The sequence below is a fragment of the Schistocerca americana genome, chromosome 2, assembly GCF_021461395.2.
Source record: "Schistocerca americana isolate TAMUIC-IGC-003095 chromosome 2, iqSchAmer2.1, whole genome shotgun sequence".
NCBI lineage: Eukaryota > Metazoa > Arthropoda > Insecta > Orthoptera > Acrididae > Schistocerca > Schistocerca americana.
The window spans coordinates 674,834,659-674,906,747 of record NC_060120.1 but is presented as its reverse complement, the minus strand read 5'-3'; the positions used below and the strand labels follow the sequence as shown (position 1 = coordinate 674,906,747).

Here is a 72,089-nt window from a genome sequence, read left to right as displayed (position 1 = left end):
CACGCTTTAACGATAAAAAAGGGGATCCATCATTAGCAGACCTCATGTTTGTTTGTTCAAGATCTTGAATCTCCGGACGTTCTTCACTAAGTCCACTGAAATTCAGACACAATTTTGTACTAAAAAATACGCGATGTTACGTACCACTGGAGGGCTATAATGTATCGAAATGTAATGTATATATAATAGTACATTTATATACCATACGGCGCTCCTGTAGGCGTATGAAAATACACGCATATACGAATGCAATGTCGAGTCAAAAGCTTAAAGACTTTTTACCAATTTATCCACTTAAAAATTATACATACAGTAAAGAGCCAAAGGAACTGGTACACCTGTCTAATATCCTGTATGGTCCACGCGAGTACACGGAGTGCCGCAACACAACGTTGCGTGAACTCGTCCAATGTCTAAGTAGTGCTGGATGGAACTGGCACCATGAATCCTGCAGGGCTCTCCACAAATCCGTAAGAGTACAAGGGGGTGGAGAACTCTTTTGAATAGCACGTTGCAAGACATCCCAGATGTGCTCAATAATGTTCGTGTCCGGGGAGTCTGGTGGCCAGCGGAAGTGTTTAAACTGGCATGGACTCGACTAATGTCTGAAATAGTATTGGAAGGAACTGACTCCATGAATCCTGCAGGACTGTCCATAAATCCGTAAGAGTACAAGGGTATGGAGATCTCTTCTGAGCAGCACGTTGCAAGGCACCGCAGATTTTCTCAGTAATGTTCATGTGTGGGGAGTTTGGTGGCCAGCGAAAGTTTTTAAACTCAGAAGAGTGTTCCTGGAGTCATTCTGTAGCAATTCTGGACGTGTGGGATATTGAATTGTCCTGCTGGAATTGCCAAAGTACGTCGTAATGCACAATGGACATGAACGGATGCAGGTGACCAGAAAGGATGTTTACAGACGTGTCAGCTATCAGAGCCGTATCTAAACGTATCAGGGGTCACATATCACTCCAACTGTACACGCCCCACGCTATTACAGAGCCTCCACCAGCTTGAACGGTCCCTTGCTGACATGCAGGATCCATGGATTCGTGAGGTTGTCTCCATACGTGTATACGTCCAGCCACTCGATACAATTTGAAACGAGACTGGTCCGACCAGTGAACAAGTTTTCAGTTATCAGTAGTCCTTTGTCGGTGGCGACGAGCCCAGATGAGGCGTAAAACTTCGCGTCGTGCTGTCATCAAGGGTACACGAATGGGCCTTAGACTTCGGAAGTCTCTGTCGATGATGTTTCGTTGAATGGTTCGCACTCTGACACTTGTTGAAGGCTCAGTACTGAAATATGCTGCAATTTGCGGAAGGGTTGCACTTCTGTCACGTTGAGCGATTCTCTTCAAGCGTCGTTGGTCCCGTTCTTGCATGATCTTTTTCCGGCACGGTACGCTCATGAAATGGTCGTATGGGAATATCTCCAATTCATCACTACCTCAGATATGCTGTGTCGCATACCTCGTGCGCGGACTATCACACTACGTTCAAACTTTCTTAACTCCTGATAACCTGCCATTGCAGCAGCAGTAACCGATCTAAAAACCGCTATAGACACTTTTTGTCTTATATAGGCGTCGCCGACCGTAGCACCGTATTCTGCCTGTTTACATATCCCCGTATTTGAATACGCATGCCTATACAAGTTTCTTTGCCGCTTCAGTGTATACATATAGCACTCCAGCATATGTATAAAACATGGTCGTATCTGAACGAAATATTATGTCAAAATTAAAAAGCAATCGAAGTGTCTGAGATTTACGAATCTGAACAAGCGGACATTTACAACGACGTAAATAAAATGAAAATTTTCGTTTGTTGAGAAAAAATCTCCACAAATTCTTCAACCATTGCTTTCAAACTTTTACACAACGTTGCATTCTAATATGCGCATATTTTTGTATATCTACTGAAGCGCCACATATAAAATATACGTATTAATTATAGGGGAAATCTATATACAAATGTAAATGTTCATTTGTGCAGTATCTTTAATCTCCGAAAGTTCTTCACTGATTCCTTCGAAAGCGTGTCATAACGTTGCATTCGAATACGCGCCCTTTTATGTACCTAATTCTTTAATATACGTAATATATAAAGAAATATGTAAGATATAAAGATGAAAAGTTATTACCAAAAATCTCGAAACGTAATTGATCGATTTACTTTAGATTTTTACACAATACTCTGATGAGCATTCGGACGGGCATAGGCTGTATATTTTTATATATTCAATATAAATATGTATGTAATATATAAAGGGGAAACACTGTTACCAAAAATCTCAAATTACTCGACCAATTTAATTCAAATTTTTACACGGAAGTATAACAAGCGTATAGACTCTTATGGAATATATATATATATATATATATATATATATATATATATATATAATAGTGAAGGCTGTACTGTTGGCTTATCACCTTATAATTAGAACAACTACAAAATCTACATTTGCAATACCAATAAATAAGGTTCACCGTCAGTGAATGGAGGAGGGGGGGAGGGGGAGGGCGGATGGACAGATGGATGGGAGACAATAGATACAGAAAACGAAAACAGGATATGAACAGGACAGAGATGGAGAAGGAAGAGGTGTTGGACAAAGAGAGAGGGAGGAGGAGATCGACAGAGACAGGGGGAAGAAGGAAATTAGGACATATATCCAGTTCATACTAGAAACGTGTGCTTACTCTTTTCTTTCTCTTCCATTTTAGCAGTCTGATTCACAATAGCGAGTAGCCGGGAACAGCTAAAAAGGTAATCAGCATCCTAATCGCCCCACTTTATATAATAGTTTCTTGTTCATTTTACACAAAGTATGAAATATCATTATTATTTTGTTTATGTAGATCATAATGGCTGTAAATGTGAAATCATCAACCTTTTTAAATAAACCGAAATGCAGCCAAGGCTGTGCATTTTTCGGTTTATTTAGATCCTAAGATCATCGGCCTCCTCCAAAGATCAAAGTGACTTCATTTGAAGCGATATGTTTATCCATGCTGTAACTACCAAATTAACAAATGCAAGCATTTAGAATTTTTCGATTTCGGTATTCACAATGGCATTGACTTAAACAAGAAAAGGAATGAAGCTTACGAAAGTGGTTTAGTAAAAAACAAATGACTAGGCGGACTATTTAATACATTTGATAAGTCCTGAAGCACCTCATGATGGAAAAAAGTTTATTCATTACACGAAAGTACGCAGCTGGAGCGTATGTGATGCTCATTCACTACCAGTAAGCCTACTTCCACCTCAAATCGCGATTCCTTAAAGAATCTAGCTTCCACGTACACCAAAGTGCCAAAGAAACTGGTATAAATACAGAGACGTGTAAATAGGCAGAATGCGGCGCTGCGGTCGGCAACGCCTATATGAAACAACAAGCGTCTGACTCAGTTGTTCGATCGGTTACTGCTGCTACAATGACAGGTTATCAAGATTTAAGTGAGTTTAAACGTGGTGGTATAGTCGGCGCACGCGCAAAGGGATACGGCATCTCGGAGGTAGCGATGAAGTGGCGATTTTCTCGTACAACCATTTCACGAGTGTACTGTGAATATCAGGAATCCGGTAAAACATCAAATCTCCAACAATACTGCAGCCGGAAAAAGATAATGCAAGAAAGGGATCAACGACGACTGAAGAGAATCGTTCAACGTGACGGAAGTGCAACCCTTTCGCAAAATTCCTGCAGATTTAATTACTGGGCCATCAACAAGTGTCAGAGCGAGAACCATTGAACGAAACATCATCGATATGGACCTGCTCAGCCGGAGGCCCACTCGTGTACACCTGATGACTGCACGACACAAAGCTTTACGCATCGCCTGGGCCCGCCAACACCGACATTGGATTGTTGAACTGGAAACATGTTGCCTGGTGGAACGAGTCTCGTTACAAATTGTATCCAGTGGATGAATATGTACGGGTATGGAGACAACTTCAAGAATCCATGGACCCTGCATGTCAGCAGGGAATTGTTCAAGCTGGTGCAGGCTCTGCAATGGTGTGGAGCGTGTACAGGTGGAGTAATACGTCTACATACGACTCTGATAGCTGACACGTACGTAAGCATCCTGTCTGATCACCTGCTTCCATTCATGTCCACTGTGCATTCCGACGGACTTGAGCAATTCCAGGAGGACAGTGCGACGCCCCACACGTCCAGAATTTCTACAGAGTGACTCCAGGAACACTCTTCTCAGATTAAACATTTTCGCTGGCCACCAAACTCCCCAGATATGAACATTATTATGGTGTCCAGAAGAAATCTCCACCCCGTCGTACTCTTACGGATTTATAGACAGCCCTGCAGGATTCATGCTGTCAGTTCCCTCCAGCACTACTTCAGACATTAGACGATTCCGGGCCACGTCGTGTTGCGGCACTTCCGCATGCTCGCGGTGCCCAATACGATACTAGGCAGGTGAACGATTGTTTTTAGCTCTTCAGTGTCGAAAACAGCTGTAATAGAGATAAGCTTCTGAAAAGATTTGAAATTGTGTTTAAAAACCGCTGAAAGTCGCTAAATGCTCCTATTATCAATCTTCCGATGAATATAATCTGGATTATTTGGTCGCCGTGATTTACCCTGCCTCAAGATATCTAATATTTGACTTATTGTGTCAAACCTTTAATACCCCTTAATGAATATGTTATGGCAGCATTTTAAAATTTTGAATTCGGTCTGTACAGTAATTGTACGAAACAATGAAAATCAAATTTTTGTTGCCGCAGTAGGCCATAAGGCAACTTGCAACTGTGACTTTGACACTTTAACTATGTAGTAAGATAGCTTTCGGAAGTCCCTCCCTGAAATTGGACCTACACAATGACAGTTAATATACTCCACGTAATCAGTAGTACTCAGAAAATGTGACGTGCACAGTTCTTGAGAGATACAGATAGTGTCCTAAAATCACACTGAGTCTGCACAAGAATGATCCGTACAATAACTCACTATAATATATTTTTGTCAGGTGCTTGAGTGAGATTCGTATAACAATCCATATACGATAGTAATTCAATAATATTACATAGGCCTCAGTTTAAGCAGCTCCAAATTTTTACTGTAACATCACTGTAGATCTTCTAGCTTATGAAATTAGTTAGTAAAAGCATAAAATTATTTAAAGGGGAAAACAATGTCCGTCCAGAATACACAGGGTGATTATAATTATTAAAATTCCATTTTCAAAACTGCTCAAAATGACGTCGAATTTGAATGGAACGTTTTCGAAGAAGGAGAACCATTAGGGAAACAAAAAAATTAACGAAAAAAAATGGTTCAGGTGGATCTGAGCACTTTGGCACTTAACGTCTGAGGTCATCAGTCCCCTAGAATTATTTTCAGCCATAATGGCTATGTTTGTGGACCGTGACTGTGTGGGATTAATTATTTATTTCAAGTTTCTGCTACCAGTCACTTTTTATCTTATTTTATGCTTAATCTAACATAATGCAAAGCGTTTCGAACATGTTCTGTTCATTTTCAAGCGTTAATACATAAATAAATACATAGATAAATGTTACTTAAAATTAAAGTGATGTGTTGGTAAATGTGCCAACACCTTGCAGATAGAGGCGGCCTAAATGCACGCTATCTAACGCAGACGGGCGTGAATTCTGGAACAGGATAAGTAGTGAATTCTCATAAGAAAAGTATGCAGCTCCTCGAATACTTAACTTTATTCTATCCTTGTGGTACATCGCTCTTGATAATACAAAGAAGACTATCTTCAGATACGGTTAACGGCGCCTTGCTAGGTCGTAGCCATGGACTTAGCTGAAGGCTATTCTAACTGTCTCTCGGCAAATGAGAGAAAGGCTTCGTCAGTCTAGTAGCTAGAAAAGTCGTCGTACAACTGGGGCGAGTGCTATCTCGTATCTCGAGACCTGCCTTGTGGTGGCGCTCGGTCTGCGATCACACAGTGGCGACACGCGGGTCCGACATGTACTAAATGGACCGCGGCCGATTTAAGCTACCACCTAGCAAGTGTGGTGTCTGGCGGTGACACCACATTCCTCCCCCGCAAATCGGCGAACGGTCGTGTTATAAGGCTTCCGCCCGCCGTGGGGAGGACCCCATGTTGACGTATGCGATGAGGTGGGGAGCCTAACAACAGGCGAGGCTGTGCCACCCGCACCCGGCCATTCGGTACGAGGGGATCTAGGAAACGCCTGAAAACCTAGTCCAGGGTGCTCGTCAACATGCGGTGTATGCGCCCGTAAAGAGACAGGAGGGGCCGCAGGGTCGACCTCAATTGCGTCGGGGTATCCGACGCGCGATGACGTCACGTGGTCCGGAGCGGGCAAGAGTTCCATGGCGGAGGACAGCTGGTCACGGGAAGCGATCGGCGGCGCGTGACCCAGGGAGGCGCTTGGCGGCTGCAGCGAAGCGTCGAATGCGGGCGGCGCCGGCGGGAGAACAGGCGGCGGGGGCGGCGGCTGCGGCGGCGCGTCGCCATGGGGCAAAATGGAAGGCATCGTCGGCAACACCTGGGGAAGAGGCGAGCCAGTAGATGGGTCCCCAGGGCGCTGACCGGACGGCACCGTCGCTGAAAGCAGACGGGGAGCGGCAGAACCCGTGCGACGACAGAGGCGCAGCTGATTGAGATGCCGACGCACCTCACCAGAGGCCCCCAAAACCAAATACATCGCGCGGCCGAGGCAGCGAAGAATGCGCCCTGCGAGCCAACGCCGTGAACCTCGATAGTTGCGATAGAATACAACGTCGCCTGGAGCAAAAGCAGGAGTCTGCCGCTGCACAGGAACCTGATGCGGCGGATGCAGCAAAGACATCAAGGTTCGATGAGGACGACCGTGGAGCAACTCAACCTGCGAGCGTCCATCTCGGGGCTGAGAGCGATACGAAGACAAAAAGAGCAACAACGCGTCCTCCCGAGAATGCGACTCTTTTAACTTCAACATCTGTGATTTGAAAGTCTGGACCAATCGTTCAGCAGCACCGTTTGACTGAGGCGAAAACGGCGCGGATGTCAGATGTTGAATACCATTGGCCAGGCAGAATGACTGAAATTCTGCGGACATGAATTGTGGGCCATTGTCGGAAACAATAGTCTGCGGAAGACCTTCAATGCAAAAAATAGCAGACAATGCTTGGATGGTGGCAGTTGACGTCGTGGAAGACATCCGGACAACAAAAGGAAAATTACTGAAGGCATCTACCAGAACCAACCATCGAGCATTCCAGAATGGACCAGCAAAATCGATGTGCAAGCGTTGCCAAGGGGAAGTGGCTTTTGGCCATGCAAAGACTTTCCGCGGCGGTGCGGATTGTTGTTCGGCACACGCCATGCAAGAAGAACACATATTCGTAATCGCAGCATCGATTCCGAACCAAGTACAGTGCTGACGAGCAAGTTGTTTCGTTCGCACTATACCCCAATGTCCTTGGTGAAGAAGCCGTAAGACAGAGGACTGTAACGAACGTGGGACCACGACTCTGGACTGATCATTATCAGAACGCAACAACAAAACACCACGTCGAACAAAAAGTCTCTCCTTGTGAGCAAAAAATCGGCGAACCAACGGATCCTCGATCCGAGACTTTGACAAAGGCCATTGCGTAGCAACAAAACGCAAAACGGTAGCAAGGACAGGGTCAGCAGCTGTGGCTGTAGCTACACGACGAAAATCAATCGGAAACGATTCGACCAATTCATCGGTTTCCGCATCAATGAACATGCAAGCAAGTTCGGAAGAATCGAATGCTTTATCCTCAGCAACAGGCAAACGGGACAACGCATCGGCGTTTCCGTGCTTAGCAGTGGACCGATACAAGATATCGTAGCGGTACTGCGAGAGGAAAATAGACCAGCGAATGAATTTCTGCGCTGTACGCGGAGGTACAGGCTTGTTCGGATGGAAAAGCGACGTCAAAGGTTTGTGGTCTGTGATGATGGTAAAGTGACGACCATACAAGAAATCATGGAACTTTGTAACACCAAAGACGAGAGCCAAAGCTTCTTTCTCTATCTGTGAGTAATTTCTTTGCGCAGACGGTAGCAATTTTGACGCAAAGGCAATAGGGCGATCATGCGAGCCAACTTTGTGCGCAAGCACAGCACCGATCCCGAAATCCGATGCATCTACCATCAACAAAAGGGGTTTCTGGGGATCGAATGGCGTAAGGCAAGTATTTGAAAGCAACGCCGATTTCAACTGGCGAAAGGCGCGTTCGCATTCCGTCGTCCAGAGAAACGGAACACCTGTACGGCGTAAGCGATGAAGCGGAGCATTGCGCACATTCACTTACACCTTGTGATGCGAAATCGTGGAATGTTCTTGCGACCTCATCACGCAATGCGTGGGGAACATTGCGCGCACTAAAAAATTTCGGTTGCGCGTTTCCTTTCAGTTCCAAATGTGCTGCATACTTTTCTTATTAGAATTCACTACTTATCCTGTTCCAGAATTCACGCCCGTCTGCGTTAGATAGCGTGCATTTAGGCCGCCTCTATCTACAAGGTGTTGGCACATTTACCAACACATCATTGGCGACGAGACAACGGAAAGGGTCTTGTTCTTTCTAATTGCTTACATTTACTTGTGTCATGGCTTCGCCACAATCTCCAGATGTACTGTCCGAATTTTATCGCTTTCAGACTCAGCAGACGCAGGCGTTATTGGATGCCCTTGGACAGCTCGTCCAGGGTCAACGTGCCATTCAAACCGATGCGGCAGCCGCCGCTTCTCCGCTCCTGCAGCCACAACATGCAGTTGCACCGCAGTTTCGCAATTTTGATGCACAGCACGAGACCTGGACTGAATGGTCACGCCAGTTTGGATTTCATCTCGCCGCCTACAGAATTCAAGGTAACGAGCGGCAGCCTCATTTATTGTCGTCTGTAGGGGTGCAAACGTACCGTGTGATAGTGAAATTGTTTCCCCGACGCGACATAGAAACTCTGTCCTACGATGGAATTTTGTCGGCATTGGACGCCTATTACAAAGAAACAGTCAATGTAGTTGCAAAAAGGTATGCGTTCTTTCGTACAAAACGTACGGCCGGTCAAACTAATAGGGAGTGGGTTGCAACATTGCAAGGCCTTACAAGGGATTGTTCATTTGAATGTGAATGTGGACTCCCTTATTCAGATACAATGGTACGTGATGCAATTGCACAGAACGTTTCTGATGTTCGCATACGGGAGCAAATTTTGAAACTAGTCAATCCCTCCCTTCAACAAGTGATAGACATATTGGATAGGCAAGACACACTTGACTGTGCTCAGGAATCTTTTGCAACTTCGCCAGCCGTGTGTCACATTAACCGGCCCGCCGGGCGCGCTACGCGGCCCGGTAAACTGCCCTCGTACACGTCCGCACAGCTGCCGCCACGCTCTAAACCAGGTGTGCCGCGCCAGCACACAAATGCAGTGAAATCATGCCCGCGGTGTGCTACTAGACATTCGCGTGCAAATTGCCCGTCACGCCAAGCTATTTGCTTTTTCTGTAATAGGAAAGGACATGTTCAAAGTGTTTGCCAGAAAAAGCTCAGATCAGACAATCACAATCATTCCCGGCCTTTTGCTTCGCGCCGGAATCGAACCAAGGACACTCAGACTCGTGAACCTTCGCCCATGGACATTCATGTAGTTAATGCCGCTTCGTCCAGTGCCACTTTCTCTAACAGTGACTGTGTTCGTCCCACAAAAAGTGTGCGTCGACGTCGCCGGAAATCACGTTAATTAGCAAGTGATTCTGTACCAGTGTCTGTTCAAATTGCACGAGACAGTCGCTCTTGTCGTCAGCAGGACAATAAACTTTTTGTAGATTTGGACTTTAATGGCAAGGTCATACCATTCCAGCTCGATACCGGAGCTGCAGTTTCACTGCTCAATCACGACATGTACAAACAACTGGGCAAACTTCCGTTGCGTGCCGCAAAGGTTCAGTTAAAAAGTTATTCAGGACAGCAGATCCCTGTGTTAGGACAGTGCACCCTTCTTGCCACATACAAGGGACAAACAAAACTTGTGTCATTTTACGTTCTTCGTTCTTCTACTGCAGTGAACTTGTTTGGCTTAGATTTATTTCAGTTGTTTAACATGTCTATAGTAAATCAGGTCCTCTCAGTGAATCAGACTGTGCCTTCAGACAGTGTTGCTCGGTTATGTGAAGAATTTGCAGACATTTTTGCACCAGGCCTAGGTTGCGCTAAAAACTATGAAGCACATTTACCAACACATCATAAAGTCTTAAACTAGAACACTTTTTTTAATGTAGCTGCTGGTGTGGCATTTGGAGGGAAGGAGGGGGGCAGTGTATATCTAGAAATCGAAATCAGAGATGTCTTCTGCTGGTTTCCTTTTTTGTTGTTGACTGTGTATATTATAGCCTGTATCGAATGTAGATAGATTTGCTTCAGTTAGGTGTTACGAAAACAGTGTGAAGGGTTTTAATATGACAGTTGAATAAGCTGTTTCTCGATTTCAACTTCTGGCAGAAGAAAGTGGACAGCTTACTGAACATATCTTGCGCCAGTCGCACGAGGGTTAAAAACCGATTTCATTGTTGCTTTTTATGCGGTTTTTAGACTAAGGACAAACAAAAACAGATTTTTCCCACCTGATATGGTGCGATCTCGCCGCGGTGGATGGTCTTACCTAAATAACAGAGCCACAACTGCTGAATTCCAACTTGTGCGGTCATACACATGACACAACACCATTAGCTTAATGCGCAGCTCACAGCATAGCTGTCGTGTTGCAATTCATCAGTCAGTGTAGCCGAAACCATTTATGTTGTGACGCTGTAGTGGTGAAGTTCTCTTTTAACTTTTTTGTTTTCATTACATTCCCCCTCCTTCGATGATATTCCGTTCAACTCTGGCGTCATACTGACCAGCAGTTCTTTGTTTACAGTGTTTTGAAACCTGCAATTTTAAGTACAATCACCCAGTGCGAGACTGTCGTCGATCTTAATTTTGTGAGCGCATCCTTATCCACTGTCTGAAATGTGTTCCTTACAGTAAATACACTACTGGCCATTAAAATTGCTACACCGAGAAGAAATGCAGACGATAAACGGGTATTCATTGGACAAATATATTATACTAGAACTGACATCTGATTACATTTTCATGCAATTTGGGTGCAAAGATCCTGAGAAATCACTACCCAGAACAACCTCCTCTCGCCGTAATAACGGCCTTGATACGCCTGGGCATTGAGTCAAACAGAGCTCGGATGGCGTGTACAGGTACAGCTAGCTGCCCATGCAGCTTCAACACGATACCACAGTTCATCAAGAGTAGTGACTGGCGTATTGTGACGAGCCAGTTGCTCGGCCACCATTGACCAGACATTTTCAATTGGTGAGAGATCTGGAGAATGTGCTGGCCAGGGCAGCAGTCGAACATTTTCTGTATCCAGAAAGGCCCATACAGGACTTGCAACATGCGATCGTGCATTATCCTGCTGAAATGTAGGGTTTCGCAGGGATCGAATGAAGGGTAGAGCCACGGGTCGTAACACATCTGAAATGTAACGTCCACTGTTCAAAGTGCCGTCAATGCGAACAAGAGGTGACCGAGACGTGTAACCAATGGCACCCCATACCATCACGCCGGGTGATACGCCAGTAAGGCGATGACGAATACACGTTTCCAATGTGCGTTCACCGCGATGTCGCCACTCCTGAACGCACCGATTCAATATTCTGCTAACAGTCATTGGATCTCGACCAACGCGAGCAGTAATGTCGCGATACGATAAACCGCAATCGCAATAGGCTACAGTCCGACCTTTATCAAACTCGGAAACGTGATGGTACGCATTTCTCCTCCTTACACGAGGCATCACCACGACGTTTCAGGCAACGGCGGTCAGCTGCTGTTTGTGTATGAGAAATCGGTTGGAAACCTTCCTCATGTCAGCACGTTGTAGGTTTCGCCACCGGCGCCAACCCTGTGTGAATGCTCTGAAAAGTTAATCATTTCCATATCACAGCATCTTCTTCCTGTCGGTTAAATTTCGCGTCTGTAGCACGTCATCTTCGTGCTGTAGCTATTTTAATGGCCAATAGTTATTTTCATTAAGTGAAGGCTCTTTGCTCAAGATTTTTCAAACTTAATTTTTCTTTGCTTCTTATAAAATCATTCTACCAAGTATGTTCAATTGTGTCATCTTTCTGTATTTATTAACAACATGTAAAAAATGACGATCTGTATCGCATAGGGGTTTTCGGTTTAAAAAAAGTCATCAAACTTTGAATTTGTCATTCGTAGTCTCCAGCTTCTCTCGTTTTCCCGTATCGTAGTTGCCACACCTACGAGTTACTGACCAACATACACATTTACACACTGACTGCAGGGGATTTTATACAGACCAGCCTGTACCACAGGTGTCATTGCGGCTTTATTATTGAATAATAATTTAGCTACATCGTTGTTATTGTAAAACACAGGTCTGGAGTTGCGATACTGTTTTTTTCATACCTATCTAAAATTTTTATACCAGTTGATCTAGTTTCTGGTTACTTCCTTTTAGCCAAGCGAACAGAAGTGGTGTTACTTTACGTATTTTCTTCTTCCATAGAACGTTATGGTTCAAATGACTCTGAACATTATGGGACTTAACACCTGAGGTCATCAGTTCCCTAGAACTTAGAACTACTTAAACCTAACTAACCTAAGGACATCACACACATCCATGCCCGAGGCAGGATTCCAACCTGCGACCGTAGCGGCCGCGCGGTTCCACACTGAAGCGCTTAGAACCGCTCGGCCACATCGGCCGGCTAGAATGTTATGAATCAGGTCAGGGCTATATCCATTATTGAAAGCGATGAGTCTGAGGTCCTATAATTCAGTTTGAAATGGAGGAACACTTGTAGCTCTTATAGTTTGGCATCTCTGTCTCAAAAAAGTAACGTACAAATAGTGAAAGACAGAGGACGCGGATTTACACGGTTCGCAGATACACATGACACTCTCTCTGCTCATAAGTGACGTTGTGGAGATATCATCGTTGGCTATAAAAGTAAAGCAGTGCGAGTTCGACATCGGTGCCCGTCATGACTTGGTTCCCAGGGATTTCTTTTCCTCATTTCCGACGGACGCTGGGATGGGGCGTCAGCGACTGCCGGCTAACAACGGGGCAATGGCGGATTTCCCTTATCATCATCATCGTCTTAGTGCTCCAGTGAAATGGATATCGACAGAAAATTATAAACATTTCTACCTACTGCCCTGATATGTCTTTATGAGACGAATACTTGCGCTGTTGTCGTGGTACATCCCCGCACTTTTGTTTTCTGAATAGTTGTGTGTCATCTGTTTGAATGCACAAAGGGAAGCGGTGTGCACCTTCAGAGCTCCAGCTGATAACGAGCAGTATTCCAAGAAGACACGCGCACATCAGGCGGGATGTCACGCCTTTGTTCAGCACGCACGCACGGAATGGCGCAGCTTCGCAGTCTGCCGATACCGACATGTTTCCTCTTACATTGCTGCCTTCGACGAATGTTTCTCTCTAGAGGGCAATGGAAATCACATTTGTTATTTTGTAAAATTTAAATGGCACGAGATACTTCTCAAAGCTTTCGGTATTTTGGTGTGTTCCATTGGAACTTCGATGTTTTTACCTTTTTTCAAACACGATCAATTTTTGCCCCGTGCATGCTATTATTCAAGTTATATCACGTTTACCTACAGAAAACTTTCCATGTACACTTTATTTCAGACATAAATGTCGAAAATAATCAACGAAGTCTTAGCATACTGTGTAAGGATTCGTATTTTTTGCATTTCCAATTATCACAGTAAATGAACTGATTCCCTGTATGTGAGCGAGTCTCGTAAGCCACTTTTTGCAAAACATACATTTTATCGAGTCTGTCTGAAGTCCTGTAAGATCATAGTCATTTCCTTTACATGCTTTACTGTAATTATTTTGTCTGCTTTTCGTATACTTACGGTCCCTTCGCTCGTTTCCTTTTTAGAAATGACTCTATCTAAAGTGTCTGTCAGTACAGCAGTTTTTTTTCCCCTTCGTTTTGGAACGGAGGCAGAGCTGGCACATGCAAAATTTCTTGTAAATATTGTGTAGTACAAGATGAGCCTGTATCCAGAGTGGATGTCACTATTCTTTCTGGCACGTTTCTGTCCTTCAACCTTGCAGGCGCTCTTAAGTCTGCATCTTCGAAGGTATCAGCTCTGCTACTAATACTTATCAACTCAACATCTAAACTCCTGAAAGCTTCGTCCAATATTTTCTGTCGATTAAAGTGGAAAATACCACAAGCCTCAAACCCTGTGCAAGCGTCTGAAGGAGTAACTGCTCTCTGCCATGTCTCTTTTAACTGAGGTCCGAAGTGAAAATGTGAAACTTTTCTGTCAGGGTAAGATTGCATTGTCGTCACCTTGTAGAAAAACTATTCAAACGCCTAAAGACACACGCTATAGGGGCTGTAGTAATGTGTCGAGTGAGGTGACAGGCAAATCAGTATGACACTGCGATTAATAGCCAGTTCTAGCACATGTGGATCAGTGTTATGAGACCAGCAGCCGTCCCGAATTGTGGTTACCTCAGGACGGATTGCTCTATCAGCCAGAACATGAAGAGGTCAGAGGACCTACACGTAAATATTGCAGCCGTTGGGAGGAGAATCTACCCATTCATGTTTCTTGTTTTCCCCTTTAAAACACACCTTGCAGTGAACTATTACTGTTATTGTCTCCTCTTTCTCCATTCGATACGATTATGCAAAATGTCTCTCAGTGTTTACAACATCCAGTCCGTGACTCATTTGAAAACGTTTTATTGAGGAGATTTGTTTTGGTTTGGATATCGAATGTACCTCAAAATAATTCGAAATATCACATCTAAAGGAGCTATAGATCTGTCTCTACCCTACTTCCTCTCTATGTCAGAAAATAGTCCGAAAAAAGACTGGAGTTAATTCCATCCACTCATTTCCGCATCACGGTTAAAGCGGTGCAGGATACGGTTACGATCAGAAAAAAGAAAACGCAAATTTTCGCAGAGCTGCCTGTAGCTGGAAATCCTGAAACTTGAGGACTTCTTACGTGGTTAAAGGGTTGCCCTTTATTTTCCGCTCCAAGAGTACACGGAACAATGTTTTAGTAATGACAGTAAGTTCCGTTGTCAGTACAATATATCGTAGACATTAGCACTATCGTGGCAAGACATATTTTAAAACAAAGTCAGGATCTGAAATGTAAAATGAGGTCAGTATACATTAAGAAATTAGTATTCCTCGATTTGAGTATTTATTATAGACGTTATTATTTTCTTGGAAGAGTGATGCAATTTTTAAGAGGAAACAAAAAATTTAAAGATTACAAAAATTTTGCTTTGTACTGCAAAATTAAAACGATTTCCTCTGAAACATAAAACAGATTCTGTCCCAACTCTTAGTCTGAGATCCCGTTTCATGCTTTTTATCATCTTTTTCTCTTTGTGTCATTTAAGGTTAAGGTAAGACACAGGTAATTTTTTGATACTCTGAAACAGGCCGTACTCTTGTTCTAATATATTGTTCCATGACCGTCTGAAGATGTTCTTTACTGTCTGAGACGGCCTCACGTAAATTCGAATCATTTTCTGCTATAAGAAAAAAGTCAGATTTCGATGTGTAAATACAATGTGCCATCTTCCCTAAGCAACGGGGAGAGACGTCTAGTTGTGTCACATGACAAAACATGGCCTAGAACGTCGGTTGCTGAGGGCAATGAAACTTTGACACTCAACCTATATTCTACATCAATAGTTATTTTAATTCCAGTTTCGATTTTCCTTTGTAATACCGTCAGTGGGGTGAAACGTACTCTTTTAGAAGATTAACAACACGAACACTCGGTGGTAGCCGTAACATTCCCGTTTAAAAGACAGTATAAACAGTATCGATGCAGGAATGAATTTGATAATTTTCTGTTTCGTACTCACTCAGCCACGCAGAATCTTTGAAGGCCACACTCTAAAACTTTACGACTACGAGATATTTGAAGATCTAGGTAAGATCTTTGTTTCACAGAATTCAGTGCTGACTAAACAAGCAAGCTAAAATGAGAAAGCGTGTGCCTCAAGCAGAAAACATCTAAAGATAAAGATAAACATAAACATAATTACAATGTGCATAGAAAATGAGATGGTCTTGCACAAATAAAATGAAGAAATAACGGTGTTGTACTCAGGCCTTCTAAGGTCTTTTTAAGTGACCAATTAGGAGCAGGAAATTATCATAATCATCCCTTACAAATATTGAAAGCCTTTGTAAATATTAATATTGTAATTTATTTTTCGTCGTCTTTGTATACTTTACGTATCCTTCGGCTGAAGAGCGGTTTGATTCTATCACCCATCCCCACACGTAAAGTGCGAGGGGGGCGAAATGACAGTTAAAAAATGTCATCTTATTCATTAGTGCAAGTTACTTTGAATCAAGATGGCTTATATTTTGTTGGGAGAAGAATGTTATATCACTTGCATAATTACATAAAATAGCAGAATTACGCTTAAATCAATCTGAAAACATGTGTTTTTGACAGTTGCTCAGAGAGCCTCATATCTCATTCCTTTCATTGTTCTTGTTGAATTTAAAAATAAAGTCAACAACGTCGAGATACGTAGAGTGTGTCAAGAGCCGTGGATACACATAATACGAAACGGATGCGATCCTAAAACGAAATTTTCGGCAAGTGATATCACGGTATGGGTCGACTGTTTTGTTGCATAAGATGTTGTTGTTGTTGTGACCTTCAGTCCAGAGACTGGTTTGATGCAGCTCTCCATGCTACTCTACCCTGTGCAATCTTCTTCATATCCCAGTACCTGCTGCAACCTACATCCTTCTGAATCTGTTTGGTGTATTCATCTCTTGGTCTCCCTCTACGATTTTTATCCTCCACGCTGGCCTCCAATACTAAACTGGTGATCCGTTGATGCCTCAGAATATGTCCTACCAACCGATCCCTTCTTCTTGTCAAGTTGTGCCACAAATTTCTCTTCACCCCAATTCTATTCAATACCTCCTCATTAGTTACGTGATCTACTCATCTAATCTTCAGCATTCTTCTGTAGCACCACATTTCGAAAGCTTCTATTCTCTTCTTGTCTAAACTATTTATCGTCCACGTTTCACTTCCATACATGGCTACACTCCATACAAATACTTTCAGAAACGACTTCCTGACACTTAAATTTATACTCGATGTTAACAAATTTCCCTTCTTTAGGAACGCTTTCCTTTCCATTGCCAGTCTACATTTTATATCCTCTCTACTTCGTCCATCATCAGTTGTTTTGCTCCCAAAATAGCAAGCCGGCCGGAGTGGCCGTGCGGTTCTAGGCGCTACAGTCTGGAACCGAGCGACCGCTACGGTCGCAGGTTCGAATCCTGCCTCGGACGTGGATGTGTGTGATGTCCTTAGGTTAGTTAGGTTTAGTTAGTTCTAAGTTCTAGGCGACTGATGGCCTCAGAAGTTAGGTCGCATAGTGCTCTGAGCCAGCCAAAGAGCAAAACTCATGTACTACTTCAAGCGTCTCATTTCCTAATCTAATTCCCTCAGCATCACCCGATTTAATTCGACTACATTCCATTATCATCGTTTTGCTTTTGTTGATGTTCATCTTATATCCTCCTTTCGAGACACTGTTCATTCCACACAGCTGCTCTCCCACGTCCTTTGCTGTCTCTGACAGAACTACAGTGTCATCGGCAAACCTCAAAGTTTTTATTTCTTCTCCATGAATTTTAATTCCTACTCCGAATTTTTCTTTTGTTTCCTTCACTGCTTGCTCAATATACAGATTGAATAACATCGGGGACAGGCTACAACCCTGCCTCACTCCCTTCCCAACCACTGCTTCCCTCTCATGCCCCTCGACTCTTATAACTGCCATCTGATTTATGTACAAATTGTAAATAGCCTTTCGCTCACTGTATTTTATCCCTACCACCTCCAGAATTTGAAAGAGAGTATTCCAGTCACCATTGTCAAAAGCTTTCTCTAAGTCTACAAATGCTAGAAATGTAGGTTTTCCTTTCCTTAATCTTTCTGCTAAGATAAGTCGTAGGGTCAGTATTGCCTCAAGAGTTCCAACATTTCTACGGAATCCAAACTGTTCTTTCCAGAAGTCAGCTTCTACCAGTATTTCCATTCGTCTGTAAAAAATTCGTGTTAGTATTTTGCAGCCGTAAACTGATAGTTCGGTAATTTTCACATCTGTCAATAGTTGCTTTCTTTGGGATTGGAATTATTATATTCTTCTTGAAGTCTGAGGGTATTTCGCCTGTCTCATACACCTTGCTCAACAGATGGTAGAGTTTTGTCAGGACTGGCTCTCCCAAGGCTATCAGTAGTTGTAATGGAATGTTGCCTACTCGCGGGGCCTTGTTTCGACTTAGGTCTTTCATTACTCTGAACTCTTCACGCAGTATCATATCTTTCATTTGATTTTAATCTACATCCTCTTCCATTTCCGTAATATGTCCTCAATATGACCTGTGCACAGAAGCTCACTGAAGAACACAAGCAGCAGAGACTAATGTTTGCTCAGTGGGCGGAGGATAGGGAAGAAACTCTTAACAACGTTTGGTTTTCAGACGAGGCGCATTTTCATTTAGACGGCCTGGTTAACAAACAAAATGTACGCTTTTGGGCCACTGAAAACCCACAAGTGTTTCATGAATGACAACATTACGCTCCGAGGATTACAGCGTGGGCAGCAGTTTCCAGTCACGGACTTATTGGACCCTTTTTCTTTGAAGAAACTGTGAACAGCGAGCGTTATTTGAGCATGCTTCGCAGTAGCTTCATTCCACAGCTTCTTGCTACTGCCTTGCCCTTCAACACGCAATGGTTCATGCTAGATGAAGCAAGGCCACATACTCCAAACACTGTGTTTGAATTTTTACACGAGAATTTCGACATGCGGATCATTTCACTCAAGTTATCAGGTCACTTCAATGACGGTCAAAATTGCCCCCCCCCCCCAATAGCCCAGACCTCAATCCATGTGACATTTTTTTCTTTGGGGGTACCTAAAGGAAAAAATTTTCCCGAAACGTCCACGTGATTTAATGGAGCTCAGAAGACTTATTCTTCAAGCTTGCAGTGAAATTATGGAAGACATGTGCCGCAGGCTAATCACTAACTTCAGTGTTCGTTTGAAGGAAGTTAGGAAACTAAATGGTGGACATATTGGACATGTGCTGAGTTAGAACAAATCTCCATGGACGGCTCTTCATCGTAGTATATGTTCCTTTCAGATTGTATTGACAATAAAGTTTATATTCAAAAACAAAATGGTAACACGTTTCGTGCGCCACCCTGTTCTTTAGAATTTTGTTACGTACACTTAACCACCAAAATACTAGTCACGTTTACAAGTCTTCATGTGTGGAAACTGATGAGCTAAATTTGTCGGGATTATTACGTTTATGAACAGAGCGGAATACACAGCGTATCCGTAAAGATCCGCTATCATTAAAAAAGAAAATAACAACTTAGAAACTTTTAGAGATGGGATATCGAGGTTTGAAGTAAAACTAAGCAGCTCTTTAAAGTGTTTCTTCTGTCTCGCCAGAATTTCAATATGTGCCCCACTTGCCGCTCGCCGAACATGAAGGCGTTATTCGTTTACTGCCCATGTGCGGGTCAGTACTGCAGCGTCAACAGTCCTGACTGCTTCATTGTATTGTGTACATGCGATTCCAAAAAAAGAAGTCTATAGCGTAACTTCGGAAAGCTCAAGGGCCGTGCGGTGAAACCATCAAGACCTATTCGCCTCTCAGGAAATGTGTCATTCAGCACATCCTGCATGATGAAACCCCAACGTGGGGACGATGATGGACGGCTGCAGCTCTTCGATCTGTGATAGCAGGAACTGTACGAGGACGTTCACGTAAACAAGTCCCTTTATTGCTTTCTCTGCGCAGGAAAATGTTCCTATAGTACGTTAGGCCACACCATCACAGCTGTGTTCACGTGTATTGTATGGGTTTTCTGAACCCTAAATCCTAATACTGACTTACAAATTCAGAAATGTGACACGTATCTTCTTCTGAAAACAGGCATTTTTCATATAGTCTTTGTCAGCATTGTGGAGGCTAGTATGGAAGGCGCGAATGCATACCGCAGGGGTCGATGGTTTGGCTGCACTGCTGGGACCATTTGTACTTTGTACGCAGAAACGCGTAACCGCTGACGTAGCGCTTTATGGCCAGCTGATCCTGCTTCCTGGCTTCACATGATGCATGACGATTTGACTTCTAGTGGGCGCGTTCAAATGAAGCTTGCACTCTGTGAACACTTGCTTGTAACAAAGGGGCACAACGACTGAGAGTAAGGTCTTTGGCACCACCTGTCTTGTTAAAGTTTGGAAACGACGTCATTATGCTTGGTTATGCAGATACCAGACTCACATTCGTCTTAAGGAAATGTAACTCATTCACGAAGGAAGTGGCTTACAAGGCGCATGCTCGACCGAGTCTTGAGTATTGCTCATATATATGGGATCCCTTCCAGATAGGAGTGATATAAAAGATAGAGAAGATCCAACGAAGAGTGGTGCATTTCCTCACAGGATCGTTTAGCCGGCGCGAGAGCGTTAGGGAGACGCTCAACGACCTCCATGGCAGACGTTACAAGAGAGGAGTTGTGCATCACACAGAGAAGTGTCGTGCAACATATTACTTCGCCCCACATACGTCTCGCGTAGTAACCACGAGGAGAAAATTCGATAAATTAGGGACAACACGGAAGATTACCGGCGACCAAAAATAACCTTTGAGAATGGGAAGAGTTACTCAAAATATAATACCATAAGACATAAAAGAATGAAAATAAGCAAAGTAGACTAATTTTCGTGTCGAACTGTCACTTACTTCAGATACTGTTCGAATAGTAAAATTAGCAGCGTTAAGTCTCTGAACAAGATCCTGAACGTGGGCTTGCCACCAAAGTTTACTATCTATCTGAACATCTAGAAATTTGAACTGTTCAGTTTCAATAATTATAAGACCATTCTGTGAAATTAAAACGTCGGATTTTGTTGAATTGTGTCTTAGAAACTGTAAAAACTGTTTCTTACTGTGATTTAGCGTTAGTTTATTTTCTACAAGCCATGAACTTACGTCATAAAGTGCATTATTTGAAACAGAACCAATGTTGCACACAACATCTTTTATTACCAAGCTAGTGTCATCAGGAAACAGAAACATTTTAGAATTACCTGTAATACTAGAGGGCATATCATTTAGGTAATAAGGAACAGGAGTGGCCCCAACACCCCTGGGGCACCCTGCATCTGACCGTGCCCCACTCAGAACACACGTCACAGCCATTCCCAACACTGTGAATAACGAATAAGAGGTGAACCAATTGTGAGCCACTCCCCAATTTCCATAAGGGTCCAACTTCTGGAGCAATATTTTGTAATCAGCACAATCAAATGCCCTACTTAAATAAAAGAAATTTGCCTAGCGTTCGAAACCTTTTGTTTAATCCCTCCAGTATCTCACAGAGAAAAGAGATTATAGCATTTTCTGTTATTAAGCTATTTCTAAAGCCGAACTGTATATTTGATAGTAAATTATGTGTTATAAAATTATTAAATATCCTTGCATCCACAGCCTATTCAATAACTTTAGCAAGGAGTGATACCACAGAAATAGGCCTAAAATTGTCTACTTTACCCCTTTCTCACTTTTTATAAAGCGGCTTTACTACTGAGTACTTTAATCGTTCAGGAAACTGACCATTGCTAAGGGAAAAATTACAAATATGGGTATGTACAGGGCTATTATGTGCAGCACAGTACTTTAATTTCCTACTGGGCACTATACCATATCCATGAGGGTCCTTAGTCTGCAGTGATTTAATTACTGAATCAGTCTCCCCGTTGTCAGTATCACAGAGGAGTATTTCAGACGCCAGACTGGGAAAGGCATTTTCCAAGAGAGTGATATGATCTCCTGTAGAATCAAAGTTTTTATGTAATTCGCCAGCAATGCTCAGAAAATGATTGTTAACTACTGTACGTAGATCTGACTTATCAGTAACAGAAATATTTTTACTACAAACTGACTTTATATCGTCGACCTTGTGCTGCTCACCAGACACTTCTTCCACAATTAACCATATGGTTTTAATTTTATCCCGTGAATTAATTATTCCGTTTGCGTAGCACACATACTTTGCCTTCCTAATGACGTGTTTAAGCTCCTTACAGTTCTGTCTGTGACGGGTTACTGTAACTTGGTTGTGACTTCTTCTAACATTTGGATATAATTTCCACTTTGTTCTACTTGATATTCTTATCTCACTAGTCAGCCACCCAAGTTGCCTTTTACTACTAGTACTCCTTTTAGAACGTTCTAATGTAAAGCAACTCTCAAAGAGCATGAGAAATGTGATAGGGCAAGTATTATATTTGTCACCTATGTTATCGGCACTTTAAACATCCTGCCACTCTTGTTCCTTAACGAGGTTTAAAAAACTCTATATCGCCGTTGGGTTAACTTTGCTATATAGTTCGTAATTATATATAACATTTGTTTGACTACAAAAGCCTTTTAGTATTGAAATTTGTGCATGATAATCTGAAAGGCAATTCACCCTATAACTAACAGAATGCCCATCTAGTAATGAGGCATGAATAAACATATTGTATATGGCTGTGCTACTGTTCGCCTGCACCCTAGTTGGAAAGAACACAGTATGTATCAAATCGTGTGAGTTTAGGAGATCTTACAACTTCCTTTATCTTGCACAATCACATATAAAATCAATATTGAAGTCGCCACATACAAATAATTTTTGGTACTTACTATAAAGTGAACCAAGAACCCTTTGTAGCTTGAGCAGCAATGGACGTAGTTAGGACGTAGGGGACCTATAAACAACAAGAATTATAAGTTTAGTTTCACTAAATTCAACTGCCACTGCACAACTGTCTACAACTCGGTGTAATGTTCGGCACCAGCTAGCAACTAAACTAGCAACTGAACTATAAGAATGGTGCCCAGATGGGAATCACTGAAAACAGCCTCCTGGTGGTCTTCATTCGTCGTCTTCATTGGTGGCGATGTCCAAAGTGCCGCTAGCGGCACCCGCAGGAACTTTGAGGTGTCGGCTCCGGCAGTATCGATAACCTACGGTAGGGTAGGTCTCTTTTTACACCTCATTAGTAGTCAGCCAATATTTTCTTGCCTCAAAGTTCTTTATAACACTGCTCAATATCTTGATATAATAGATCCCCATGTTCCCTTATAATAGTCCCTAGATTCTCCACTTGCTAATCTAGGTGATTGCAGACAATGTTCATCTTCATGTATACGTTTTACCGAAGCTCGCTTGTCCACAACATTCCTCCCATCGCGTCTGTTTAATTGTTTTTGTTATCAACAAAGTTCTTCACAGTTTCCTTAAAATAAAACCTAACTGCCTCTTCCTTGGTGCTCAAATTCCTAACGAATTCCTTGTCACTGAGAACGTTGCTAGTTTGATGTCCGTTGAACACCCTTGTTTTGATCTTCTCGAACGACGAAGCAGGGAAAGAGGAGACTATGGCGGCAGACAATTTCTACTAAAATTCAGTGTTGCTATCTAACTGCTGCATCAAGTCATCCATTGTGTATAGCAGTGGAAATTTTATCCTGCTAGGGCTAAGAACTAGATAATTAACAATAATTGCCATCTCTGCTTCCACATTTTTACGGATGGGTCACTCCTCCTGTGTTCAGTAATTCTGCTGATCTCCGATAGCGTGAACAAATGGTGACGTGTCTCTCTTCTTAAAGTAGGAAACTGAACATTTTTAAAAATTGTTCAAATGGCTTTAAGCACTAGCGGACTTAACAGCTGTCATCGGTCCCCTAGCTCTAGAACTGCTTAAACCTAACTAACCTAAGGACATCACACACATCCATGCCGGAGGCAGGATTCGAACCTGCGACCGTAGCTGCAGCGCGATTCCGGACTGAAGCGCCTAGAACCACTCGGCCAGAGCGGCCGGCGTGAAAATTTTCGTAAAGTGACAAATGTTACATTTGTGCTCCTGATGTTTTAGCAAATTATGTTTGTGCATCACTTTTACGTCACTATGGATTGTACAAATTAAATAAAGATATTTTTCTCCATAAGTGCAGCGCGTTTGTGTGTCGTGTTTCGTATGACAGAAGATGTAACTAACCCGGTAAAAATGTTTTGCGTAAGTTTTGCATGACTTGTTTACACTCTTCCTATTTTTTAGGCCAGGAACACATTTCACCTGCTCGTAGAGTGTAGCACGCATTGCTTTACCTGGAGTGATGGATGTGTGACGCTCTGCCGTCTGTAGATCTGGTACACCATCTTGCCTGTCTTTAATTTTTTCCATATACATTCAGGCAAATGCCTATTTACGACTCAGAAAATACAATAAACGAAATATTAAAATGCGATGACACACAGAACGTGAATATTTGTGAAACAGACATGGCAATTGATGTAAGTCATTAAAGAAACACGAAGTTGATGTTTGTTAGATTTTTATTAAACTAAAAATCAATAAATTAAGTTTAAAACTTCGGTAAATGTAATAATAGGCAGTACTTTGGCACTACGGAAAAATGTTGGTCCAACAACTGGCAGTTTTGCGGCATTTAGTTTCCGAAGAGAGGTGGGACGCTGGTGAGCGGCGATCACCGACACGCGACGCAGCGGCCGTGCTCGGCTACCACCTGTGTGAGAGGCGGACGCCCGCCGAGTACTTTGGCTTGCCGGCCGCCGGCCCGCGGTACACCCTCTGCCAGGAGCCGTCGGCGTCCACGCGGGTCCTGCCGTCGCCGCTCTTCCACACGTTGCCCTGGCCCTGCACGCCCACCACCGTGCCCACGCCCTTCTCCCTGTGCACGTCCACGTCCACTCCGCCACGGTCCTCCTGGAACGAAATGACGTGCCGGTAAGCAGGTACATCAGCTTCTCCGATTTCCAAAAATTAGCTGCAGCATCTGATCCGAAACGGTGACATATTTCTTGTATATCTTATTCGAATATATCACTGGAAATAGTATGGGATGTCAATGAACACAAAATGAATCAAATGAATAAAACAACCATTCGTAAATTTTTTTATCTGTATCACCATCACCATTTTTATTTAGGCTCTGCTTAAAGAACTTACAGAATAACAGTTTGTGTGTTTTTCCACGAGCCTAGGAGGCGGCCAGCAGAAAACAAATCAATCAATAGGATCGCCAACAAGTCAGCTTCTGAAATATCGCGCCATTTGTACGACGCCATCCGTTGCAAAAACACGACCTAATCTACCCGCCCTCCGAATGGATCCCCACCTGCACTAGTTCATAGACAAATATTTCATGCATCACAGCCTATACAGAAAAAAAAATCACATGATAAATTAAACTAAGAAATAACCACAAAATCAAACGAACGCTGTAGCACACACACGAACTAAACGACATGTTGGAAAGAAAATACACTAACCACATCTACAGCAATAGCAAACTAGCAAAAGCGTCGTATACATCTTGTATGTAGCTTACGAAGTCATGATTCGAAGAATATATCGATGGATCGCGGTCTTTACTGAAGGAGACTTCCCTCGAACTCGCACACATATAAAAACCATTACTAAACACGTTCGTTTTAGCACACTCCGCCACTGGGTGCCGTTTGTGTGCTGTACATAGAATACGAAGAAGAACCTGCCACTCTGATAGCACTAGATAGAAACGTAAGTCCCTACAATCTTGAAGAAGTGTCGTGGGGCAAGCCCAGCGAACTTAAGATACGGCCACTAACGCATTGTAGGCATATGAAACGTGTTTACAGCTGGACCATAACTTCGCAAACACTGAACGCATGAAACTCAGCTTCCTCCGTTCATTCACGAGACTCATAAGACTGTAGACAGCGGACTACAAGTTGTTGCCGTGTTTCTTTCGGTTCAATAAAGGCTTCGGCTTAATGGAAAACTCAAATACGAGCTTGCGCAACTCAGGACAGAGATCGATACATTTAGTAAAGATGGTGAGACATTGTCAGAAGCGGAAGTTGCATCTTGTGTGCCTCAAGTTAGCTTGGAAGTTGCTGTCTGCGATGCACAGGAGAGACATAGCAGACGTCGTCTGCAGCTCTCAGAGACTGGTGACAGAGCGCTAAAATCGTCACAGATTTGGTACGTAATAGGGGAAGACTTGGTAACAACTAGCGCTTGGTGCAAAGAATAAATGTAATAACAAGACGCTTAAATAGACGAAAAGATGTCTGTCTCATTAGACTGTTGGCGTTCAGGCATTCGAATGAGACACAAACCTCATGCACCGTCGAGTATATGACCGGTGTGATTGAGGATGAAACGACTAGAAAATAAAGCTGCGAGAAGCTATTTCCACAGTGAGATTTATCGGAAGGAAAAGGTCACTTTCGAGTCACGTTCGACGGTTTGGGGCTATTACCAAATTGGGGCTGCTCAGGTTTGTGTAGTCGACGCGAGATCTTCAAATAAAAACTCATTAAATTCCAATAGGAGATATCACAAGAAACACACTGCGTATTTTGGAGAGCTGTTCTTTCAGTAACTTGAGATTCAAAACGTACTATGACCTGCAACATACAATTTACAGCCTTCAGATTTCTGTGACTACACCTTGCATATTGACCACAGCGTTGAAATTAGATAAATTGTGTGTAGAGACACCGACACATGCACTCTCCGTGCAGTAGAAGCACATATAGTAGGAAAGAGGGGAAGGGGGAAAGCGATTCAGGTACGCTATAGGCCCTCAACCAAAAAAGTGAACAACGGCTTACCGAAATTTAAATGCAAATGAGGATTTAAAACTAACACTGCGAAAGAGCCTCGTTTGTGTTTGTGTTTATTAATAAATTTCATTGTCACACACCACAGTCGGTTACTGGAGGGATTAAGAGTTGTTGCTACCAGAAAAAGGAAGTGTACGGAGAGTAAGGCACTCACCTTGTCCTTGGGTGAAGGGAACGCGCAGCTGAGCCCTATGGCACTCAGTACGACGAGGAGCACTGCTGCCTTCATACTCGTTCAATCTGGAACGGAAACACTTACGGTTAGGATAGGACTGCATTAGCAGGTGAACGAACACTGACCAAAACACGTCCAATAATGATCACTCTTGCTTAAAGCTTAACATTTACATATGTTTAAATGTCCAGCCGTACTTTGCATCATGCCTAAATATCCACGTTTTAAAGAAAGGAGTATCACAGTCACTATACACTCTATACGGACACCCTTACGTAATGTGAAACTGGACACTAGATGTCGTGATAGGCTGAACCGCCAGTGTTAAAGGAGGTGGGGAGTAATCGGATATCGCCTGAGCAAAAAACCCACTATGGACATTTGAGCCCTTCTGAAGCTGCCCAAGTGGACTGTTGCTGGTGTGATTCTTAAGTATAAAAGCAAAGAAACAACCACAGCCACAGCAAGACCAGGAAGACGTACTGGCGGACAGGGACCGCAGAACATTGCGGAGTGCATTTGTAAAAATCGCATGAAAGCAGCAGAAGGAATTACTCGAGAGTTCCAGTGCTACCTGCAGCACAACTAGAGAGTTAAAAAGAATTGGGTACAATGGTCGAGCAGCTCATCATACACCACGTATTTACGTAGTCATTCCTGAGGGACGCTTGAGGTGACGTAAAGACAGACGCCACTGGGCAGTGGATGACTGAAAACGAGTGGAGTGATGAATCACGCTGTGTCCTGTATCAGCCAGATGGAAATGTTTGGGTTTGGCGAATGCATGGAGAACGTTACTTGCCATCATGTGTAGTGCAAACAGTGAAATACAAAGGATGTGGTGTTAGAGGAGACCGAGAGTACCGTATTGTGTTGTCAGTAGCAGTGACAGCAGCAAATGGTAAGCGGGTGCTGTTCATGGTCAACGTGTGGTCTCCTCATTAAGCTTATGAAGGATATGAAGACATTTTACAGCACTGTGTGTACTGCGTACCGTAGAGGTACAGTTCTTAGACAATGGTAGTTTGTATCAATCCGACGATGCATTTCCTGTCAAAGAGCAGCATCTACGAGGCAAGGGTTTATGGACTGTAACGTTCCTGAGGCAAACCTGCTTGCCGAGAGTACCGACCTGAACAGAATGGAAGACATTTGGGATGAACTTGGACGCCGATTTCGCTCCATCCCCAGCGTCCAACATCACTTATTACTCTCTGGTTTCGGCTTTTGAGTACGAATGAACTGCGTTTCCTCCACAGGCAGAGAAACACGTAACTGAAAGTTTCTCCAGCAATGTTCAAGCCTTGTTAAAGGCGATGTATGAACACACCCCACGTTAATACCGACTAATAGGTGACCGGATACTTTTGGTCAGATAGAGCACCTTTGGTCGTGTGTAAAAACTTATAAGCGCATTCTTTAGGTGGAGAGCCTTGTCCAAGTGAATAAAAGAACAGGGAACAGCAGAAGGATACGAAACCATGCGAACTCGACAAAAAAATCTACATTCTGTGCTGCATAACGGACAGAAATCATAAACAGAGTGACGCGTAATAGTTACGGATTGTCCTTTTAAAAAAAAAAAAATAAAAAACGATCTGGCAATCACTTACATGAAGTTTCCTCCTTTAGTACAAGTTTGCTAGACTATCGATTGTATATCGATGGACTGAATGGAGGGAGATCTTGCTGTGATGAGAGAGTATTGCACTCGCTGTTGGACATCTTAATTTGGAAACTTAGTAACACATTAAAATTGTGTGCCGGACCGGGAATACAGTATGAGGTCTCATCTTTTGTGGACAATGCTATTGGCATCTGAGCTACTCAGGCGTAAGTCACGAGTCTCCTTCAACACATCAATTCTTCCGTCACATCTGCGCTTCGTTCCGCAGGCTGAACCAAGCAGAGTGAAAGTTCCACTAAAGAGCGAACGATGGTCAATCATTGTTTTAATGAACCGTTTCAGGGAAACGATAGAGCAATTTATCGGTTGACCACCCACATCTCCCCTATATTTCTGTTAGTGATTCGTTCTGAATGACGTAATAAATGCCTGGAAGTTAATTGTGCTTACAGTTTTTTGAAAGTCGCTAAGTGGTCTCTCTATCAACCACTGGACGAATATATTATGGATAATTTGCGCGCCGTTAATTACGCTGCCTCATTATATGTACACAGTTTCTAACTGTCCTATTGGCTTAAACCTATGTAATAATTTTAAATTCCCAAATTCGATGAAAAATTGTATGAAATATTGAAATTAAATTTTTGTTGTCCCTGGACGCCGTTACATAGGCATTCTACTACTAGGACGATGCCTCGGGTTAGCCGTTTGGTAGTATAGATAGTGAGGATCTGTGTGTTCACAACGTCTAGTGGTATCTGAACTTACCGGAGCTCCTGGTGCTGCTGCTACTGTGTGCGCCGGGGCCGCTGCCTTGGCTGTACTGACGGTGTCCTGCGCCTGCTGCCATTTATACAGGACGGCGGTAGCCCGTATTTCCCGTCGGTTCATCCCCGGCCGGTACTTCGGCGGCACCGCTATTCGAGCTGAGCCGCTCTTGCCCGGGGCCGCGTCACCGTGACGTCAGCGTGTTCCACCAGAGGCTGCGTTTCACCCGGCGCGCTGACAGGTCTGACTCAAAGAACGAACGACCTTGGCCTCGCCGGCTCTCCGAAAAACTGGTGATAACTACGTGGGGGAGAGGGGGATTACTATCTTATTAACTCCGCTAGTTTCCGGGACCGTATAACATCAAAAAGCCCAAAGCCCACATCGTTGTTCCGAGAATGGTTTGTGAAAGGAAGATGATGTGTTTCTATGTGAGTTTTATAGCTATCTACGCAGATGTACTGCTCTTATGAGAGAATTCTACAAGATCTCCAGGAATTCTAACCTACCCATGCATAGCGACCTGCCACTTTTAAATCGTAAGAGACTGAAATCACGCCATCCAACTCTGTGCGATGCTGCTGACATGGTTGCTAAGAATTTCAAACCTCTTGAAGAATGGAAAGGTCGGTGGGAAGCAATGACAGATGTGCACCTGCATAACATCTTCTCAGGTGCTAAATTTCCAAGTGCATTCGACCTACCACACAAGACCTGGACTACTCTCAACATAATCCGTACCGGCCATGGCCGATGCAGGGATGCTCCCTTTAAGTTGAAGAAGCTGCCTAATCCAGCCTGTGACTGCGGGGCTCCATACCAGACTGTTCACCACATTGCCAGCGAATGCAGGATTCGAGCCTATCACGGTGCTGAAGGTTACTTCCTGATAGCAACTCCAGATGCAGTGCGCTGGATTGAAGGACTGGATATTCAGTTGTAAAGACAAACTTAAGTTTCTTGTGTGTCAATATGTACATACGTATATGTAATTTAATTTTATGATGTGTCTGTATTAGCCATACGCTAAATAAATAAATAATGGCTATCGTTGACGTCACTTACTTCCAGTATTCTGACTTACGAACAAAAAGTTGCTTGCATAGGTTCATCACATCTGAACAAAAAATGGCATAACATGTTCCCGATTAGTTGTAGACAATTAATGGTTCAAATGGCTCTGAGCACTATGGGACTTAACATCTTAGGTCATCAGTCCCCTATAACTTAGAACTACTTAAACCTAACTAACCTAAGGACACCACACACATCCATGCCCGAGGCAGGATTCGAACCTGCGACCGTAGCGATCGCGCTGTTCCGGACTGTAGAGCCTAGAACCACACGACCACCGCGGCCGGCTGTAGACAATTAATAACTATATCTTTAATTTTATTTGCAATGGATTTAATCCGAAACTTTATAATTGCAGTAGTTAAAATTAGTAATGAATAGTCTGTTTAAACTAAATTTCTTTTTACTGTTGCTGCTTATTATCAAATACTCATACTTTCTAATCTATATATTTTAATGTTTTAGCAGTTAATCGAAACCGAAGAAACAATTTTAGGTCACCTTCACTGATATTATGAGACAGGAGATGGAAGAAACACGGCTGTATATCGAAAGCGTCCGTTTTGTTGCCGCTTAGGCTATGGCACCCTAAAATACATAACTTTAGATGAATGACCCTCTTGCATTGCGTTTTGACGCTCGAAACCGAAAACAACACACCTAACTATATTTTAAAGTGGCGGACTGAGGTTTCATCTATTTTGGACCTTTCTGAATGCCGTTACTGTGATTACAATTAAATCTACAGACAAACAACTACGAAAAGTCGCTGATGAAACCCACATCTCTAAGAAGCGGAAGCTGAGTCATAACACAAGGGGTAAAGTTTGGAAGTGTAAATTTTCAGCTTATAACATTTTGTAAGACTGCTGCTGGTATTGTCAATGAAATAATGTGGTGACGACAAAAACAACCATTGTGTTTAGTGGCGAACAGAGACTCAGAACCCTGAAATAGCGCGATATAAGTAACTGTGAAAGAGCTGGATGTGTGAGAACTTCAGCAACACTTGACTAACGCTAGCAGTTTTGTTCAGTACATGTAACAGGGGAATGGGGACGTCATACGAAACTTCCAGTCCATTTACGACACACAGTCACATCGTACATCTACGCAATTCTTTACAGATAAGTAGAAATACTATTCTTCTTCTCGAACACTCTATTTACATTTGTGAAATCACGTGAACAGGTAAGTGACCTACCCATCAAGCCACGCCTCCTAATCTATGATGTCATTGTTTCCTCACAAGCCATGTCCATTTATCGGTAACGTCATTAACATGGCGGATGGCGGGAACTATTTTTACACTGGTGGGAGAGCCCACCATGTTCACACACACACACACATATATATATATATATATATATATATATATATATATATATATATATATATATATAGAGAGAGAGAGAGAGAGAGAGAGAGAGAGAGAGAGAGAGAAAACTTAAGATTATCCGAACATTGTGTATATTTATTTGCACCATATTTAAAAGTATTTATCTAAATAAAGGGCATTTATCTACATAATGGGCGTAAAATGTAGTATTCCAAGGTACTTTACTAGCTGCACACATGAGCACCCTCTCCTTCAGCATGACAATGCCAGACTACACACGGGTGCTGAGACGTATTTAACAATTCGACACCTTCGGTTCACTGTTATTCATCATCCTCCATACCGTTCCGACTCGGTCCCAGCCGAGTTTCATCTGTTTTCAAAACTTCAAGAACACATTCGAAGACTTTAGTTTGATAGTAACAAAGCTGTGCAAAGAAGTCAAACATCCCAAAGTGACGGTATCTACAAACTGGTCTCTTATTGAGAGAAATGTGTTCGCCGCCAGCGTCATTCTGCTGAGAAAGAACAAAAATTTAGAATTTTAATAACGCTTGTTTTATTTAAAGCATTAAATGTTTTCACAAAAAAAAAATCTGAGGCATTCCTTCTGAGCACGCCACCATATTTGTCAGAAAATTACATAATGCCGCACCTCCGTACGTACCAAATTCGAACGAAGCCTCGTATTAATTATTTCACATCTAAATTGTTCTTTGACGATTACCTGGTGTCACAAGGTAGGCAGGCAGGCAGCCAGACCTCAGTAAGACCGAACTCACTGACTGGGCGTTTTGCTTGTACATACAATTCTTTTCTTACTGTGGCATCCAAAAGGCGTAATACGACATGAACGTCTCACTGCAAAACACACATGGTCATTACTTTTGAGGTAATTTACGACTTAAAGTGCGCTTGTAGATGAAAGTAAGCAATGTATTCTCACCTCAAAAACTCGTCTCTCATTGCTCATTCCATACTCTTACTTTTCCACATATTTCTGACGTTGAACTTAGCATGGAAAAGTACAGGCTAGAGTTGACTACGAAATTCTCACTGAATGGAGTTTTTCTGTCACGTGCTAATCCATTAGTTCTTTATGGAGCGGCATCGAACACAGATAGTTAGTTAGTCACATGTTCCATATGAGTTGTACAGGAGAAATGATTTTAAGTTAGACCTAAAAACTTTTTTGCTAGCTGTCATACATTTCACGTTATTGTGCAAATGTTCAAAAATGTTTGCTCTCCGAGCCAATTTGAGCGTTTCCAGTGGGTAATAAAGGTGATTTCTCCCTCTAGTGTTGCAGCTATGGACGTCACTGTTTTTCTTAAATTATGACTTACTGTTTATAACGAATTTTATGTGCGAATGTGGGTATTATGACGGCACAGTTAAAATGGCTAGTTTCTTGAAGAAGTACCTACATGATCTCCATGGGTGAACGCCACATATTATTATTACTGTTCACTTTTGTGCAATAACTGATTTCTTTCTAAATGATGAATTACCCAATTAAATTATTCTGTAAGATATTACTGAGTGGAAATTTGCAAAATATGTCAGCAGGTTGATATACCGGGTGATCAAAAAGTCAGCATAAATTTGAAAACTTAATAAACCGCGGAATAATGTAGAGAGGTAAAAATTGACACACATGCTTGGAATGACATGGGGTTTTATTAGAAAAAAAAAGGTTCACAAAATGTCCGACAGATCTCTTGCGCGCGTCGTTTGGTGATGATCGTGTCCTCTGCCACCACTTTCGTCATGCTTGGCCTCCCAAGTCCCCAGACCTCAGTCCGTGCGATTATTGGCTACCTGAAGTCGCAAGTGTATCGTAATCGACCGATATCTCTAGGGATGCTGAAAGACAACATCCGACGCCAATGCCTCACCATGACTCCGGACATGCCTTACAGTGCTGTTCACAACGTTATTCCTCGACTACAGCTATTGTTGAGGAATGATGGTGGACATTTTGAGCATTTCCTGTAAAGAACATCATCTTTGCTTTGTCTTACTTTGTTATGCTAACTATTGCTATTCTGATCAGATGAAGCGCCATCTGTCGGACATTTTTTGAACTTTCGTATTTTTTTTTTGGTTCTAATAAAACCCCATGTCACTCCAAGCATGTGTGTTAATTTGTACCTCTCTATCTACATTATTCCGTGATTTATTCAGTTTTCAAATTTATACTGACTTTTTGATCACCTGGTATTTGTTTAGAAGATTACCAATTATACGAAGATCAAAAGTAGCTGAAATTAATCGTCTGAGAAGCTCGGTATTATGCTTGTTCCACTTCATGTTTTCATCAATATGTACACCTAAAAATGTGGAGCGTTCTACTCCATTTACTGACACCTGCTAATGTGCTACATCAGTTGCCGTTGTATAGAGCTGTGTCAGTATTTGTTGTACAGAACGGAATGTAGTGTGCTTTCAAAATTTAGGGAGCATCCATTTTCAGACACCCACTTAATAGTTCTTAGGACAAATCATTTACCAAATTCTCTGTTGCTTTCTCATTAATGAGACTGATTATTAAACTAGTGTTGCTTGTAAAAAGTACCAACTTTTCTTGATGAGCGTTATGTGAATGATCATTCACATATTTAATGAATAAGAGAGGACCCAAAATTGAAACTTGTGGGAAGCACTTTGTGATTTTCCCTCACACACTAAATTTTTTTACCTTTTCGACATCGTCTGAATTATTGAGCACAACCCTTTGCATTCTGCACATAAAGCCATCAGTACCATAAAACTTGATTTTTTTCTTAGAGTAACATGATCCACACAGTCAAAGCCCTTGGAAAGGTCACAGAAATACAGACTGGCGATATATTATTGTTTAAGGCTTGTACCATTTGATGAGTGAATGTAAACATAGCCTTTTCAGTCGAGGGCCTTCTTCAATCCAAACTGTGGTATGCTAAGTAAATTGTGCCACGTAAGTGTGAAACTACTTTTGAGTACATTAGTTTTTCGGATATTCTGGAAAAAGTAAGGAAACTGGAGGATAATTGCATAAATTTGTCTTGTCATCTTTCTTATGAATTGGTTTGTTGATTGCATATTTTAACCTGTCTGGGAAAATTCCCTGTGCCTGTGATGCATTGCACGCATAAGGACATAAATTATTAAGTTGAAAAAACTTTTCAGACACTTGGAGTATATCGTAACCGAAGCTTTGTGTGTGTGTTACGATATACTCCAAGTGTCTGAAAAGTTTTTTCAACTTAATAATCTATGTCCTTATGCGTGCAATGCATCACAGGCGCAGGGAATTTTCCCAGACAGGTTAAAAAATATGCAATCAACAAACCAATTCATAAGAAAGATGACAAGACAAATTTATGCAGTTATCCTCCAGCTTTGTGTGTGTGTGGGAGGTAGCGTTGCTCACGTCCGTAGGTTTAACCTTAAAATACCCTACACGTGCCTCCTGGGTGGTGCTAATTGAGCAACAGTGATTACAGGCAGCCAGACTATCCATAGGATCTCCTGGCAATGACATATCAACTAAATAGCAGAAACAGTTCTTTTCAGAGCTCATTAACAAGAAACATTGGACCAACTATCAGACTCCTTCAACTGAATATCGAAAGCATTAGCAGGGCAAAGTGTGACTATTTGTCAAAATTTTTGCTGGACAATAATATCGTTGTCGTCGCCATTCAAGAAACTCGTGTTTCCAGCGAAGAAATATTCCGAAGCCGAGGTCGAATTCCTGGATATTCTGCACTTGGTGTAACTTACCACGAGGTGTATGGAATTGCTATGTATGTCCGTAACAACATAAACGAAGCTTCGCTGATTTCTGTAAGTGTGGAGGCAGATATACATACAGTTGTCATACAATTGCACGGCATTACTATTACAAATGTTTACAAACCACCCAAAACAACATGGCCTGATTTTGTCCTACACACAGCAGAACATCCTGCAATTTACATAGGAGACTTCAATAGTCACCATGAACTTTGGAAGTACTCTCAAAATGATGAAAATGGGAGCATGCTTGCAGAATGGATCGAAGAGAATAATCTTCATCTAGTGTTTGATGCCAAAGATCAAGGCACTTTCAGGACAGCTGCTTGGGACAAGGATTCAAATCCTGACTTATGCCTTGTTAGCTGCAACGAAACTGGCTTTCCCATCAACACCACAAGGAAAGTGATAGATGCCTTTCCTCACAGCCAACACAGACCTGTAATAATACAAAGTGGCTGCACTGTTCCTGTCATACGATCAACTCCGCATGCTCGATGGAATTTCCAGAAAGCCGACTCGATGAAGTTTTCAACGGAACTGGATAAGACCATTCGATGGATACCTCCATCACATAATAACTATCAACGCTTCATTGGTGCAGTAACAGCAACAGCTAAAAAGTGTATGCCAAGAGGATACCGAAAAGAATATGTTCCAGGATGGAATGAGGAAAGTGAAACACTGTACCAATACTTCCAGCAAAGTGGTGACCCAGAGATAGCTACGGAACTATTGTCCAGCTTGGACATGTCTTGGAGGCAGAAATGGGCAGAAACAGTCAAAACTATGGACTTTACACACTCGAGCAGAAAAGCATGGAGTCTTCTGAGAAAACTGGGAGGAAGTGCACCAGCATGCAGAAAAAATTCGGAAGTAGCACCAGACCAAATTGCTTCCCACATCATTACCACCTCAACAGTACCTCCTGACAAGAAACATACAAGACATATCAGACGACAGCTTCGTGACCTTAAAAAGAAGGCATCTCCCTCATCTGAGTATACCCATCCCTTCACAGTTTCAGACATTGACTCTGGACTGAAGGACCTCAAACCTCTTAAGGCATCTGGATTCGATGGTATCCACCCAGAATTCCTGATCCATATGGGAGGAAAAGCTAAGAAATGGCTGGCAGAATTCTTCACTGACATCCTGCTGGCTGGTCAACTTCCATCTGAGTTTAAAAAGGTGAAGATAATATCTGTTCTGAAACCTGGCAAACCCAGCAACAGGGTAGAAAACTATCGCCCCATTTCCCTACTCAACTGCTGCTACAAGCTTTTTGAAAGGCTAATATATAACAGAATAAGTAGCGCTATCTTAGAGAACGTTCCAGTTGATCAGGCAGGCTTCAGACCAGGGCGTAGCTGCTGCGACCAAGTATTGTCTCTCACATCCTTCATAGAGTCAGGATACCAAATGAAGCAGAAAACATCAGTGGCATTTGTTGATCTAACTGCCGCCTTCGACACTGTGTGGAGGAAAGGCCTTATCTACAAATTTCTCCGCATCATACCCTGCAGGACAATGGCTCGACTGATTAACAGCATGCTAAGTGATCGGAAGTTCCAGGTAATCACTGGAAGCAACATAAGTAAGGAGAGGAAGCTGAACAACGGATTGCCTCAAGGATCAGTTCTCTCACCCTTCCTGTTCAACCTATATCTATCTGATCTACCTGACACTTCGTCCAGAAAATACTGCTATGCCGATGACCTGGCTCTAGCTGTCAAACACCAGGAAATGAAGACAACAGAAGAGATTTTAGCCAATGACCTGTCTGCATTAGACAATTACTTCAAAATCTGGAGACTCCAACCCAGTGTGAGTAAAACAGAAGTGTGTTGCTTCCATCTAAATAACCAGTTGGCGAACGTAAAACTGGAGGTAAGTTTCAGAGGCACAATTCTTCATCACAACTGGAACCCAAAATATCTTGGTGTCATCCTGGATCGAACACTATGCTTCAAACAACACCTTCTTAACTTAGCTCAAAAGCTGAGGACTCGAAACAACATCCTCCATAAGCTATGCGGAACTAACTACCTGGGGATCTTCAGCAACCACCCTACGAACTTCAGCTCTGGGCTTGGTATACTCAAGTGCTGAGTATCGTGCACCTGTTTGGATGAATAGTCATCATACAAGGCTTGTTGATACCCAGCTGAATACGACAATGCGCATAATATCTGGCACAATCAGATCTACTCCAGTTTATTGGCTTCCACTGTTAACCGGTATAATGCCTCCTGATCTACGCAGATGTACTGCCCTTATGAGAGAATTCCACAAGATCTCCAGGAATTCTAACCTACCCGCGCATAGCGACCTGCCACTTTTAAATCGCAAGAGACTGAAATCACGTCATCCAACTCTGTGCGATGCTGCTGACATGGTTGCTAAGAATTTCAAACCTCTTGAAGAATGGAAAGGTCGGTGGGAAGCAATGACAGATGTGCACCTGCATAACATCTTCTCAGGTGCTAAACTTCCAAGTGGATTCGACTTACCACGCAAGACGTGGTCTACTCTCAACAGAATCCGTACCAGCCATGGGCGATGCAGGGATGCTCTCTTTAAGTGGAACAAGCTGCCTGATCCAGCTTGTGACTGCGGGGCTCCATACCAGACTGTTCACCACATTGTCAGTGAATGCAGGATTCGAGCCTATCACGGCGCCAAAGAGGACTTCCTGCTAGCAACTCCAGATGCAGTGCGCTGGATTGAAGGACTGGATATTCAGTTGTAAAGACATACTTAAGTTTCTTGTGTGTCAATATGTACATATGTATATGTAATATCATGATATGTCTGTATTAGCCATACGCTAAATAAATAAATAATGTGTGTGTGTGTTCTGACTGAAAAATTTATTGTACTCTATCTTTCAGACATTAGATATATATTAGATATATGAAGTCAAACTCAGAGGCGATTTTGAGGAAAAGGGGTTCTTTAGGGCTTCGTAAAATATTTAGTATTTCAAAAGTTTTCCGTCACTGAAATAGTTTGAGAACCCCTGAACTAGAGAATTATTGCAGATTAAAAAAAAATTATCTGAGTGAAGTTTATCAATAAAAGGGGATCAAAAAAAGTAACATTTATAGACAGCTTGTTGAGAAGCCGTCGTGGCTGACTTCTTCATTGAAAACTTGGGGAATATCGCGAATAACGTTCCTCTCAACTAGAGAGGCAAACTGCTCCCAGAGACACGGCTTAAAGTAAAATTGTTCTGAATGTTTTCTCTGAAAATTACTTCGAGCAGATAGAAAGCTAACGTATGCGGCAACGTCTCAGACCTCCTAGACTCCTAAACTGGGTGAAAAAAGCAATGGGAGAATCATTCAACGAATTCTAAGGTCAAAGTATGGTAAACAATTTAAATATTCAGACGAAATGAGGTCTTGTAAAGATGAATGGTGGGCTCCATGTGGTTCCCAAGTCGTGCAGCGACCGTAAACCATAAAATTACCAAACATGCAGCAACCAGTCGCCAAATCATGTTTTATTTATTCACTTTTGCAAATCGATTTTGCTACTGGTTGCTGCATATTCGGTAATTTTAGTCTTATAATGAGTCAGCAGTAAGATGAAAAATATCTCTTCAGTTGCTCAGTAAACAAGGTAGCACCAGAAATGAAGCTTACTGAAAAGGCCAAAATAAGGAATTCGGCCTTCCGAAATTATTTCATCGTGGAATTTCGAAATACACTTCCTTCTTAAAAAATCGTCTTTCGATCGCTGAAAACGTTGCTACTGAGATCAGCGATCGAGGAGCAAAAAGTAAACTAAAACTGATCCTCAGTGGACATACCTAAAATGTTTTATATTTCTAACCTTAGGACGTTTTGGAGAACGAAATTCTCCCATAAATATCAACATGGATTCCATAATCAGAGACCTTACGGAACTCAGCTCGCTCTGATCCTCCATAATACCCAGAGCGCCGTAGACAAAGGTACTCAACTTGATGCCGTTTCCTTTGATTCCCAGCATGCAATTGATGCACCTCCACACTGTCGTTCAATGATCAAATTGGGAGCTTACTGAGTATTGGACCAGATCTGCGACTGGATTCAGGATTGCCTTATAGACAGAACTCCACGTGGCCCTTTTTTAATGGACAACAACCGATAGATATAGATATAATGTCGGGATTACCTCACAGGCGTTTTATACGAACGTTACTGTTTCCAACTGATATAAATTGTTCTAGTGGATTGCGATGAAGGCCTTTGAGGCTATTCGCAAACGATACTGTTGCCCACAGAAAGCTTGCAACGCCTGAAAATTGTAGCGAAATGCAGGAGAAGCTCCAAAGGATGATTTGTTGTAGGAATTCACAGTAGACACATAAATACGTTATCTGATCGACTACTGTCCAACAAATCACGGAAACAGTAACTACAGTAGAAACTAGGAGAAAGCATCAGGGGCGATCAACGGTGGAATGATCACATACGGGGGCATCTCTCCGTATTTTTTTATTCCTTTCTCAATCCGGTTGTTATTATGCATATCACTCGGTCGACTTTGCCACTTCGCTGGAGTCCGTGGGTCGCGCGATAGACGAGCTTACGCAGGATGATTCAAAAGTAACTGTACACATTTCGTGGGTGTAATGGTTAGATCAAAATAAAAGTAAAATGTTATATAAGGCTTTTTTTGAGACTGCTTAATTTACGAGATTGATGCGTAATGTCATTTGTGGCAGCCCATATCGATGTGTTTCGTTGAATGGTTCGCACTCTGACACTTGTTGATGGCCCAGCATTGAAATGTCCAGCAATTTGCGGAAGGGCTGCACTTCTGTCACGTTGAACGATTCTCTTCAGTCGTCGTTGGTACCGTTCTTGCTGGATCTTCTCCGGCCACAGCGATGTCGCGGATTTGATATTTTACCGGATTCCTGATATTCATGATACACTCGTGAAATGGTCGTACAGGAAAATCCCCACTTCATAGTTACTTCGGAGATGCTGTGTCCCATCGCTCATGCGCCGACTACACGTTCAAAGGTATTTAAATCTTGATAACCAGACTTTGTAGCAGCGATGACCAACCTAACAACTGCATCAGACACTTGTTATCTTATGTGGGCGTTACCGATCGCAGCGTGGTATTCTGCCTGTTTACCTATCTCTGTATCTCAATACGCATGCCTATGCCAGTTGCATAACATCAATTTACATCTTCTCGCGTCTGAAATTTGTTATTAAAAGCATGAATTTATTTGAAAGGGACAACGTCCATCGTGTAAACCTACGATTTATAATTTAAGTTGCATTCTCAAAACTGTTCGGAATGTTGTCAAATTTGAATGGAATATTATCAAAGGAGGAATAGCTGTTATGGAAACAGAAGAAAAAACAAATCTAACGATAGTTTTAACGCTAGATAGTGCTGTAAGCGGAAGGATATGCAAAATAAAAGACATCGGTCATGTGGTTGTTCCTGTCTTTGAATCTGTTGTGTTGGCATGACTGTCTCCATGAAGGATCGCACGCTGCTGCTAAAGCCGCTATAGAAGAATGGTGGGTGACTGTGCGCCAGTAGCTCGGTAGAAATTCTGGACACTCCATGTTACGAAAAAGGGCGTTGATCTAATCACTGGTAACGGTCTGGAGAAAATGGTTACAAAGTTTGAGAAGACAGTTTCTTTTGAATTGCAGTGCAGCAGAGGGAGGAAAACGACTAATTCGACATGTAACCAAAGCTCTGCAGCAGAGTCATGCAGTGGTGTCCAAACATGTAGTGCAAGTTGTTGTTGTTGTTGTTGTTGTGGTCTTCAGTCCTGAGACTGGTTTGATGCAGCTCTCCATGCTACTCTATCCTGTGCAAGCTTTTTCATCTCCCAGTACCTACTGCAACCTACATCCTTCTGAATCTGCTTAGTGTATTCATCTCTTGGTCTCCCTCTACGATTTTTACCCTCCACGCTGCCCTCCAATACTAAATTGGTGATCCCTTGATGCCTCAGAACATGTCCTACCAACCGATCCCTTCTTCTGGTCAAGTTGTGCCACAAACTTCTCTTCTCCCCAATCCTATTCAATACTTCCTCATTAGTTATGTGATCTACCCATCTAATCTTCAGCATTCTTCTGTAGCACCACATTTCGAAAGCTTCTATTCTCTTCTTGTCCAAACTATTTATCGTCCATGTTTCACTTCCATACATGGCTACACTCCATACGAATACCTTCAGAAATGACTTCCTGACACTTAAATCAATACTGGATGTTAACAAATTTCTCTTCTTCAGAAAAGCTTTCCTTGCCATTGCCAGCCTACATTTTATATCCTCTCTACTTCGACCATCATCAGTTATTTTGCTCCCCAAATAGCAAAACTCCTTTACTACTTTAAGTGCCTCATTTCCTAATCTAATTCCCTCAGCATCACCCGACTTAATTAGAGTACATTCCATTATCCTTGTTTTGCTTTTGTTGATGTTCATCTTATATCCTCCTTTCAAGACACTGTCCATTCCATTCAACTGCTCTTCCAAGTCCTTTGCTGTCTCTGACAGAATTACAATGTCATCGGCGAACCTCAAAGTTTTTATTTCTTCTCCATGAATTTTAATACCTACTCCGAATTTTTCTTTTGTTTCCTTTACTGCTTGCTCAATATACAGATTGAACAACATCGGGGAGAGGCTACAACCCTGTCTTACTCCCTTCCCAACCACTGCTTCCCTTTCATGTCCCTCGACTCTTATAACTGCCATCTGGTTTCTGTACAAATTGTAAATAGCCTTTCGCTCCCTGTATTTTACCCCTGCCACCTTAAGAATTTGAAAGAGAGTATTCCAGTCAACATTGTCAAAAGCTTTCTCTAAGTCTACAAATGCTAGAAACGTAGGTTTGCCTTTCCTTAATCTTTCTTCTAAGATAAGTCGTAAGGTCAGTATTGCCTCACGTGTTCCAGTGTTTCTACGGAATCCAAACTGATCTTCCCCGAGGTTGGCTTCTACTAGTTTTTCCATTCGTCTGTAAAGAATTCGTGTTAGTATTTTGCAGCTGTGACTTATTAAGCTGATAGTTCGGTAATTTTCACATCTGTCAACACCTGCTTTCTTTGGGATTGGAATTATTATATTCTTCTTGAAGTCTGAGGGTATTTTGCCTGTTTCATACATCTTGCTCACCAGATGGTAGAGTTTTGTCAGGACTGGCTCTCCCACGGCCGTCAGTAGTTCCAATGGAATATTGTCTACTCCGGGGGCCGTAGTGCAAGTAGAATTGCCTATCTTTGTATATGCCTGTGAGCGCGGTGCATAAAATTCTACGAAACATTCTGCACTGGTATCAATGTAAAATTACCCATGCCAGGTGTTGCTTCATGCTGACCTGGTAGTAAGACAAACATTTACTCTAGAATTTATTGCTTGCATGGAAATGGACAATGAATAGCCATGGAACATTCTGTGGACAGAGAAAGCCCATTTCCAAAAATGTTCCATGGCCATTCGTTGTACAGTTCCATTCAACAAAGAAATTCTAGAAGAAATTTTTGTCTCCCTGCCAAGTCAGCATGAAACAGCTCTTGAAATGGGTAATATTATATTGATAGCAATTTAGGATGTCTCGTAAAATTTTGTGCTGATAATGATAGAAATTCCAAATTCTAACATTATCAGCCATCATTTCCGTGCAGCCTGCCTGCCCATATCGCCTCTTCTTAATCTGTGAAATATGCTGTATGCAATGCCCCAATTACAAACGTAGCTGAATTGAGGGCACGCATTGTGCAACGCATTCTGAATGTGACCGATAAGACACTCTGTTGTAGAATATGCCGTTTCTCGATTTCAGCTTGTGGGAGAAGAAGGTTGACAGCATAGTAAACATATCTCGTGCCAGTCGCACGAGAATTAGAAACAGATTTCATTGTTGCTTTTCATGCGGTTTTTGGACTAAGGACAATCGAAAACAGATTTTTCCCACCCGATGTAGTACGATCTTGCCACGGTGGATGGGCGTAAGTGAATGGCAGTGCCACAACTGCTGAAATCCAACTTCAGCGATCATACACATGACACAACACCATTGGCTTAATGTGCAGCTCGCAGCATAGCTGTCGTATTGCGATCGTCTGTCGCTGTAGCCGCAACCATTTATGTTATGACGCCCTAGTGGGAAATGTTTTTCATTAAACTATTATTGTTTTCATAGCGTTCCCCCTTCTTTGATGATATTCCGTTCAACTTTGTCGTTATACTGAGCAGCAGTTCTTTGTCTGCGTCTTGAAACTGGAACTTTAATTACAATCACCCAGTACGAGACTATCATCGACCTTTATTTTGTGAACACATCCTTATCCACTGTCAGAAACGTGTGCCCTATAGTAAATATTTTCATTAAATGAAGGCTCTTTGCTCAAGATTTTTCGAGCTTAAGTTCTTTTCTTCTTATAAAAACATTCTACAAACACTTTTGTATAACACTAATGCTTCTGTATAATACTCTTCTGATAACCTGTAAATATTATTAACAAATAATAAACCTGATTTAGGCTTCTGATGTCAGCGTCAGGTGAGAGTGGAATATCGCAATGGCAGATAAAATGATGTGCAACGAACCTATGTTACTGATAAAGATATAGGTCACATATATGAAATCATGAAATACAGAATGTTAACCAAGGAAAGTATTACTTTTTATTTTGTATGGAAATGAAACATAAAGTTAAACCTACTATTGTTAACTGTCATTTCTACGACAGACTTAATTTAACACGGGCCAAAACGAAATTGTGTTTTGTCATTCTGTGTCAACTCTTTCTTTTTTTCAAGTATTTTCAGTTGTGTCATCTTTTGTACTTATTAATGATATGAAAAACATGACAATCTGTATCGCAGAGGGGTTTTCTGTTTAAAAAAAAGTCAGAAAGATTGAATTTGCCTTTCGTAGTCTCCAGCTTCTCTCGTTTTCCCGTATCGTTGTTGCCACACCTACGAGTTACTCACCAACTTACAGTTTTACACACTGACTGCAGGGGATTTTGCACGTACGCGTCTGTACCATAAGTGTCATTGTAGCTTTATTATTGAATAATAATTTAGCCACATTGTTGTTATTGTAAAACACAGGCCTGGAGTTGCTATACTGTTTTTTCATAACTATCTAAAATTGTTACACCAGTTTTTCTAGTTTCTGGTAGGCCAAGCGAACAGAAGTGTGTTACTTTACGTATTTTCCTCCTCCATAGAAATGAATCAGGTCAGAGCTATATCCATTACTGAAAGCGAAGAGTATGAGTTCCTATAATTCAGTCTGAAATGGAGTAATACTGTAAGCTCATCTAGTTTCCCATCTCTGTCTCAAAAAGTAACGTACAAATAGTAAAAAACAGAGGATCCGGATTTACGGGGTTCCCAGACACTCGTGACGCTCTCTCTGCTCTTAAATGACATTGTGGAGATATCGTTGCTGACTTTAAAAGTAATGTAGCGCGAGGTAGAGAACGGTGGCCGTCATGACTTGCTTCCCAGTGATTTCCTTCTCTCGCTTCACATGAATGCCGGGACTGGGTATCAGTGACTGCCTGTTTAAAACGGTGCAATGGCGGATTTCCTTCATCATCATCATCTTCTTCTTGGTGCTACAGTGAAATGGATATCGACAGAAAGTTATAAACATTTCTACCAGCTGCCCTCATATGTCTTTATTAGATGAATATTTGAGCCGTTGTCGTGGTACATCCCCGCACTTTTGTTTTCTGAGTAGTTGGATGTGTCATCTGTCTGAATGCACAACGGGAAGCGCTGTGTGCCTTCAGAGCTCCATCTGATAACAAGCGGTATTCCAAGAAGACACACACACGTCGTTAGGCGGCATATCACGCCTTTGTTCTTCAAGCACGCACGGAACGGCGCAGCTTCGCAGTCTGCTGATACCGACGTGGTACCTCTTGCATTGCTGCCTTCAACAAATCTTTCTCTCTAGAGAGCAATGAAAATCACTCGTATCACATGGTAAAATTTAAATGGCACGAGATTACGCGCCAAGCTGCCTATATTTTAGTGTATTCCATAGCAATTTCGATATTTTTACCATTTACAAACAGAATCATTTTTTGCACTTGCATGTATTATTCAAGTTATAAATTATGGATATTATGAACTGTTGCGCACCGTTTCAAAAATTCAAAAGACCAAAAACTCTAAACCATAAACACAACACACACAATTAGTCACTATTGATCGTTCGCACTCATAGAAGAGAGGAAAAGTCAGTGTAACTATTGTAAAAGCGCGCTGGCTTCGTTAATACAGAAAGTGAAGGAGAGCCAGAAGCCCCTAAACACATCGCACTGTACTACGCAGATTACAGGAGGAATCTACGTTTCTGAGTGTAACAGGTTTGTTAATATAGTAAATTTAGAATGTGATAGGTGGATGAACGGCAGATGTCATACTTCTTCCTTTTACCGAAATTTTGCATTCACTTAATATGTCTTTGTGTTTCCAAAGATAGGCTGCTTTGTTTAAAACATTATTTATTAAGTTCACACGACCGCTTTCGGTCTTTATGTTAGGCCATTATGATGGGCATATAATTTTTTTAATAATGAGAGACGTACAGTACAAGTGTAGACATAATATACAACTCCTTTCATATGAAGCAACGTCAAATGATGATAATAGTAGAACTCAAGTGGATTTGAAAAAAGTTTCGTGCCAAATGATATCATGAGACACGGAAAACTAATAAGAAAGGTAATACTCTGGAAGATATCTAGAAATTGTATTCAGTACATAAAATAAAGCTTCAGTTAATGTGTTTGTATTGTGATTCTTCCTTACTATACTTTTGTCATCTTATCTCAACAGCGTGGTAATGAATTATACCACATTTACCTGCAGAATACATTCCACATACACTCTATTTCCAACATAAATGTCCTAAGCACCATCAACTAAATGTTAGCATACTATATAAGCATTCGTTTTTTTGCATTTCCAATTATCACAATAAATGAACAGCTTCCCTTCATGTGAGCGAGTCTCGTAAGTCACTTTTTGCAAAACACTCATCTTATCCCGTCTGTTCGAATTCCTGTAAGGTCACAGTAACTGACCTTACATGCTGTACCTTAATTATTTTGTCTGCTGTTCGTATGCTTACAGTCCCTTCGCTCTTTTCCTTTTTAGAAATGGGTCTGTCTAAAATGTCTGTCTGTCAGTACAGTTGCTGTTTCTTTTCTTCGTGTTGGAACGGGGACAGAACTGGCACACGCGAAACTTCTTGTAAGTATGATGTAATACAAGATTAGCCTTTATCTAGAGTGGATGTCAATAATCTTTCTCGCATGTTTCTGGCCTTGAACTTTAAAGGCGCTGTTGTCTGCATCTTCGATAGATGTCAGCTCTGCTAGTGGTACTTATCGACACAACATCTAAAATTCTGAAAGCTTCATCAGATACTTTCTTTGGATTATACAGGAAAACACCACAAGCCTCAAATCCTCTGTAAGCGTTTGAAGGAGTAGCAGCTTTTCGCCATGCCTCTTTTAAATGGGGACGGAAGTGAAATCGTGAAACTTTTCTATCAGGATAAGATTGCATCCAAATTCTCGTCTCCCTGTAGAAAAACTATTCAAAGACCTGAAGACACGCCTCTCTAGCGGCTGCAGTTATGTGTTGAGTGAGGTGGCAGGCGAATCAACATGACATCGCGATTTCTAGTCAGTTCTAGCACATGTGGTACAGTGTTGTGAGACGATCGGCCATCCAGAACCAGTAACTACATTGTGGGTACCCCAGGATGGATTGCTCTATCACCTGGAACATGAAGAGGTCAGAGGTCACTCACGTAGATACTGCAGCCGTTGGGAAGAGAATCTATCCATTCGGTTTCTTGTTTTCCCTCTTTAAAAAACACGTTGCAGCAAACCATCACGGTTATTGTCTCCTCTTTCTCCATTTGATACAATTTTGGAAAATGACTCTCAGTGTTGACAACATCCAGTTTTTGATTAATTTGAAAACCATTTACTGAATAGGTTTGTTTTGGGTTGGATATCGAGTAGTAACTCAAAATAATTCGAAATATTCTCTCTAAAGGAGCTATAGATCTGCGTCACCCAACTTCCTCACTAAGTCGGAAAATCGCCTAAAAAAGATCGGAGCCAGTTCCATCCAGCCATTTCTGCATCACGGTTAAAGCGGTGCAGGATACAGTTACGGTCAGAAAAAAGAAAACGCAAATTTTCGCAGAGCTGCCTGTAGCTGGAAATCCTGAAACTTGAGGACTTATTACGTGGTTAAAGGGTTGCCCCTCATTTTCCGCTCCAAGAGTATACGGAACAGTGTTTTAGTAATGACAGTAAGTTTCATTGTAAGTACAGTATATGGTATACATCAGCAGTATAGTGTCAAGACATATTTTAAAACAAAGTCAGAATCTGAGCTATAAATGGAGGTAAATATAAACTAAGAAAATAGTATTCCTCGATTTGATTATATTCTATAGACCTTACCATTTTCTTGGAAGAGTAATGCAGTTTCTTAAGAGGAAACAAAAATTTAAGGACTACAAGAATTTTGCATTTTACTGCAAAATTGAACTATTTCCTAAGAAATGTGTTTCATAGATTCTGTCCCAACATTAAATCTGAGGTCTTATTTCTTGCTTTTTATCATATTTTTCTCTTGGAGTCGTTTAAGGCTAACTAGAGAAACAGGTTATATTTTGATACTCTGAAACAGGTCGTACCTCTGTTCTAATAAATTGCTCCGTGACCCTCTTAATATTTTCTTTACTCTTTGAGACGCCCTCACGTAAATTCGAATCTTTTCTGCTATAAGAGAAAAGTCAAATATCGATGTGTAACTGGAGTCTTGTCGTAAATACAATGTCGCATCTTCCCCAAGTATCTGGGGCAAACGTCTTGTTATTTCACGTGACGAAACATGGCGCAGAACGTAGGTTGCTGATAGCAATGAAACTTTGTAACTGGACCTATATTCTACGTTAATAGCTATTCTAAATTCCAGATCTGACTTTCCTTTGTAACAACTTCAGCGGGGTGAAACGTACACTTTTCGAAATTTAACAACACGAACAGTCGACAAACGGTGGTAGCTATAACTTCCCCGCTTAAAAGACAGAAAAAACTAGTATCGATGCAAGAATGAACTTGAAAAGTTTCTGTTCTCTCTCCCTCAACCCCGCAGAATCTTTGTAGACCATACCCTAACAATCGTAAGGTCATAGTTTTTTACCGCTACGTGATATTTGTAGAGCTAAATAATATCTTTGTTTCACATAGTTCAGTGCTGACCAAGCAAGCTGAAATGAGAAAGCGGGTGCCTCAAGCATAAAAGATCCACACATAAAGATGTAAACAACACTGCGCGTGGAGTAAAGACTAAGGCCTAAGGTTCAATCCAATTTCGTTTTTTACAAGATAAAACTAGTGATCACCAAATACAAGCATAATTCCAATGTGCGCAGAAAATGGATGGTGTCGCACACACAAAATGAAGAAATAAGGGTGTTGTACTCAGGCTTTAGAAGATCTTATAAAGTGACCAATTAGGAGCAGGAAATCATCTTATTCATCCTCTACAAATCTTGAAATCCTTTGTAAACGTTAATATTATAATTTATTGTTTGTCTTCTTTGAGTATTTTACATATCTTTTGGCTGAAGAGCGGGTTGATTGTATCGCTCACCCACGCACGTATAGTGCGAGGGTGGGGAGGGAGAAGTGAAATGACAATTTAAAAAATGTCACCTTATTCATCAGTACAAGTTACTTTGAATCAAAACTCCTTATATTTTATTGGGAGAAGAATTTTCGACCACTTTCATAATTACATAAAATAGCAGAACTGTGTTTAAATCAAACTGAAAACATCTGTTCTTGACAATAGCTCAAAGAGCCTCCTATCTCACTTCTTTCATCGTTTTTATTGCATGTAACAATAAAGGGAACAACATCTCGATACGTAGAGTGTCTCAAGAGCCGAGGATACACATAATACGAAACGGTAGCGGTACTGAAACGAAGTTTCCTGCAAGTGATTTCACGCTATGGGTCGAGTATTGTTTTGCATATGATACAAAGCATTTTTGTCATCTGAGGTAGTAATGCAATGAGAATATTGTGTGTCTCTTTTTCTACCTTGGATTTGTTTTTAAAGTGGTGTAGGATTTTATTGACCCTCGTGATAGTACATGTAGTGGATATTTTTGCGCTGGTGACTCACACATGTGCTCATATCCAAGCCCGGGCCTTTCTATGCAGCACTGTATCTGTTAAATTTTCTTGCAAACAAAGTCCAACTGAACTTAACCGCACGTTTCATGTGTATGTTTGCGAAAAATTTCAGTGGTTGGCATTTGCTGTATTGCTAAAGTTTCCTTTCCATAGTTTCTCAAAGGTTTAAGCACATACACACAATTGTTTCAGTATCTCGTCAGTTCAAAACGAGTAAGAGAATTAACACAGTGAAATACTCATCTGTTTGCCTGTTACCAGTTACTGATAACTAATTTCGAAATCTGGAACTGATAAGGAGAATACTTATTCACCACCTTAAAACTTCCTAGGAACAAGAGCACGTAGAGAGGCGCTACCACGGTAAGAGTCTCGACTTGTGTTTACCTGGACTTACTTGATACATCTGACATGAATCCAGGTACAGAATTTCCATGCATTTCTTTAAATAGAGATACTCGCCCAGAAGATGTACCATGACAGAAAAACAGAACACTATTCTAGATCCGCAGGAAATAAAGGCGAACAGGAAACGAGCAAATGCTAACCATCCAAACTGAAAAGGAACTGACATCACGACTCAGCAGCACTAACTCCAAGAATAAGGGAACTACGCTGGCGGAAAATGAAAAGCGAAGCGCCATGTATACCCTGACTAAACGCTTCCAAACTGATAGTCCAACAATGCCATGGTTGGGGGATATGTTGATTAAAATTTCATCCATACGCGCATTTATTTTCAGTAGAGAAAGAAGATCCACCTACAAATAAGGAATGAGATGATGGATATTGAGAAAGTCTAACGTTACTGGAACTTCTCAGATGGATGTTGCGACACAGCTTGTCCAGGGGACGTTCACGTGCAGCTTATCTCCATTTTTCGGACTTCGTGGAATGTAGGATCATGTATGTGAGGAACGTGGGGACACCATACCGACACATCACACAGTTTGCAGTATGGTAGTGACTGCAGAAGGAGTGGTGGCGAAGCGGGCACAACACTGTGGCAAGAACACCGAGCAAGAGTTTTTCCAGAGGGACTCCACCGCAAGGACGTTGCACGATTGTTCGACTGGTTGTGACGAATAGACTGATGACAACAGCTGAAATCATGGCAGAGGTTAGAGCCAAAGTGTGAACCAGAATTTTCGGGGACGGTTCATAGGGGGGGTGGTTTTTGGTCTTTAGATGCCATGCGTCGTTCACCGGTGACCAGATGCTTTCACGGTATAGTGCTAGAGTCGAATAGGTCACTGAACAAAATTTAATAGTGTTCAGCCCTGAGTCTCTCTTCCACTTTGAGGCGTAGGCCATTACATCGCGCATTTAACGATATCAACTAGCCTCATGCAGACATGACGCATGGTTCTATCACGACAGATTTTCGCTTACAGCTCCGTGTAACAGGCAGCTTGCGCAAGCTCATGCTGCGGCCTCTGTGTCGCCTCTCATCACTGACAACTCCACGCAAACGCCAGTGATCTGTCGTTAAGTGAAGGCTGTCGGCCACTGCGTTGTCTGTGGTGATAGGTAATGCCTGAAATTTGGTATTCCTATCGCACTCTTGACACTGAGGATCTCCGATTTCCGCAATGGAATGTCCCATGCGTCTAAATTCAACTACTATTCCGCGTTCAGATACTGTTAATTCCCATCGTATGGCCATAATCACGTCGGAAATCTTTCCGCATGAATCAACTGAGTACAAATGGCAGCTCTGCTAATGTACTGCCATTTTATATCTTGTGTGTGTGAAACTATCGCCATCTGTGTATGTGTATATCGCTGTCCTATGACTTCAGTCACCTCCGTGTATATTAACACAAAGTCTTTCACGGTATTACCACAAAGTCTTTCACGACGGATTTATTTAATAAATTTTATTGGTGCACATGTCGCGTTGAAAGCATATTGAACGAGAACCATTTCGATGTCGAAATAAACCTATAAACCCCTATCTTCAGACAAAATGGCCTTCTTGCACATGAAATTAAGTCATCTCTCTTCAGGAAACGCAAACCAAAATCCAGTCAATCGACCGAATAAATTCAGCACACTACGTTCCACGTGTGGACCAATATTAAACAAAACTGGACGAATACGAAATAGATCTGGAATTAAAACCCTCTTTCAGGCTCCATGTGAATGTCAGACATGACTTCAGTTGCTCCGAACAGTCAGTGTGAATGAAGTAGCCTGTTCAAACCGTTTCCCCAGAGCTGTACCGGACGTCAGTCACACATCAAGTACAGTACTGTAGAAAAATCGACTGTTGCCGAGCTCGGACTTACGAATCACAAGATCTTATTTGAACTGCCACAGCGCAAGCTTCCCAAAAACCTTGGTCGGAACCGGGTGATTGGAACAATTTTTAATTACTTTCTGGGGCAATTTTGTCCATTATCCTAGACACACGTAAAAAAGGTGTGTGTGTGTGTGTGTGTGTGTGTGTGTGTGTGTGTGTGTGTGTGTGTGTGTGTGTTTAAGAGTACGTCCCGTATTATTGATCGTGACAGGAACAAAGATACTGCGAGTCGTCAGTATAATCTCTGATTCAACCGGGTACTTCTACATCCTTTACATCTGCGTAATTCCGTATTTTCTTCGATCAGCAGTCCTGACGAAGACAAAGGTGGATTTTGTCGAAGAGCAACAAGCCCCGCCTAAGAGTGCACTCTGCCATGGGGAACCCGCCATAGGTGGTTCTCGGATACAGCCGAAACTTGATAGGGCAATAGCAGGATGAAAATAAATGTACACCTATTTTGATTTTGGTGACAACATGCATTTGCTTCCGAGAAAATGACGGTCAAGTTTCGATTCGACTTCATCGGGCTACTCGCGCGGTGTAAAAACAACTGCACTGATAACACAATGGCTAAAAACACAATTTTGACATTTTTTGCTCCGTGTTAAATTCTAATCGTATGCTTTTTCTTTTGTTGTTGCGGAAGTATGTGACATAATTATTTTCATGACTTGGTGAATACAGTGGAATAGATGAAAAAAGCAGCAAAGATTTCAAATCTAATTAAAAATAAATTTTATCGTCACAGCTGACAGGAATTATCACTTTGTAGAAAACCGCTACCAACGGTTTTCGTTAGTCTCCAAGAAATTAGACAAATTTGGTCTTCGAGTGCATCAAGACATTTAACTAGTTAATGCAACGACATGAGAATATGCACACAACATCCAAAAAAATCTGGAAATCTCACGAAAGAAATCTATCATCAGTTTCTGGACAAAATTTGCGACCTTACTTAAAAATGGCGCCGTTTCTGTACGTTGTTGACTCATGAGGTGGGCAAAATTATACACCTTAAACGCAGGGCTGTACGTCACTGAAACCCGAATACCGACATGTAAATTAAAATCAATTCCTCCAAAATGCATGCTACCATGCAAACCCTGTGATGTATACTTCTTCTAACAGGTGAAGAAGTATATTCGACGTTTACAGAACTGCCCTACTCTCATCATATTGCACAGGGAAATCAGAAGTAGGAACTATACAGTTAAAATACACGTCTTGATCCGTAATCAGTTGCACGTTCCAACTTTCGAGAAAATGTTTCGAAGGTGTTGTTTACCGTGCAATTGTCTCCAGATTGCGAGGTGGTTTTCCTAATGATCTGTACATAAAAAGGTGTGTTTACGCTTTGAATGTTTTTATGAGTGCACTAGTTCTCTTCAAGCACAAACGTAATAAGGAGAGCTGAAATACTTGAACTATTTGTTTTAAATGTTCAGTTTCTGTTAATTATACACTGATTCACCAAAGAAACTGATATAGATATGCGTATTCAAATACAGAAACATATAAACTGGCAGAATACGTCGCTGCGGTCGGCATCGCCTATACAAGACAACAAGTGTCTGGCGCAGTTCTTAGATTGGTTACTGCTGCTGTAACGGCAGGTTATCAAGATTTAAGTGAGTTTGAACGTGGAGTTAAAGTCGGCGCACGAACGATGTGACACAGAATCTCCGAGGTAGCGATGAAGTGGGGATTTTCCTGTACGACCATTTCACGAGTGTTCCGTGAATATCAGGAAAACGGTAAAAACATAAAATCTCCGAGATCGCTGCGACTTGAAAAAGATCCTGCAAGAACGGGACCCACGACGATTGAAGAGAATCGTTGAGTGTGAAAGAAAAGCAACTCTCCCGCTAAAAGTAGCAGAATTAAATGCTGTGACATCAACAAGTACCATTGGACCCTTGGGATGACTGAAATCTTTTGCCTGGTAGGACGAGTCTCTTTCAAATTGTATCTAGCGGATGAACGTGTACGGTTGTGTAAACAACCTCATGAATCCATTGGTACTGCATGTCAGCAGGGGACTGTTCAAGCTGGTGGAGCCTCTGTAATGGTGTGCGGTGAGTCCAGTTGCAGCCCCTGACATTCTAGATACGACTCTGACAGGTGACACGTACGTAAGCATCCTGTCTGATCACCTACGTCTATTCATGACCATTGTACATTCCGACGGATTTGGGCAATTCCAGCAGGACAATGCGACACCTCACACTTCCAGAATTGGTACAGAGCGGCTCCAGGAACACTCTTCTGAGTTTCAACACCTCTGCTGGGCATCTAATTCCCCAGACATGAACGTTATTGAGCTTATCTGGGATGCCTTGAAACGTGCTCTTCAGAAGAGATCTCCAACCACTCGTATTCTTTCGGATCTATGGACGGCCCTCCAGGGTTGATGGTATCAATTCCCTCCAGCACTACTTCAGATATTAGTCGAGTCCATGCCATTTCCTTTGGCTCTTCAGTGTATAATACGCACACCAAAAAAAGTTTTGCATCGTCCCAGTTTCCAGAACTCCTGACGATAAAAGTTGACTCTGGATATTGTATCACAGACACAGTCCCTTTGACTGTTCAAAGATGTCACTTAATCCACCCAAATTTGTAAACAACCATGCATGAGCAGTCCCTATTAGGCGGAGGTGGTCCGACAGCCGATCAGTTCCAGTCATTACACCAGGGAGGAGGTCCACGGCTCGTGTTGTCTGTAGTTCAACCATGCCTAGACGGTCAATACCGCGGTCCGATCGCGTACTTTGTGTCAGGAAGGGAGATGCAGAGAGACAGGAACTGTCGATGACATGCCTCACTCAGGTTACTACTGCAGTGAATGACCACTACCTACGGAGTATGGCTCTGAGGAAACCTGACAGCAACGCCACCATGTTGAATAATGGTTTTCGTGCAGCCACAGGACGTGGTGTTACGACTCAAACTGTGCGCAATAGGCTGCGTGATACGTAACTTCAATCCCGAGGTCCATGGCGAGGTCCATCTTTGCAACCACGACACCATGCAGCGCGGTACAGATGGGCCCAACAACAAGCCGAATGGATCGCTCAGGATTGGCATCACGTTCTCTTCACCGATGAGTGTCGCATATGCCTTCAACCAGATAATCGTCGGAGACATGTTTGGAGGCAACCTGGTCAGGCTGAACGCCTTAGACACACTGTCCAGAGAGTGCAGCAAGGTGGAGGTTCCCTGTAGTTTGGGGGTGGTATTATGTGGGGCCAACGTTCCCCGCTGGTGGTCATGGAAGGCGCCTTAACGGCTGTACGATGCAGGAGTGCCATCCTCCGACCGTTAGTGCAACCATATCGGCAGCATATTGGCGAGGCATTTGTCTTCATCGACGACAATTCGCGCCCCCATCGTGCACGTGAATGACTTCCTTCAGGATAGCGACATCGCTCGACTAGAGTGGCCAGCATGTTCTCCAGAAATGATCCCTATCGAACATGCCTGGGAGGGATGTAAAAGGGCTGTTTATGGACGACGTGACCTACCAACCACCCTGAGGGATCGACGCCGAATCGGCGTTGAGGAGTGGGACAATCTGGACCAACAGTGCCTTGATTAACTTGTGGATAGTATGATATGGCGAATACAGGAATTCATCAGTGCAAGAGGGCGTGCTACTGGGTAAGAGATACCGGTGTTTACAGCAGTCTTGACCACCACCTCTGAAGGTCTCGCTGTGTGGTGGTACAAGATGCAACGTGTGGTTTTCATGAGCAATAAAAAGGACAGAAATGATGTTTATGTTGATCTCTATTCCAATTTTCTGTACAGGTTCCGGAACTCTCGGAAGTGAGGTAATGCAAAACTTTTTTGATATGTTTATTGTATAAGACTGGAGCTGATACATCTGTTTTTACAATATTTGAATCATATATGTCTTTTGTGAATAATCCCATTATATTTTACGATGTTACAAAAAATATTGATGCCTCATATTTCCACAACAGCAAAAGAAAAACAAAACACTGGATTGGATTTGAACATGGGCCGCGAAATTTCGGAACTTTGCTTTTTAGCCACTGCGTTACCAATTCACTAGATTTTGTGATGCGCGAGACGATTGATGAAGTCACCTAAACCGAAATAAGTCTCACTTTATTTTCACCTCTCACCACAACAAGTTCCGATTGGATCAGAGAGTCACTTATGGCGGGTTCACCTCGTCAGACAGTGTACCGCAGAGCGGCTTGGACTCTATAACTAGTCTCTGGGAGTCTAGTGGTGACTTGTTTGTCTTGTGTTTGGAGGCCAAGACTGATATTGTGTTTCTCTTCTGTCAGCATAAGGCACCGTTGAAGGATAAGCGCTTTGGACACTAATTGAGGAGATCCCACCCGAACACGCTACAATCTGAAGGGTCGGGCTGGTTGCAGACTGGTGGCAACTTCGTGCAGCGCAGAGCAAGTGGAACACCGAAGAAGAATTAAGCTAGTGAGAAACATTCTGAGGCGAACGTCCCGAACTTTCTCTTTACCACATTGTCGATCTCAGCTAACTGTTGTCACACATTTTAGTACCTTCCGATCTGTCCCTGTTATCGCAGAACTGTTTACCTTTGGGGTGTTGTCATTCCTGTAGCTCCCTTGCCAGAATAACGAAAAAAGGGTTACATGTATTACATTATCACTGATTCGTCGGACATGTTTATTATTTATTATATTCCACGCTTTGAAATTATTTATTGTTATTGGATTTAAGGTACTGTTTCATAAGGTTAAAGTTTTTAATATGTAATGTTACTAGCTTTATGGATTTTAATATTTTCTTATTCAGAGTTATGAATGATTCTTGTTGTCTCTTTGGTAGATTATTTTTATTGACTTAGCTTCATCTATTTGCAAGCTCTATAACAATATTCCAGATGTTGTACCAATCCTCTGTGATAGTGTATTGCGCCCATTAACACACGTTTTAGCAAAATTAATCTAGTGCAGCTGGAGGACGTGACTAGTATTTATGACTGATGCCTCGCGGTAGTAATATTGTGTAGAATCTATGGTTTTTGTGCAGTAGTCACCTAAGAAAGGTTGTTTTTGATCTGGAAGCTTCCACTCCAAATTCCCTAGCTCTCTAGCCCTCCACTAACTTGTCAGCAGCGATTTCAAACGAAGGGAGTCCAACTTCCATTGCCATGAAGTTACAGAGCCCAGATATATTTTAACCGAATCTAGTGTTCTCTCAGTGTCTGAACACCGTCGACGTTGCGAATAATGTTCGGCAGTTATACACCAGTGTATGTGTAAGTGCGTATTACTGAAATAGGAAGCAACTGAAAGATGAATGAAAGACAGCTGCATCATTCAAAATGCAGTAGAAATACTCACACTGATGATGCCTGACTGTATGAAATCAGATAAATATACATACAGCCTGAAACGCGTCATGATGCATATAAACAAACAAAAAGCGAATGGTTACTGTACTTTTCCCGTAGCCAGTGACGCTGTAGTTAAAATTACTTCTGATGTGTGATTACTCTTCCACTGAAATTGATTTTCTAATCCATGTAACCTAATCATCGGTACTTGTTCAGTTATTCATTTTGTTCTCTGAGATTGCGATAATTGCTTCGGAATCACGTCATTACAGGACCTTCACCAGCTTGGACAGTCCCCTGCTGACAGGCAGGATCCATGGACTCTTGAGGTTGTTTACATAACCGTACACGTTCATCCACTCGATACAATTTGAAACGAGACGCGTCCGGCCAGGCAACAGGTTTGAGTCATCAAGGATCCAATCCTACTTGTTGATGTCACAGCATTTAATTCTGCTGCTTTTTGCGGAAAGGTTGCACGTCTGTCACGACGAACGATTCTCTTCAGTCGTCGTTGGTCCCATTCTTGAAGGATCTTTTTCCGGCCGCATTGATCTCCGGGATTTGATGTTTTACCGGATTCCTGATATTCATTATACACTCGTGACATGGTCGTACGGGAAAATCCCCACTTCATCGCTGCGCGGAGATTCTGTGTCCATCGCTCGTCCGCCGACTATAATACCACTTTCTAACTCACTTACATCTTGATAACCTGCCATTATAGCACCAGTAATTCATCTAAAAACTGCGCCAAACACTTGTTGTCTTATATAGGCGCTGCCGACCGCAGCGCCATATTCTGCCTATTTGCATAACTCTGTATTTGAAAACGCATGGCTATACCAGTTTCTTTGGCGCTTCTGTGTCTACTACAACACACTTTAAACGCAAATTTTTTTTTTGTAAATTAGATGACTGATTGGAAGTGTTATAGTTGCATGCCGTCCCTGTCGCTATCAGATCCCTTTATCTCCTTTATTCATCAGCTTGCCTGTTTGAAGCAGTTTCTTTTACCGCGTTTAGGTAATTGTCATTATAAGCACTAGAATCTTGTGAACCGATAGTCACGTTGTAATTATTCAGTTTATTCGTGTTAATATCTCTTGCATAAGTCGGCATCGAGTTCCCTTTAGAGCCTCTCTCAAGGTTCCTTGATAAAACAACTCTCGCACACATTTGTTATTGGGCCTCCTGATTCTGAAAAAATTGGTTAGTTCTTGATACATACGAACAGCATTTGTGACCACATCCACTTCACAAAGAATGTGTCATTTACGTATTTGTGTGCTACACGTTTCATGTGGGGCTGGAAATCAGTTCAGCCTTTGCCTACATGGGCATGTGAAACCACCTAAAACCACTCTCTGGCTGACTGATGTACCAAACCGACAGTCACTACTCCGACACGGAATATCGATCTTGATCTGACTTACCTACCTTTCTACGGTGTCTGAACACAATTTTTTACACTACACGAGCAAATCTACGTCTGACTCCTCTATAGTTAAAGTCTTTACACAAAGACAATTTTTGAAGTGTTTGCATTTAACCACTTTATCACATCAATTCCAAAAGACAGTATACATTTTGTCCCTAACTGAAAAGTCAAATTTATTTTTTTCCGAAACAGTTTTTACAGTCACCGACAATTTTTTGTTTTTGCTTTAAGAATAATTCTATTATTTTTTTCTAGAGGAAACATCTCTTACTTTTTCATGAACAATACCAATGCCATGTACATGAATGATTGTATCGTTCTTCCATATCGCTTTTGTTATTGTCGTACTAAACCAGAATTTTACATGCAAGGGGGACTTTTCTTTCCATTTCGCAAGTCTAAGTTTTTCTTTTTCAGGGCTGCGAGTTATTCAATACGGTACTTAATGACGGTATTTCTTCACGCTTCACATTCATATTACTTTTTGTTTCTCCGACATTCAGCTTAAAGAGCTGTCACCATTAACTGCATATCGGCGTTCTAAATTATTTCAATGAGATGATCTTTCTTGATATGTCACTGTCATTTTTTCCCACTAGCTTTTGTAGATATTTTAAGTTACATTTCTTTTTGCGCGTCACGTCCAGTCTATCCGAGTTTGAGAAGATAGAATTCATTATTGTTGTAGGTTTTATAAAGATTCTCTTAGGTCGTTTTGGTATAGCTATTTTTCTAATTTCTTGCTTCCAAGCCGAAGTTTAAAACGAAAATTGTATTTGAAGTACCTTTACCTATTCTGAATTCAAACTGTTCATCGTGTTGTGCAATACATACTCATGTGAAAGTTGATGTGAGGGAGACAGTCGTATTCGGGATGACGACGATTCAAACCCACGTCCGGCATCCTGATTTAAGTTTTCCGTGATTCCCCTAAATTGCTTCAGGAAAATGCCAGGATAGTTCCTGTGAAAGGGCACGGCCGATTTCCCTTCCCATCCTTCCCTAATCCGAGCTTGTGCTTCGCCTCTAATGACCTCTTTGCAGACGGGACGTTAAACACTAATCTCGACCTCGTCCTCCTCCGGAGACAGCAGAAAGCACAAGGTCATGGCTGAGACCAGGGTCAATGAGACACCAGTCAGCGCACAGCGGGTCGGAGGCGTCAGCTGTAGCGTCACCATAGCAACAGGAAATGAGCCTGAGGGGGCAAGATGCTTCTAAGCGTACGAAACAGCAGTGCCCGTGTTGTTAAGAAGTACGATGTATATTGCTTCATTACGTCTTGCTTCTTACTAACACAGTCTCTGTTATTTCGTAATTATTCGCCAATACCAAGCCCTGGACTCTCAATAAACGTGTCCTTCCTAGTCAGGAATATATGTAACGTACGAGTTGAGAAACATAGAAGTAGATACCCTGGGAGTAACGGAGCAGCTTAAGTCACTTAATAAAGGCAAGGCCTCCGGTCGAGATTGCACATCAGTCAGGTTTCTCTCAGAGTATGCTGATAAAATAGCTCCATATTTAGCAATTATATAGAACCACTCCCTTTCAGAAAGATGAGTACCTAAAGACTGGAAAATTGCTCAAGTCACATCAATACACAAAAAGAGAAGTAGGAGTAATCTGCTGAATTACAGGCCTATATCACTAACATATACTGTATTCGAACATTATGAAGTGCCTCGAAGAAAACGATTTATTGACATATAGTCGGCACGGTTTCAGAAAATATTATTCTTGTGAAACACAACTAGCTCTTTATATTCATGAAGTAATAAGTGCTATCGACAGGGTATTTCAAATGGATTCGATATTTTTAAATTTCCAGAAGGCTTTCGACACCGTTCCTCACAAGCGTCTTCTAACGAAACTGCGTGCCTACGGAGTATCGCCTCAGTTGTGTGACTGGATTCGTGATTCCCTGTCAGAACGGTCACAGTTCGTAGTAATAGACGGAAAGTCATCGAATAAAACAGAAGTAATATCCGGCGTTCCCCAAGGAAGTGTTATAGGCCCTCTATTGTTCCTGATCTATATTAACAACAAAGGAGAGAATCTGAGTAGCCGTCTTAGATTGTTTTCAGTTGATGCTGTCATTTACCGTTTTGTAAAGTCATCAGATGATCAAAACGACTTGCAAAATGATTTAGATAAGATATCAGTATGGTGTGAAAAGTGGTAATTGACCCTGAACGAGGAAAGTGTAAAGTTATTCGCATGAGTACTAAAAGAAATCAGCTAAATTTGGATTACGCGATAAATCTACAAATCTGAAGGCTCTAAATTCAACTGAATACTTAGGGATTACAATTACAAATAACCTAAATTGGAACGATCACATAGATAATGTTGTGGGTAGAGCAAACCAAAGACTACGATTCATAGGCAGAACACTTAGAAGGTGCAACAGGTCTACTAAAGAGACTGCTTACACCACGCTTGTCCGCTCTATTCTAGAGTATTGCTGTGCGGTGTGGGACCCGCATCAGGTGGGACTGACGGATGACAACGAAAAAGTGCAAAGAAGGGCAGCTCGTTTTGTATTATCGCGAAATAGGGGAGATAGTGTCACAGACATGATACGTGAATTGGAGTGGCAACCATTAAAACAAAGGCGTCTTTCGTTGCGACGGGATCTTCTCACGACATTTCAATCACGAGTTTTCTCCTCCGATTGCAAAAACATTCTGTTGGCACCCACCTACATAGGGAGAAATGATCATCGCGATAAAATAAGAGAAATCAGGGCTCGCACAGAAAAATTTAACTGCTCGTTTTTCTCACGTGCCGTTCGAGAGTGGAACGGTAGAGAGACAGCCTGAATGTGGTTCATTGAACCCTCTGCCAGGCACTTTATGTGAATAGCAGAGTAATCACGTAGATGTAGATGTAGAGTGCAAGTTGTGACACATGGACGACGACATATGGGAGTTTGGCTCTGGCCGCGATGCATGGTCGGATGACCGTAGTGGTTAAGACGCAGGCTCGCGTCGAGCGGGAAATCCGGATTCGGGTTCCGGTTCGGCACAGATTTTCCCTGTCGTCATTCCAATACATAGCCGAAGGAGGTTCTTATTCGCAACTGTGAATACAGTTCCTGCTTTCTAAGTGCAATTGGGGCCAGCGTGCTAGAGAGAGCACAGGGGACACATTGAATTATACACAGCAGCAAGTCACAAACTATCTATACTTCTCACAAGTCAAAAACTTCTGATGAATGATATTTTAAATGCGAGGGTTTGGCTTATTCGAACTAGAGCGATCAAATTAACGGAAATTTGCGAGACAAGTTTTCCTTCTTGGAAAATTTTTGCTTGACCAAAAAGGCAAAGGCCCAGGTTTCGAGTCTCGCTCTGGTACACCCAGTTTTAATCTGCCAGGAAATTTCGCAACAGGACACACTCCGATGCCGAGAGAAAAATAACTTCTGGAAATATCTCCCCGGCTGTGGTTAAGACATATCTTCGCAATATCCTTTTTGTAATGCTAGTCCCGTAAGTTTCGCAAGAGAACTTTTGTGAAGTTTGGAAGGTAGGAGATGAGGTAGTGACGTCAGTAAAGCTGTGAGGAGAGCTCGTGAGTCGTGCTTGCGTTGATCAGTTGGTAGAACACTTGTATGCAAAAGGCCAAGGTCACAGGTTCGTGTCTCACGATGACACATCATTTTCATATGGCAGGAAGTTTCAAGCAGTTATTTGAGATACCGAACATTTATTCAGTACAGCGAGATATTGATAATAAATCAGCTGAAAGTAATTAAATGTGTACAAAAATATAATTTACTTGCAGTGTTCATAAATATTGTCTTTAAGCTTGTATGTTATACGTTTGTGTTCTTAGTAGATGTTATGACGCGAGTAGGTAGCCTCTACGTCCCAGGGAGTTCAATGTTACGTGTTCTTTGCTAATGATAAATTGGTGGAAAGTTTCCAAAGGGATCTGTCGGCGTAGGAATCTGGACAGCCAAGCAAAAGATTGACAGAAGTGTTCTTTAAATAAATATAATTTATTCAACTTGTGCTGAAGATCTGCTACAGTGTTGACAACTTGTGGGGGGCGTGGCTACCTATAAGCAGCGGCCCGGCACGGGCGTACTTCTATGTATACTGAATGTTTGCCGGTAGAGCAAACTCGGTGTAACGTTCGGGACCAACTAGCACCTGAAAGTAAGCTTGAACTATAAGAATGGTGCCCACATGGCCGTCTCTTACAACAGCGTCGTGGTGATCGTCATTGGTCGGCGGCCTGGAGGTTCTTCATTGGTGGTGGTGTCCGAAGTGCCGCTAGCGGCGCCCACAGCAAACGTTGAGGCGTCGGCTTCGACAGTATCGATAAGTTGCGGTACAACAGTATGGCAGGTATCTTTTTACATCTCAGCCGTACTTAGCCAATATATTCTTGCATCATAGTACTTTGTTGAACTGTTACACTCTCTCCATGTCCGTTTGTAACAGTCCCTAGACTCTTCACAATCACATTCATCTTCATGTACACGTTTTACCAAAACTTGTATGCACACAACATTCCTCCAATCACATCTGCATAATTGTTTTTGTTATCTACAAAGTTTTTCATAATTTCCTTAAAAGAGAACCTAGCTGCCTTTTCCTTGCTGCTCATATTCCTTATGAATTGTTCGTCACTTACAGCGATGCAAATTTGAGGTGCATTGAAGAGCCTTGTTTTGATCTTCTCGAACGACGAGGCAAGAATAGCAGAGACTATGGTTGCAGACAATTTCCGTTGAAATTCAATATCCCCGTCTAACTGCCGCATCAAGTAATCCATTATATATATCAGGGGAAATTTTATCCTACTGCGGTTAACAACAAGAGAATTAACAATAATTGCCGTCTATGCCTCCAGAGTTTTACGGATGGGTCACTCCTCCTGTATTCAGTACTTCTGTTGATCTCCGATTGGATGAACAGATGGTGACGTGTCTCTCTTGTTAACGTAGGAAATTGATCTTTTCATAAACACACAAATGATAGAGTTTTGCTACTAATATTTTAGCAAGGTAGGTTTAGGCATCTCTTTTATGTTATTATGCATTATATAAATTAAATATAGCGTTTTCTGCTCCCTAAATGCAGCGCATGAGTATGTCATGTTGTGTTTAGTATGACGGAAGATCTAACTAACCTGCTTAAAAAAAGTTTTGCTTAAGTTTTGCATGACTTGTTTACACTCTTCCTGTTTTTTTAGGCCAGGAACATATTTCACCTGCTCGTATTGTGTAACAACGCATCGCTTTACCTGACGTCACGGATGTGTGACCTCCGACTGTAGATCTGGTACAGCAGCTTGCCTTCTGTAATTTTTTGGTGGTGTTCCATACAAATTTAGGCAAACGCCTATCTACGACTAAGAAAATGCAATAAACAAAAAATTAAAATGCGATGACACACAGAACGTGAGTATTTGTGAAACAGACATGGCAATCGATGTAAGTCATTAAAGAAACACATAGATGATTTTTGTTAGATTTTTATTAAACTAAAAATCAATAAATTAAGTTTAAAACTTCGGTAAACGTAATAATAGGCAGTACTTTGGCACTACGGAAAAATGTTGGTTCAACAACTGGCAGTTTGCGGCATTTAGTTTCCGAAGAGACATCGGACGCAGGTGAGCGGCGAATACCCAGACGCGACGCAGCGGCCGTGCTCGGCTACCACCTGTGTGAGAGGCGGACGCCCGCCGAGTACTTTGGCTTGCCGGCCGCCGGCCCGCGGTACACCCTCTGCCAGGAGCCGTCGGCGTCCACGCGGGTCCTGCCGTCGCCGCTCTTCCACACGTTGCCCTGGCCCTGCACCCCCACCACGGTGCCCACGCCCTTCTCCCTGTGTACGTCCACGTCCACTCCGCCACGGTCCTCCTGGAACGAAATGACGTGCCGGTAAGCAGGTACATCAGCTTCTCCTATTTCCAAAAATGAGCTGCAGCATCTGATCCGAAACGGTGACATATTTCTTGTATATCTTATTCGAATATATCATTGACAACAGTAAGGCATATCAATGAACACAAAATAAATCAAAATTAATGAAATGACCATTTTTAATTTTTTTTATCTGTATCAACATATCCATTTTTATTTTGGGTGTGCTTAAAGAACTTATAAACTAATAGTTGTGTGTGTTTCCATGTGCCTTTAAGGCGGCCAGCGGAAGACAGATCAGTCAATAGGATCGCAAACAAGTCAACTTCTGGAATATCGCGCCACTTGGACAACATCCGTAGCAAAAACACAACCTAAGCTGCCAGCTCGGCGAACGGATCACAATCTCCATAGATTCTAGACAAGTATGTCATACATTATAGCCTACACAAAGTCAAATCACATGATAAATTAAGATACGAAATAACCACTATATTAAAGGACCGCTGTGGAGCACTCGCGAACCGACATATTGGAGAAAAATACACGAACCACGTCTACAACCAAAGCAAATTAGCAATAACCTCGTAGACAGCATGTATGTCACTTATGATGTCATAATTCGAAGAATACATAGATGGATAGCGTTCTTTAGTAGAATCGACTTTCCTCGAACAGTCACGCTTGAAACAATGTTTGCTAAACACGTTTGTTTGGGGAGACGCCGCCAGTGGGTCCCGTTTGTGTACTGCATGTAGAATACGGGAAGGGACCGGCAACTCTTACAGCACTGGATACAGGCGCTGCTCCCTACAATCTTGAAGACGTGTCGTGGGGCACGTCCAGCGAATTAACAATATGGCAACGGACGCCAGTTTATTGCAGGCATACGAAACGTATTTACGGCTAGACCATAAGTTCGCCAGCATCGAACGGATGAAACTCAGCTTCCTCTGTTTACTCACTTGGCTCAGAGCACTGTAGACAGCCGACTACAAGTTGTTGCCGTATTTCCTTCGGTTCAAAAAAAGCATTCGATTCAGTGTAGAACTGTCGCTCACACTGCGAAATACGAGCTTGCACAACACTGGAGAAAGATGGATATACTTTACTTCGTAAAGACATCGTACCCAATGGAACCCAGTACTGTGGTGCGACATTGTCAGAAGCAAAAGTAGCATCTTGTGTGTTTGAAAGTTGTCGTCTGCTATGCACAGTAGAAATATACGAGACGGCGTCTGCAGCTGTCAGAGGCTATACGGTGACAGAGTGGTAAAATCGTTGCATAATTGGTACGTAATACAGGAATGACTAGCGCCTTGTGTAAGGAAAATTTACTTACAGCATAAATAAATTGTAATAATAATGCGCGTAAATAGACGAAAAGATGTCTGCCTCATTCAACTACACGGTCGACGATCAGACATTCGAATGAGTCACAAACATCAAGTACCCTCGAGTATGTGCCCCGCCCGATTTACCTTGAAATGACTGGAAAATAAAGCTGCGAGAAGGTACCTTTCATAATGACATTTATTGGACGAAACAGAAGGTCACTTACAAATCGCGTTCGTCGACTTGGGGCTACTATCAGATTGAAGCTGCTCAGTTTTGTGTATTCGACGCAAGATCTTTATATAAAAACTCATTAAATTCCAATAAGAGATGCCATGCATTACGCATCATGGAGTGGCATACTTTTAGGAGCTTCAGATTCAAAATGTACCACGTTCTGCAACATACACCTTGCATAATGACCACGAGGGTGAAATTTGATAAATTATATGTAGGAACACTGACACACGCACTGTCCCTATAGTACAAGCAAATATAGTAGGAAAGAGGGGAAGCGGAGAGTGCGAGTGATGTGCACTAGAGACCCTCAACCAAAGACGTGAACAACGGCTTAGGGAACTTTAAATGCAAATGAGGATTTAAACTAAAAACGCGAAAAAGCTCCGTCTTGCATTTATGCATATCAATAAATTTCATTTTCCTGCTACAGACTACAACCGGTTACTGGAGGGATTAAGAGTTGTGGCTACCAGAAAAAGGAAGTGTACGAAGAGTAAGGCACTCACCTTGTCCTTGGGTGAAGGGAACGCGCAGCTGAGCGCTATGGCACTCAGTACGACGAGGAGCACCGCTGCCTTCATACTGGTTCAATCTGGAACGGAAACACTTACGGTTAGGATAGGACTACTTTAGCAGGTGAACGAACACTGACCAAAGTATATCCAAGGATGATCACTTTTACTTAAAGCTTAACGTGTATATATGTTTACGAATCCACTCGCTCTTTGCGTCACATATAAATATCCGCCTTTCAAAGAAATGTGTATCCAATAGAACAATACACTATATGCTGTATCCGGTAACCCTACGTAACGTGGAATTGACTACTAGACATTACGAAAGACGCACCCGCCAGTGTGAAATTAGGTGGGGAGTACCGTATTGCGTTGTCACTAGAGACGCAGGAACAGCAGTTATGGCAGCGGGTGCTGACCGTGGTTAGCGCGTTGCGTCGAAACTCAGACTAAGAAGGATATGAACACATTTTACAGCATTGTGTGCTGAGTACATAAAAGAATAGTTCGAAGAGAAAGGTTGTTTGTATCAGTTTAAGGATGCATATCCCGTCTAAAAGCATTATTTATGAGGAAAAAGTTTGTAGGCGACAACATACCTGAAGTGGACTGGCTTGCCCAGAATACCAACCTGAACTCATTGAGGTTGAGTTTGAACGCTGATTTCGCTCCAGATCGCAGCGTCCAACATCACTTTCTGCTCTCTGGTTTCGACTTTTGAGTAACAATGAACTGCCATTCCTCCACAGACATTCAAACACTTAACTGAAACTTTCCCCAGAAGAGTACAAGCCTTCTTAAAGATGAGGGGTGGATAAATCCCCCATTAATACTACTAATAGGTGTCTGGATACTTTCGGTCATATAGCGTGTATTTGATCGCGTGTCACTCCTTGCTCTGCGCTCGTAGGTAGCACACCGCGCCTCGTACGCTGCCACCGCGGCGCCCGGGGGTTACAGCACCAAGTTACGACACCTGAAGATGGGCCTATAAGAGCCCGAAACCGATCGTGTGATAATAAAAGAACCTTACAATTGTAGCGGTATTTACAGCCTCTGGTATAATTCTCAGTTGTGGATGTTCCTCCAACAGGATTGTTCGTAAAAATTTACAAGTGTATGCGTTAGGTGGAGAGCACTGTCCAAGTGAATAAAATAACAGCGAGCAGCACAAGGAAAGGAAACCATGCGAACTCGACAAAAACTCTGTGTTCTGTACAGCGTAGCTCACTGAAATCATGAACAGTATGCCGCGTAATAATTATAGACTTTTTCTTCTTTTTGTTATATTTGGCAATCATATACATGAAGTTTCCTCCTTTAATACTAGTTTACTAGACTGTCGATTGTACATCCACGGCCCAAATGGAGGAAGATGTTGCTGTTATTAGGGACCACTGCACTCGCTATTCGACAGCTTGATTTGTAAACTTGCTGACAGATTTCAATTGTGTGTCGGACTGGAGCTAAAATATCGGGTCTCGTCTTTCGTGGGAAATGCTGTTGGCAATTAAGGTATTCAGGTGTAACTCACGAGTCCCCTTCAACGTATCAGTTCTTTCAACACAACTGTGTTGCGTTGCACAGACTGAATGCACCCAACAGAGCGAACGCTTCCTAACTGGTTTATGTCAATCATCGTTCTAATGGACCGATTCAGCGGAACAATAGCGTGATTTCTCGGTTGACAATTCACATCTTCGCTGTGTTTGTGCTAGTGCTTCGTTCTGAATGACTCAATTAATGACTTACGTTAACATCGCCTTCCACGCAAATGACAACTAAGAACATTGTCGTTAACTTTACCAGCGTCAGCACTGTGTACGCGCAATGAAGTGGGCACACTACTTTATTCCGAATTTCGGTTAAGAATAAACAAAGCAAAGACTATGCTGGAAACACAAAAACAGCTGCTTGCTAAAGAAAGAATTTCGGAAATACATGGTCGAGGAAGTGAAGTCATTCTCTTGTCTAGCCATACTAATACATCCGAAACGGCGGAAGAACGCACTTTCAACAAATTGCACGCGACATTTAGAGGAATTCCGGAAGGTTTTATGAAACACTTTGATTTGGAGCACTGACGGAAGTACAATCTGGCCCCAATCGGGCACCGGAGAAACTGAAACTCTAAGCATCCGGTATCTGTCGCTACAGACGAATGTTAAGGGTGAGTCTAATAAGAGTATTAAGGTATGCACGGAAAACTCTATATCAAGAAGATAGTCAGTGAGAGACTCTGAAGGCAATCAGGAATAGGCAACTTTAAGGTTGTGTAATACATTATTCAGTTCGTAGTCGATGCAGTCAGATGAAACGGTTAGCGCAGCCTAAATAGACGGTCGGGAGTATCAAACTAGCGATAAAGTTATTTGTTGACTTAAATTTAATAAAACAGGTACTTCTAATAAATCGGGTCCTGTTCTTTACACAATCAGATTTTTATGTATAAAACAGTTTGAAGGTCTGATTACGCTACAAATGAGTTAGATGGTTGATTTGGGGAAGGAGACCAGACAGCGTGGTCATCGGTCTCATCGGATTAGGGAAGGATGGGGAAGGAAGTCGGCCGTGCCCTTTCAGAGGAACCATCCCGGCATTTGCCTGGATTGATTTAAGGAAATCACGGAAAACCTAAATCAGGATGGCCGGACGCGGGATTGAACCGTCGTCCTTCCGAATGCGAGTCCAGTACAAATGAGTTAATGTGTTAAATTTTGATGTTAAGCGTGTAAGCGAGAAAAAGTTCAGGAAGTCCCTAAGTGCGCTGGTTATCAAACACTGGATGAATATATTCTGGATAATCTGCACGCTGTTAGTTGCACTGGCTCACGATATGTATACTCTTCCTAATTGTACTACTGCCTTAAAGCTATAAAATAATTTTAAATTTTCAAATTCGATTAATACGAGTAACTGTAGAAAATGTTGAAAATAGATTTTTTGTTGTCTCTGGAAACCGTTACACATGCATCCTGCTACTAGGACGATGCCTCGGGTTAGCCGTTTGGTAGTATAGATAGTGAGGATCTGCGTGTTCACAACGTCTAGTGCTGTCTGAACTTACTGGAGCTCCTGGTGCTGCTGCTACTGTGTGCGCCGGGGCCGCTGCCTTGGCTGTACTGATGTTCGGTGCTGCGCCTGCTGCCGTTTATACAGGACGGCGGTTGCGCGTACTTCCCGCCGGTTCATCCCCGGCCAATACCTCGGCGGCACCGCTGCTCTCGCAGAGCAGCCGTGGCCCCGGGCTACGTCACCGCTGCTCGTGACGTCAGCGTCTTCCAGCAGATGCTGCGTTTCCCTCGGCACGCTGGCCGGGTCTGATTCAAAAGAACGGCCTTGGCCCTCCGAAACAGTGGTGACAACTACGTGGGGGAGGGGGATTACTGTCTTAATAACAATGCTAGTTTCCGGGACTGTACAACATCATAAAGTCCAAGGCCCACATAGTTACTCCGAGAATGGCTCGTACAAGGAAGATGATGGTTTTGTAGATGAGTTTTATAGCTCTCGTTGCCGTCACTTTACTTCCAGTATTCTGACTTCTGAGCAAAACGTTGCTTGCATTGGCGCATCACATCTGAACAAAAATTGGCAGAACATGTTCCGGATTAGTTGTAAATATACAGGGTGGTCCGCTGATAGTGACCGGGCCAAATATCTCACGAAATAAGCGTTAAACGAAAAAGCTACAAAGAACGAAACTTGTCTAGCTTGAATGGGGAAACCAGATGGCGCTATGGTTGGCCCACTAGATGGCGCTGCCATAGGTCAAACGGATATCAACTGCGTTTTTTTAAAAACAGAAACCCCCATTTTTATTACATATTCGTGTAGTACTTAAAGAAATATGAATGTTTTAGTTGGACCACTTTTTTCACTTTGTGATATATGGCGCTGTAGTAGTCACAAACATATGGTTCACAATTTTAGACGAACAGTTGGTAACAGGTAGGTTTCATAAATTAAAATACAGAACGCAGGTACGTTTGAACCTTTTATTTCGGTTGTTACAATGTGATACATGTACCTTTGTGAACTTATCATTTCTGACAACGCATGCTGTTACAGTGTGATTACCTGTAAATACCACATTAATGCAATGAATGCTCAAAATGATGTCCGTCAACCTCCATGCATTTAGCAATACGTGTAGCGACATTCCTCTCAACAGCGAGTAGTTCGCCTTCTGTAATGTTTGCACATGCATTGACAATGCGCTGACGTATGTTGTCAGGCGTTTTCGGTAGATCACGATAGCAAATATCCTTCGACTTTCCCTACAGAAAGAAATCCGGGGACGTCAGATTAGGTGAATGTGCGGGCCATGATATGGTGCTTCGACGACCAATCTTCCTGTCATGAAATATGCTATTCAATACCGCTCCAACCGCACCCAAGCTATGTGCCGGACATCCATCATGTTGGAAGTACATCGCCATTCTGTCATCCAGTGAAACATCTTGCAGTAACATCGGTAGAACATTACGTAGGAAATCAGCATACATTTAGACTGCCATCGATAAAATGGGGGCCAATTTTCCTTCATCCCATTACGCCGCACCATACATTAACTCGCCATGGGAGCTGATGTTCCGCTTGTCGCACCCATCGTGGATTTTCCGTTGCCCAATAGTGCTTATTATGTCGGTTTACGATACCGCAGTTGGTGAATGGCGCTTCGTCGCTAAATAGAGTTCGTGCAAAAAATCTGTCATCACCCCGCAATTTCCCTTGTGCCCAGTGGCAGAACTGTACACGACGTTCAAAGTCGTCGCCATGCAATTCCTGGTGCATAGAAATATGGCACGGGCGCAATCGATGTTGATGTAGCATTCTCAACAGCGACGTTTTTGAGATTCCCGATTCTCGCTCAATTTGTCTGTTACTGATGTGCGAATTAGCCGCGACAGCAGCTAAAACACACAATATTGCCAACGCATTTGTTGCAGGTCGTGGTTGACGTTTCACATGTGGCTGAACACTTCCTGTTTACTTAAATAACGTAACTATCCGGCCAACGGTCCATACACTTGGATGATGTCGTTCAGGATACCGAGCAGCATACATAGCACACGCCCGTTGGGCATTTTGATCACAATAGCCACACATCAACACGATATCGACCTTCTCCGCAATTGGTAAACGGTCCATTTTAACACGG

General features: G+C 42.3%; 1 protein-coding gene across 3 annotated transcripts; it reads right to left on the bottom strand.

Annotated features, from left to right (window-relative positions):
* Positions 1–24,553: 24,553 nt before the first annotated feature.
* Positions 24,554–70,063, bottom strand: LOC124595591. 3 transcript variants are annotated; one of them, XM_047134390.1, is made up of 3 exons: positions 29,413–29,474; positions 26,997–27,082; positions 24,554–24,935 (listed from the first exon to the last, which is right to left on the bottom strand). In XM_047134390.1, exons 2-3 carry the CDS (start codon positions 27,069–27,071, stop codon positions 24,729–24,731), a joined length of 282 nt encoding a protein of 93 aa, XP_046990346.1. In that variant the 5' UTR covers positions 27,072–27,082; positions 29,413–29,474; the 3' UTR covers positions 24,554–24,728. The 3 variants fall into 3 exon arrangements, with proteins under 3 accessions (XP_046990346.1, XP_046990345.1, XP_046990344.1); XM_047134389.1 differs by lacking the exons at positions 26,997–27,082; positions 29,413–29,474 and adding exons at positions 66,917–67,002; positions 69,993–70,045 and having other exon boundaries at positions 24,555–24,935; XM_047134388.1 differs by lacking the exons at positions 24,554–24,935; positions 26,997–27,082; positions 29,413–29,474 and adding exons at positions 64,426–64,832; positions 66,917–67,002; positions 69,993–70,063.
* Positions 70,064–72,089: the final 2,026 nt, after the last annotated feature.

Coding starts and splice junctions, on each gene's coding strand:
- LOC124595591 (XM_047134388.1), bottom strand. CDS start 66,991: ATGAAGGCAGCGGTGCTCCTCGTCGTACTGAGTGCCATAGCGCTCAGC. Junction 64,833..66,916: donor TCCCTTCACCCAAGGACAAG/GTGAGTGCCTTA, acceptor ATTTCGTTCCAG/GAGGACCGTGGCGGAGTGGA.